Consider the following 72,089-nt stretch of genomic DNA (forward strand, 5'->3'; position numbering starts at 1 on the left):
AGAAAATTGAAGCAAATGGAAAAAAAGTGGAAACCTATAATTCCAGAGTTGATTAAATTCCGGGGGCACCACCGATTTTGAAGGGTTTGGATTCAAATAAGTTCGTGCAAAAACCTTTCCCCCCGAGCGCGGCCCCTAAACCGATTCCCAAGAAGTTCAGCATGCTAGAAATTCCCAAGTTTAATGGAATGACCGACCCCCAATGAGCATGTCACTTCTTACACATGCGTGATTAAAGGAAATGACCTGGAGGACGACGAGATCGAGTCCATATTGTTGAAGAGGTTCGGGGAGATCCTGCCGAAGCGAGAATGTTATGGTTCCATAACATGCCACCCAACTCCATTGATTATTTTTCTATGGTTGCAGAACCTTCGTCAAAGCACATGCCGGGGCTATAAAGGTTGAGAATAGGAAATCGGACCTCTTCAAGGTAAGCCAGAAGGATAACGAGATGCTCTGAGAGTTTGTGTCTCGATTCCAAATGGAATGTATGGATCTATTGCTAGTTGTCAATGATTGGGACGTTAAGGCCTTCACCCAAGGACTAAACGTACGAAGCTCGTGGCTTCACAACAGCTAAAGCAGAACTTTATCGAATACCCAACTATTAACTGGGCCGATGTGCATAATCAGTACAAATAAAAAATTAGGGTTGAAGGAGATCAGTTGGGGACCCCTTCTGGGTCCGTTTATCATATTAGGTCCGTCGATAGAGTCAAAAGGAACATTGATCGGGAACCATGTTAGATTAAGGATCGCTACCAACCATACAATGGAGATCGGAGAGGAAACATGCCTAGGTGCAACCCTATTTCAAGGTGAAAGAAGAAATGATCCAGGTCAAAGCTCTCAAGGGCTCATGAGCAAGAATGGTTTTGACAGGGCCCAAAGAAGCACCGCGATTATCAGAATATAACTTAAACATTGATGCATCCGCCATTGTATCAACCATCGGATGTGTCAAAGATATGTGTAAGTATCATAGCACCCATGGCCATATAATAGAAGATTGATGGTAGCTAAGGGAGGAAGAAGCCATGTTGTTCAAGGAGGGGCACCTTCGGGAGTTCTTAAGTGATCAGGCCTAGAATCCCTTCAAAAATAGGGATTTAAATAGACAGAACGAGCAAGAAGAGCCAATACATGTGATTCACATTATTGTTGGAGGGGTCGATATTCCTCAAGGACCAGTATTAAAGCGCACCAAGGTGTCGATCACAAGGGAGAAGCGAACTCGTGATTACTACCAGAAAGAACCTTGTCTTTCAATGACGAAGATGCAGAAGGGATCATGCAACCCTATAACGACACATTAGTAATATTTGTACTTATGAATAAGACTCAAGTTAAACGTGTTTTAATTGATCCAGGTAGCTCGGCCAACATTATTCGATCAAGGGTCGTAGAACAGGTCGGCTTGCAGGATCAGATTGTGCCTGCAACCCGACTGCTAAATGGCTTCAACATGGCATGTAAAACAGCGAAAGGGGAAATAACTTTGTAGTGAACATGGATGGGACCATCTAAGAGATAACGTTCCATGTGATCGAGGGTGATATGAGGTACAATGCCCTATTCGAGAGGCCATGGATCCACAACATTAGAGCGGTGCCCTCGACCCTCACCATGTTCTAAAATTCCCGACGGCAGAAGGAGTCAAAACAGTCTACGGAGAGCAGCCCTCCACCAAGGAAATGTTTGTTGTCGATGAAGTAATACCGATATCGGCACTCTCATCAATGAAGGGGTCAAATTCGAAGGAAAAACAGGAAGTCAAATAGCAACCACAAACACCGGCCTCGACCTAATAAGAGAAGAAAGGGACTGACGAGGATGGTGACTATAGGGTTCCTCGATCTTTCATAGTCCCCGATGATTCCGATGACACCAAGTCAACAGTCGAAGAGCTGGAGCAAATCATACTAGCCGAAAACTAGCCAGAACGAAAGGTATACCTGGGCACGGGGCTAGCCCTCGAGCTCAGGAAAAAACTTATTCAATTCCTTAAAACTAACATGGATTGCTTTGATTGGTCCCATCTCGATATGACAGGGATCCCACCGGAGATCACCACCCAAAAACTAAGCATGGACCTGAAGTTCCATCCGGTGAAGCAAAAGAGAATACCCCAATCCGAGGTCAAACTCGCTTTCATCAAAGACGAGGTAACCAAACTTCTCAAAATAGGGTCCATCCGAGAAGTAAAATATCCTGAATGGTTAGAAAACATAGTAGTAGTCCCTAAGAAGGGGAACAAACTTAGAATGAGTGTAGATTACAAAACCTAAATAAAGCATGCCCCCAGAATTCTTTCCCTTTGCCTAATATCGATCGCATGATCAATGCCATGGCTGGACACGAGATACTTAGTTTTCTCGATGCCTATTCCGGGTACAACCAAATACAGATGAACCTGGAAGACCAGGAAAAGACCTCGTTCATCACTAAGTATGGGACATACTACTATAATGTAATGCCGTTCGGATTAAAAAATGTTGGTACAACTTATCAATGTCTAGTAAACTGAATGTTCGAAGAACAAATAGGGAAATCTATGGAAGTTTATATTGATGACATGCTAGTTAAGTCCCTGCAAGCAGAGGGCCATTTGAAGCATTTGCAGGAACCTTTTGGTATACTGAAGAAATACAACATGAAGCTCAACTCAGAAAAATGCACATTCGGGGTCGGCTCAGGCAAATTTCTCGGCTTCATGGTATCTAATCGAGGAATTGAGATCAACCCCGACAAAATTAAAGATATCAAGGACATCATGGTGGTAGACAACATAAAGGTCATGCAGAGGTTAACGAGGCACATAGCCGCTCTGGGCGATTCATCTCGAGGTCCTTCGATAAGAGCCATCAATTCTTTTCATTGTTGAAGAAAAAGAATAACTTCACATGGACCTCGAAATGCCAACAGGCCTTGGAGGAGCTTAAATGGTACTTATCGAACCCGCATATGCTTCACACGCCGAGGGCAGATGAGCAACTTTACTTGTATCTGGTTGTATCGAAGATATCAGTAAGTGGAGTCCTGGTCCGAGAAGAACAAGGTATGCAATTTCTTATCTATTATGTTAGTCGGACCTTAGGAGAGGCCGAAACTAGATATCCCCATCTAGAAAAATTAGCGCTTACTTTGATAAGCGCCTCTAGGAAGCTACAACCATACTTTCAGTGTCATCCCATATGTGTTGTAATGACTTATCCTCTTAGAAATATTTTGCATAAGCCCGAACTTTCGGGATGATTGGCCAAATGGGCTATAGAAATTAGTGGGTACGATATTGAGTATCGACCCCGAATAGCTATCAAGTCTCAGATCTTGGCAGACTTTGGGGCTAACTTCACACCTGCCCTAGTACTCGAGGTTGAAAGAGAACTATTAGGTAACTCGGGTACATCCTCCGGAATCTGGAAGATCTTTACGGATGATTCCTCGAACGTAAAAGGGTATGGACTCGGCATCGTGTTAAAACCACCCATAGGTAACGCGGTTAGACAATATATTAGAACTATAAAATTAACTAACAACGAGGCCGAATATGAGGCCATGATTGCTGGTCTCGAACTAGCAAAAGGCTTGGGAGCGGAGGTAATCGAAGAAAAATATGACTCCCTCTTTGTTGTAAAACAGGTTAACGTAACCTTTGATGCCCGAGAAGAACTAATACAAAGATACCTGGACAAGCTACAAGTAATTCTACAATGGACTTTGGGATCAGAATAGCAAAGCTGATGCCCTCGCAAACCTAGGGTCGTCGATCAAAAGAGGCAAACTCAATTCGGGGGCTGTCGTGCAACTCATAAGGTCAGTGATCGAGGAAGGCCATGCCGAGGTAAACTCCACAAGTTTGACTTGGGATTGGAGAAACAAAATACATAGAGTATCTGAAGAACGGAAAGTTTCCCTCGGACTCAAAAGAGTCGAGAGCCCTGCGCACAAAGGCAACATGATTCACCTTGTCCTAAGATGGGACCATGTTCAGAAGGATGTTCGATGGTCCATTAGCAATATGTTTGGGACCATGAGATATCAAATATGTTCTAAAGGAAGCTCACGAGGGCGCTTGCAGAAATCATTCCGGGGTCGAATCATTGGTCCACAAAGTAATCAGCCCCGGATACTACTGGGTCGACATGGAGAAAGATGAAAAAGAGTTTCTTCGAAAATACGACAAGTGCCAAAGACATGCACCGATGATTCATCAACCTGGGGAGCTACTCCATTCAGTCTTGTCCCCATGGCCGTTCAAGAAGTGGGGAATGGTCATTGTTGGACCTCTTCCATGGGCCCCAGGTAAAGCTCAATTTATTTTGTTTATGACTGATTATTTCTCTAAATGGGTTAAAGAACAGGATTTCGAGAATGACAGGGAGAAGGAAGTCATCGACTTCATTTGGGATCACATCATATGTCGATTCGGGATGCCTTTCGAAATTGTATGCGATAATGGAAAGCAGTTCATCGACAGCAAGGTAACTAAATTTCTCGAGGATCATAAGATCCAGAGAATCCTATCAACACCTTATCATCCCAGCAGAAATGGACAGTCCGAATCGACCAACAAAACCATCATCCAGAACCTTAAGAAGAGGCTAACAAATGCAAAGGGTAGTTGGAAGGAAATTCTACCCGAGGTTCTTTGGGCATACCATACAACGTCGAAGTCTAGTACTGGGGCTACCCCATTCTCATTAGTTTATGGCACCGAACCTCTGATACCGGTCGAGGTCAGAGAACCAAGAATTAGGTTATAATATGCAACAGAAGAGTCAAATAACGAGGCTATGAATACGTGCCTAGAATTATTAGATGAAAGACGTGAAGCCGCCCTTGTCCGATTGACCGCCCAAAAACATCGGATCGAGAGATACTACAATTAAAGAGCCAATCTTCAATATTTCGGCATCGGGGACTTGGTACTAAGGAAAGTCACCCTCAACACCCGAAATCTGAACGAAGGGAAATTGGACCAAAACTAGGAAGTAACATACCAGATTCTCGAAGTCACCAGAAAGGGATCCTACATGCTCGAAACGCTGAATGGGGAACAACTACCTAGCAATTGGAATATATCTCACCTAAAACGATATTACTACTAAGGTACGACCCTTTTCTATTTTCTTTTGTTTTAAACTAACGGTTGCAGGTGGTCAACAAGAAACAATGATGATGGAGTATTTAGGTCTGAAAGCACGCGTTGCACTCTTTTTTCCTTAGACCGGTTTTGTCCTAAATGGGTTTTCCAACAAGGGTTTTAAAGAGGCAACAATGGATCATGCAAACTTAGAATCAAAGGCTGATTACAAATCGGTATCAAAAATTATTTTTACAGTATCCAAGATTTCTCTACAATCAACCTCGAATACTAGGGGGGATCACCCTCAAATAACGAATCATTCTAGCAAGGAAATTATTTCGAAATGGAAAGGTCTCGATAGGTAGGATTTACTGTAAGGGCCAAACGGCCAAACTAACCGTGCCAACATAGATTGCTCGATCTCTAACATAAAACATGTACACATGTATGACTATATTTTACACGAATAAAGAGAAGTACTTTCCTTGCAACTATCTTATATCTTGGAAAAATTTCCACTTCACAATCAAGTACTTTCGATCTTTTAAGAAAATAGGGCTCCAGAGCCGATTATAATCAAGATTCGGATAGTCACTCCCTCTCTCGGGGACTGTCATTAGAAAACCAACTTCGAAATAGATCGAGCTATCAAAATATCGAAGATATAAGACCTACCAGGCAATCCCCGAATTTTAAAGGCCACAGCCACACCCACTTGGGGACTGCTATGATTAAGCAAGCTCACTAGGCTACCCCCGAAATAAAAGGCTACGGCCAGTTTAACACGGTTTAGAGACGTCCGAAATACATAACAAAAATAGGCCTTCGAAAAAGAAAATAAATCTTTCACAGCCGGTTCTAAAGGCTATCCTCGTCAGAATTGTAAACTTAAAATATTTTCGTGATAAAATTTTGGTAACCTCAAACCCCGATAACGCCTTGACTCGGAGAGGCAATAAAGGCAGGGTTTTGTTCGAACAAACACAACCCTATTATTTCATGCTAAAGCATTCCAACCTTTGTAAATATGAATGATAAAACAAAGGAAATAATTTTTGAGTGCCGAAAAGGGTAGAAAGCCTTGTATATATACATAACAATCGTTTTACAAAGGCCAGATCAGGCAAACACAAAGTTCCAATGGCCAAATGGCCTCGAAAAAGACACAAAAGAAAGCAAAATACCAAGACCTAAGGGCTACTTATACTTCGAGTTCGAGATATCATTCTCACTCGACTAGAAAGCCTAAGGGCTACCTTACCTCGAGTTCGAGCAAGTCCTCACTCGATCATAAAACCTAAGGGATATGTTAAATTAAGTTCGAGGAAATCCTCACTGGGGACTATCGGTCCTTCCCATCTGAACCTTGGACCTTCAAATACAACATCATAATTTTATGACAACATCATAATTTTATGCTAAGGCGTTCTAACCTTTGTATATTCAGAAGACATGGAAGGGAAGAAGTTTTATATATTTATCAAAAACCTTTTACGAGGGCAACACAGCCCGATGGAAATTCTTTACAAGGGCCGAAGCGGCCTCAACAGAAATTCAAAAAACTATTTAAAAGGCCTAAGTGGTTGGTCGTCTCCGGGAGAGGCATCTCTGCCCTCGGGGTCTTCTCTGCTTTTGGATTCACTCAAGCTTCCAAATTCGTCATCATCATCAGGGTAGGCTAATTTCCTAGCTTCAGCTTCGAGCTCCTTAGCGTTCTCGATCTCAGTTGTGAGGTCAAAGCCCCGAGCATGGATTTCCTCAAGGGTCTCCCTTCCAAATAAACATCTTGCATGCTCGGCGACCCCCTCTGCTCGAACCTGAGCGGCCTCGGCAACCTCCTTTGCTCGAATTTGAGCAGCTACGGCATCGGCCCGGTAAATAACCATCACTGCATCAGTATCATCCTTGGCTACCTTAACAACAGATTTGGTCGCTTCAAGCTCCGCGACCAGGTTCTCCTGAGCAGAAACTGCTAAACCCAACTGGGACTGGAGCTCCTCGATTTTCTTGGCCTGCACCTAAATTTCCTCTTTAATACCTAGGAGCTGGTTTTCAGCCAAGGCCAGTTGGGCCCGAGCAGTCTCCTTTTCTAAGGCCAGGCGATCCATTTTCTTCTTCCATCCTTTGGCCTCAGTTTTTCATGCATCTGCTTCTTCATGGAGTTGCCTGATCACGTCAAGCTTTTGTTGGACCTGCGGGTTCAAACTATTATCTACCACGCCCGAATCGCCGTCACTAACTTCAATGATTCTTCTTACCTACTCGACCAATTCGGTATTTCTTTCTGAGCCATTTCTAGCTTAGGACGGAGGCATTTAGCTTCCCCTTCTCTTTGCTCACTAAGAAGCTTGAAGTCATCATTTTCCTCAGTAAGCCCTCGATCTTTGTCTCATGCTGGATTATCTCCCCTCGTGCTCGGAGGAAAGCCTCATGATGAAGCATCGAAGCCTATAAACATAGAAAAAGGGGTTATGTAAAGAAGAGAAAAGTCTAAGTACAAAATTTGACATCAACAAAGAAATTTGGGATTACCCGGTTTAGAGCTTGTTGGGCTTCGTTGAAAAGACAGGGTATTTCCACCTCATCCATCTTTCTTGGTCGTCTTCGGTGACCAAACATCGGAGATAGCTAGCCACCCCTATGGGTGTAGAAAGAACTTGAGCATCCTCCGGGACCGAGATGATTATTGATCGCTTACTCTCGGGATTGGCGTTGGGGGCCGGAAACCGATCGTTCAGTTTAAAGAGCGAGGAAGCCTCATTCTGACTCTTCCTCGATACCTCCAAGTTGCTTAGACCGGTGACATCTTCCACTCCAACAAAATAGCCACGGAAAAGGGCTTCTGCTCCATGGACCCCTTCAACGTGGCAAGTTTTCATCACCTGAGCATCCTCAATCATCGAATCAGTAAATAAAGGAAACAAGGGGGAATCTCTAATCACTATCGCTCCAAGTAAATATTTTGGGGCGCCACATTCATCTCGGGAGGCCTAAAACATGGTTTTTAACCCAATATCGACCGCCTCCTCGATGGCCTTCTCACCTTGAGATGAAACGTCTTCACCTCTGTTACGCCCCGCAATATTACGTCGATATCACGTTCCACAGTATTATATTACGATGTTGTCGTACCTTGCAGTGTTACATTATGGTGATGTCACACTCGCAGTATTAAGTTACGACGATGTTGCACCTTGAAGTATTGTACGTGGAATTTGTCGTAAGGTAATTGACATCAATCCAAGTAAAAGATTATTTGGAGGTTATAAGGATTATGCTATTTCACAAGAAATGAGTAAATTCGTGAAGATGAAAGGGGAAGAAAGTCAAAGAAAATAAATTTTCGTTTGGCATTTTAGGATAAAATACGACCCGAGCTAAAATACCCAATATTTATGGAGTAGCGTTATACAAGGTACTACATGGCCATATTAGTAAGGTGTACAAGGTATGTTAAAAGAGAGTAGTATTTAATTAAGTTGAGATAATTTTTAAATTATACGGGTAATTGATTAATTACAAGGTAACAGGACATTACCCAATTAACCAATAAATGGATACGAATTACACATGGAAAGAAGCCACAATTCAAGAAATGACTAATGGTCTTATTTGCCTAGGTAGCAACCTAGACATAAAAGTATATGGATGACTATCATTGTCTGGTGACAATCCAATATGAATCAAAGATTAGTCTAAAGAAATTCCAAAAAATTTCTTTCAATCTCAAGGAACCAAAATAAACGTATTCCTTCCAAAATTTAAAGTAAAAGAACGTTACTCCTCTCAATAATTCCAAGAAATTCCTTTCAATCTCAAGGAACCAAACACATATTCCTTCCAAGATTTCAAGTAAGCAGAACGTCTCCTCTCAAAAATTTCAAGGAAATAAAAAACATTATTTCACTCCAAAATTTTTAGGAACCAGAAGCAATTTCATCCATGAATTTCTAAGAAGCAGGGGCAAATTTCGATCAATCAACGAAGGTTTTCCAACGGAATATTATAAGGCGTTTTCCCTACTCCAGGTATGTTAAGGCTATCCCTGCTCTCTTTTGGCATGATCCATACGATACGAACGAAACATGCAAATACACAAATTCCATGATTGACTCTATTCCTAGAAGTATTAGCGATATCTATGTTCTTGAATTTTCGTGGGTCATAATAATTTATCATCTCTTCATGGGTCTCAGAAAAAAATACGAAAGTTGAAAAGAGTTTACTTTATGATATTACTCAAAGGCAAATGGTCTTATGAAGCTCTGAAAGATTTTATTAACGTACTTTTCATGCATTGCATTTATGTGCATTGACCCATGACCAGATGGAATTATATACGTGTATATATGTATGTATATAAATGTATATGTGATATGGGAAAGGTTATGGCATTATATACGCACCACCACCTGATCAGTTGGTACATGATGATGATGTTGCCCACAGTGGTTGAAATATGATTCAGACGGCATTATATATGCGTATATATGTATGTATATATATGTAAATGGGATATGGGAATGGTTATGGTGTTATATACGCACTACCACCTAATCAACTGGTATACGATGATGATTTTGCCCACAATGGCCGATATGATATGATAGGAATACCCTTAGAGGCTGATGATGGTATAAAACATGTATCTATGCACGACATGATATTCATGCGTATATGCATGATGCTAAAAGTAATTTATGATTTACAAAGTTATTCAGACTTACATGTTGAGTCATGTGCTCTATATCTCTTCCATGTCTCTTATGTATTTATCTATGTGCCTTACATTCTCAGTATATTATTCGTATTGACGTCCCATTTGCCTGGGGACGCTGCGTTTCATGCCCACAGGTCCAGATAGATGGGTCGAGAGACCTCCAAGTAGGCTATCAGCTCAGCGGAAGGTGTTGGTGCGTTCCATTTGCTTCGGAGTTGCATGTTTGGTTAGTATGATTTAGATGCTTATTGTTTGGTATGGCGGGACTCTGTCCCGACCTTTATGGCATTCATGTACTCTTAGAGGCTTGTAGACATATGTCTTGTATATGAAAGATTGTACGGCCTTGTTGGCCTATGTTTTGAGTTTATAAAGGATCATGTTGGCGTATATGATGATGCAATAAGAAAGATATGTTACGTTAGTACTCGATTGAGTGAGGTACCAAGTGCCCGTCGCAGCCCATCGATTTGGGTCGTGACAAAAGTGGTATCAGAGCAGTTTTGTCCTAGGGAGTCTATAAGTCGTGTCTAGTAGAGTCTTGTTTATGGGTGTGTCGTGCATCAGACTTATAAGCATGAGGATACAGGGCATTTGGGACTATCACTCTTTCTTATTACTTTAGATCGTGTGGTAGAGCTCACTTATAAGAATTCAAGTCTCGAGCTTCTATTTTTATTTGTAATAAGATGATGCCTACGTTCAGAAAGATGATCGATAAGAGATATAACTATGGAAGTGTTGAATTAGAGGAACTCGACTTTATATCATACTTATGATAAGTAAATGTGAGGTCTTCATTAGATCATGTGCGTACTGAAAGATGTAAGTCTCTTGATAAGGAACCTTAAGGCAAGAATATTTATCCACCTTTATGGTGAAAGACAATGCTTTCAAGAAGCAAAAGAAGCAAGATGAATAAGGGTACGAGGCGCCCAGTTAATGACGGTTAACAACGTTTATAATTAAGGCATATGAACATAAGCTTTTTAAGTTATATTCAACAGTAATAGAGGTATATACAATTGGTCACACACATTTCAGTTATGCCCTATGGTGGCTAACAGGTATAGTTAAGAGAAGGATGGGATATCAAGATCCGTCTAGGGTTAGAGTAACCCAAATTGGTAAATGGATTACTTTCATTTGTTGACATTTCCGAAGGGTATTACAAATATGCCAATAGATCTTCTTGTGAGATACCCAGATGGTGCACCCTAGAATATTACGATTAGATGTAAATACTAGCATTCAGAAGATAGGCACTGAAAGCCTGGATGGGATAGATATTGCCTTAAGTGTGGCTCTCATCCCTAGTAGAACGAGGATGTTGAGTAACCTAAAGAGCCATTGGATGGAGCAAAGGGAAGCTAAGAGCAAAAGAATGTCTTGTTCAAGTTTTCAGAATAAAGTGATCGACATAAATGTTAGCGAGAAATAAGAAAAGAGTTAATGACGCATTATGAGTAAGATGTGATACATGGATGACAACGATAGATTAAAAGATGACAATATTACAAAATCTATAGTCAAGTGAATGAAGAAACGAGAAGTGACAGGCCTTAGGACAACAAAAGAGTATAGGCCATACAATCATGTCCTCATTTCGAGAAATAAGTTCGCAACTCTAGCGTGGTTACCAAGACAAAACGTTAGACCCAGAGTAGTATAACCAGTATGGGTTGGTGAACAAGATAAACTAAACATGAATTAGGGACTGAGTGACTGATAATAGTCGCCATCATAAGAATTTTAGATTTTGTTCCGCCAATAATAGAATGGACGACAAAAGAAGATTCATGAGAAATTCAAAGAATGGTCATTCAGAAAGACGTTTCCCTACAGCAAGCAATGTGAGCAAAGTTCAGCTTAAGGGACTGCATGTGCCAGTTATACTAAGTTTCACCCTCATGAGTAAGAAATCTTGCTATCCTTGGTACGAAAGGATTATTGCAAGGCGAGTAAGGGTCATCGATGATGTGAAATGATGCCAAAGATGAAAAGGTGAAACATCTATAGGCAGGTTATCGTAGCTCCAACTCTTAGTACTCCCCTAAAGGGAGGAATATGGAATAATAAAAGGAAGAATGCGATAAAAATGAGAAAGGGATGCGATTGCACTTATCAAAATGCTACAGATATGCTACGATTCCAGAGCATTATGCAAACGCGACATCAAGGAGAAGAAGTAAGGGTTCCTTCTCGAGATGTCATTGATAATTAAGGAGCCAGTGCGAGACGTAAGTTAAGAACAAAGAAATAACCCAAGAAAGATTTCGCGGAATATTGACATGAGGATAGGCCAACGAGTAGTTAGTAGTTGATTCAGAAAGAGCCTAGCTATGGCTAGTCAAGAGGATACAAAACAAGACAACATGTCGTGCAAGATAAAGATAGTAAAACCCAATATAGTGAATTAGCCTCATAGTTATGACATTGTAATACTTGAGAAATATTCAAATAGGAGTTGGGGTAGTTAAAGATACTGTATGAGTGTTGCGAAAATAAAAGATAGTTCCACTGGGAAGACAGTCAAAACTTCAGTTCAGAAGCAACCGTACGAGCAGATGAGTATGGAGGTAAGTAACTAAGGATAATTACAAGTGAGCACGAACATCAAAAATTCTATCGGGAATACGGTATAATAAGCTCGCATCTTTACAAGAGTCAGAGGGTCTTCCCTAAGTACTACGACGAAAGACTAGCTGAGGAAATAAAGAAGAAGGCTTCAACCTCAGTAATGAACAGAGAGTAAAATCAGAAGTGATATTCAGGATCATATGAGTTGTATGGAATTTCAATATATATGGGCACTAATATAAGCTAAGTATGGATGCAACAAGGGGGCAGAAAGATTAGGAAAAGTAATAGCTTACGTTTAAAGAAAGAAATCTAAGATGGAACGAAAGAGATTATTCGATCAATGATCCAGAGTTGGTTGCGTTAATAACTCACTTAAGGGTTTGGAGTTTTATACATGCAGCATATACAGTCGTAGAAGATTCTGGTATAAGTTAAAAGAAAGAATTGAGCCAGGTCATAAACGAAGGATTAAATTGTTAAAGAATTGTATCATGCATATTCCTCAGCGCCCATGAAAGGCTAAACAATATAACTAATACCAGGAACTATAGAGTAGAAGATAGCTTAAGCCGACGTAAAGGCCGATCAAAAGAAGGAGGAAACTAAAGATTTACATCACCCAAGTAAATCAAGAGTTTGATTATTGGACCCAGAAGTTATAGGAATCATGATTGAGAACATAGCATAATCACTCTTAATATTAAAGGTCCAAGAAAGATAGCACAACAACTATATTCTATAATAGCTCTACGATAAAGCCAGTTAGAAGAAGTACCAACCTCATAAGAAGTCAGTTTAGAGCTCCCACCAGATTATATAGGCACCAGAGGTGCAAGTATTATAATAGAGCTTCAAATGGTAGATGTAATTTATACCTATGTGAAAGGAAGGTTATGGAGGAAATATAGAAGAATATAAGGTGATATTTTAAAGTAAGTAAGGCAAAGGTGAACAACGTATGAAATACTCAAGTATAGAAGGATGAGAGTGGTCCATACTTCAGGTAAAATACTAGAAGCGCTGGGATTCAATATCCAAGAATGATAGCGGCATCGTCAGTGGCATATCGTCTAGTCAATGATTTCTAGGTATTGAAAGGTACAGTTAAGAAAGTAAAGAAGAGTTAGAGACGATGTGATGTCTCGCTTGATGTTCTAAAATAAAACAAGGAAATTCAAGCAAGTTGAAGGAAGATTACGAGTAGTATAAATAGATATGTATAGGTCACAAGCTAAAGTAAGGTAAAGCGACAAGGTTTTAGGACGACAGGAATACGGATATGAAAGGGCAGTGAGAAGGTGATGAGAATGGATTAGTCCTCAGGATTAGGCCCATGAAAACAAGGGAGCTAATGACTTCTCTATGTTATAGTAAGCTCAGTATAGTCTGAATGGACTCAAAGGAGTTACTCTTCATAAGTAGTATTTAGAAGAGATGGAATGCTGCCCTAATAGTAAAATAAGGATATAATTATGACAGATAAAGGATGATGTTTGGGCCTTCGTTTGAATAATGATTTGAAAAAGAAAGAAAAAGAGAAGGAGAAAAGATTTTGCTGGCGTCACGAAATTAGGATACCCCCATAAGGTGAATCATATTGAGACACTATGACATACGATTATGGGAATCACTTTGAATATTCCTTGAGGTAACGTAAGCCCTAGGGTCAAAGTATTACGTAAGAAGTTTCAAGTTATCAGTGGTGTATTGTAGACTAATATTGAGGTGAACCAACAATGGATGACCAAAAGTCACAAAGTATGAAATAAGATTAGGTCGTTATTCTAAAGATGAGCAGTAATGAGGAAGCATTAAAGGACTTAAATTTATACATATGTAAAAATCAACGAGAGTAAGCTTGAATTTGGTAGCAGACCTCAGCAACGATAAATTAAAGTAAGAGTTATGGCAGTAGATTCATACGGATGGCTAAATGGACCTATGCAATGAGATAAATATTCGTGAATTCAACAAAGTACCGAGCGAAGAACTTCAGTATACTCATAGATGCCCAAAGGGACATCTTATCAAGCTCTACATATGAACCTAGAGATTGGGCACACTTACAAGGTCAAAATCGTACAGGTTGCATGATGAAAGGTAGCAACAGTTACGAGATTGGAAGGATTCCGACTACAATGTGAGAAGGAGGCCTAACGGGGGAATGCCCTGGACTTTGGGATTATTCACAGAACAGTCGCCTAGATGGAAAGGGAAGTTCTAAATTATTCAGAAGATATAAGTTATGAAAATAATAAGTGCATCAGTCAATATTCAAGGATAAATGTTCCAAAGGGGGGAATAATGTTACGCCCCGCAATATTATGTCTATATCACGTTCCGCAGTATTATATTATGATGATGTCGTACCATGCAGTATTACATTACGGTGATGTCACGCTCACAATATTAAGTTACGACGATGTTGCACCCTGAAGTATTGTACGTGGAATTTGTCGCAAGGTAATTGACATCAGTCCAAGTAAAAGATTATTTGGAGGTTATAAGGAGTATGCTATTTCACAAGTAATGAGTAAATTCATGAAGATGAAAGGGGAAGCAAGTCAAAGAAAATAAATTTTCGTCAATGTTTGGCATTTTGGGATAAAATACGGCCCGAGCTAAAATACCCGATATATTTGGACTAGTGCCATACAAGATACTACATGGCCATATTAGTAAGGTGTACAAGGTATGGTAAAAGAGAGTAGTATTTAATTAAGTTGAGACAATTTTTAAATTATATGGGTAATTAATTAATTACCGGGTAACAGGACATTACCTAATTAATCAATAAGTGGATAAGAATTACACGTGGCAAGAAGCCACAATTCAAAAAATGACTAATGGTCTTATTTGCCTAGCTGGCAACCTAGACATAAAAGTATATGGATGACTATCATTGTCTGGTGACAATCCAATATGAATCAAAGATTAGTCTAAAGAAATTCCAAGAAATTCCTTTCAATCACAAGGAACCAAAAAAAACGTATTCCTTCTAAGATTTAAAGTAACAGAACGTTACTCCTCTCAATAATTCCAAGAAATTCCTTTCAATCTCAAGGAACAAAACACATATTCCTTCCCAGATTTCAAGTAAGCAGAACGTTACTCCTCTCAAAAATTTCAAGGAAACAAAAAACGTTTTTTCACTCCAAAATTTTAGGAACCAGAAGCAATTTCGTCCATGAATTTCTATGAAGCAGGGGCAAATTTCGATCAATCAACGAAGGTTTTCCAATAGAATATTATACGGCGTTTTCCCTACTCCAGGTATGCTACGGCTATCCCTGCTTTCTTTTAGCATGATCCATATGATACGAATGAAACATGCAAATGCATAAATTCCATGAATGACTCTATTCATAGAAGTATTAGCAATATCTATGTTGTTGAATTTCTGTGTGTCATAATATTTTATCATCTGTTCATGGGTCTCAGAAAAAAATACGAAAGTTGAAAAGAGTTTACTTTATGATATTACTCGAAGGCAAAATGGTCTTATGAAGCTCCGAAAGATTTTATTAACATACTTTTCATGAATTGCATTCATGTGCATTGACCCTTGACCAGATGGCGTTATATACGCATATATATGTGTATGTATATAAATGTATATGGGATATGAGAAAGGTTATAGCATTATATACACACCACCACCTGATCAGCTGGTACATGATGATGATATTGCCCATATATGGGTATGTATTCAAATGGCGTTATATACGCATATATATGTATGTATTCAAATGGTGTTATATACGTGTATATATGTATGTATATATATGTATATGGGATATGGGAAAGGTTATGGCGTTATATACGCACCACCACCTGATCAGCTAGTATACGATGATGATTTTGCCCACAGTGGCCGATATGATATGATGGGATGCCCTCAGAGGCTGATGATGTTATGAAACATGTAATTATGCACGACATGATATTCATACATATATGCATGACGCTAAAAGTAATTTATGATTTACAAAGTTATTCAGACTTACCGGTTGAGTCATGTACTCTATATGTCTTCCATGTCTTTTATGTATTTATTTATGTGCCTTACATATTCGGTACATTATTCGTACTGACGTCCCTTTTGCTTGGGGATGCTCCGTATCATGCCCGCAGGTCCAGATAGACGGGTCGAGAGCCCTCCAAGTAGGCTATAAACTCAACGGAAGGTGTTGGTGCACGCCATTTGCTTCGGAGTTGCGTGTTTGGTTAGTATGATTTAGACGTATATTGTTTGGTATGGCGGGACTCTGTCCTGACCTTTATAACATTCATGTACTCTTAGAGGCTTATAGACATATGTCTTGTATGTGAAAGATTGTACGGCCTTGTCGGCCTATGTTTTGAGTTTATAAAGGATCATGTTGGCCTATTAGACCCATATGTCACGTGTATATGATGATGCAATAAGAAAGATATGTTATGTTGGCACTCGGTTGAGTAAGGTATTGGGTGCCCTTCGCGGCCCATCGGTTTGGGTCGTGACAAGCTCTTTCTAGCTCGGGGACTTCGGCAGAGGCTTCCTCCTCAACCTCATCAAGTCGAGGCAGAGCCGTTTTAGCTCCCACCGGCTTAGTAGTTCCTTGAACTTCGGTGACAGCTCGCACACGGGCACCAGCCCGGAGTCTTATTCTTCTTCATCTTCTTCCGCCTCATCACTTAGAAGTTGAACTGACTCCAAAGTTGGAGGGATGATGATCCCCTTGGGTTTATGGGCTTGCCTCTTTTTGGGCTTCTTTTCATCCGATTTTGTGGAACTCAGAGCCCCTCTCCTCTTTCGCTCTTTCTTTTGCTTCAGAACAGATTGTTGAGGAAGGATTTCTTCATCACCAGACGGGGGCCTCATCATCAGTTCCTTCCCGATACTTACAAAATAAGAGAAATGAGTAAGCTCGGGGAAATATACGAACAATGGTCAAATCATTAAGTGAGGAAGAAAAATTTGCCATGACTACTAGCCTCCCATCGACCCTTCGCCAAATCGCGCCATGCATGCTTAGCATGTGTCGATTGCGATATTAGGTTCCTGACCCAGTTCCCGAGTTGGGGAGCCGCACTCGGCATCCAAACAATGGCTGCATCAAGTAAAACACTAATAAGAAAGGGTGAAAAACGAAGACAATAAACAAAAATTAAGGACGAAATTATATTTACATTTCATATTCCATTTCTCAGGAAATGGCATACTCTTAGCCGGGATCAAGTCCGAAGTTTTCACTTGGACAAATCGGCCTATCCAGCCCCGTTCTTTTTCCTCATCTATGCTCGAGAAAGGTACCCTGGTGGCCCGATGTTGAAGCTTTATTGGTCCCCCTCGATAGAGTCGGGGGCTATATAGGCGTATGAGGTGGTCGAGGGTGAAGGGAAGCCCATCAACTTTGCTTAAGAAGAAACTAAGTAGTATCACTATCCTCTAGAAAGAGGGATGAATCTGACCGAGCGTCACCTCATATTTCTTGTAGAAATATGTGATAATCGGATCCAAGGGATCTAACATGAAGGGGTAAGTGTAAACACTTAAGAACCCTTACACGTGGGTGGTGATTGATTTTTCTAGAGCAGGCACCACCACGTGTTTCTTATCCCAGTTGCAATCTTTTTTAACATGGGAGAAGATTTTATCGGTTATTGAGCATATATATACCTCGATACCGGCTTGCATCAGCCTGACATCGAGGAAGTCTTTTCAACCTTGAAATCAGAATCGATGACACACCCTCCAGGAAAAAACTGTTAAGGGCGTGGCTCTGTTGCTGGTTCTTCACCAGCCGACCATGAAGATGAAACAGTCTCCTTTTGTGGAACAGTTTTTGAAGTCTTAGCCATTTTACTTTTACGAATGAAAAAGAATGGAAACTGAGAAGAAACACTTGGTATCCTGTGATGAAACAGGCGAAAAAACACCAGAGGTCTGAAAATACAAAGCTTTCAGGAAGGCAAAAGATTTTGAAGATTAGAGCAAAGAAGATTTAAATGTAATGTTTGGGCAAAAGAAGAAAGACACATTTATAAGTTTAAGACGATGGTTCAAATTCGGTAGTGGCCGATCGTCGACTGGCAAGCATTGAATGCCTGGGAATTGTACCAACGAGACATTTCGGTTACCTCTATTGCTTACGTCATGATGTATCGAGGTGAAGATCGAGGGCTCAAATCGTTTCTTGTCATTACTCTAAAAAAACGAGGGAACTATCTTTATACGGTCAAAATCCGGCTTGCCCCTACTTTTATGATTAACCGAGGCCAGGGCGTGACAGGGCAGGGTTCGACCCCATGTCACTCCGGACCGTGATGCGAAGTAGATGACCAAGCTCGTGACCCATGGACCGATCGAGATCGAAACCAGCCAAGATCGAGACCGAGCGGGATAGAGATCGAGCAAGATCGAGGGAAGCCTGCCGAGCCAAATAACGGTGCTTGGTTACTCGCTGATGAGTAACAATGCTATCCTTTATACATAACTTCAATTCTTAAACTTATTAACATTAAAAGTATGATTAGAGTATTAGCACCATGATACCCAAAGCCTCTTTCTCATGGCTATTTCTTCCACATATCAGTTTCAAAACTAGATTTCAAATGAATCATGATAATGAAAAGCTTGTATTAATATTTTAACTGCACTAATATGTCCTGTAATTGACCATAGATGAATAACACATAGATGAATAACAGAGTCCATATTTGTCAATTGGAATGTATCAAGAATTGTAACTACACAATTGTGCTTAAGTTTCTCGAAGAGAGATGGCTGCATAACTCTTAAAAAGCTGGTTTCCTTGAAGTCGAATCGTCATAGAATTTTGCATCACTAATATTTGAATCGCTTTGATTTCCCTCTCAATACAACAATATTTAAAAGATACCCTATGTCACTTATTTTCCAAATGCTTAAGGTTTTTCCTGTATCTTGTCAGATATTATGATAACATACAGAAAGGCCACTATCTCTAATGTCAAATTCTGGTTGTGACCAATAGTGGTCCTTTAGTAGCATAAAACTAACAAGATGAACAAGGGACACAAGAACCGTTCAGGATACATGAGCTCATTCAACATAATGATTAGTCAATTTTTAAGTGCATAACGTCCAGCATTTTGTGTTGTTGTAACTAGCTATGTGGAGTATTAGTGTGTTTTGCTATCTCGAGACAGAAGCTTTATTCTATGTTTGGGAAGAGCAAATAATATTGATATTAAAACTGGTTTGGATTATAATATTTACTATAGTTATGATAAAATAATGGTTGTGGATGTGTCATGTAGCTTTTTGATGCCATGCAACGTATTTTCAGTATACATAATTGCTTGTGTACCTGCCTTGGGAGTTCTCAATCAACATGTGAATTGAATAAGGAGAATTCAGGTCGTTGATGCAGTTTGTTAATTTTTTAAATACCTTCTTGCTTTTTTCTTCTTAGGTTTGATATTTTGTGATTTTTGTATTTGGTATAGATTTAAGTTTTTAATCGACTCCGATCAAGGTCACTGTTGATTCAGAATTTGTAATTATCATCCTTCATTTACATGGATGGTGAACAAGAAAAAGTAGGAGTATGAACATTAGTTGCATTAAAGTTTGTTGGTTGATTGGTATATGGTTTTCTCTTGCACTTATGAGAAACTCCATCATTTTTAGGGATATCATCACATGAAATTTTCTCCCCATTCTTCTTTAAAAGCAGTGAAAAATAACTTTGTCATATGAATTTGTGTTTTTATACATTAAAATGCATAAGAGTAGAAGGTGGAAGATAGATCGCAAAAGAAAATATGTGGTGGAAAAAGGGTTCTCTGGCTTTAGGTATTCTCAACTCTCAGACATCTTGCAGACAGGTTGGTTCTGAAAAAGAATAGAGGGGATTGTAGTGTAGACATTTCAGTACTGTTGTTGTGTTAAGATTTATCGAAAATAAATGCCGTGGATTTTATTAAAGCTATGACATAATTACAAGACAACCTGAAATTGAGTATCTGAAAAGGAATATGATGTCTTGCATTTGCCCTTCTCTTATGAATTAATCCAAACATTAAGTCCCAACTTCAATAATTTATCTAGCTCAATGAGTTTTTAGAATCCATGTAAAAGTTGAGCTATATGTGCGTTTTTAATATCAGAATTCAGATGTCCCCAAAGGGACGAGCTATATGTACCGATCCAAAAAAAAGTTGAACAATGCATTCATCTGAATTTATTTCGTGATAGAGAGCATTAGCTGCAGGGGTATAATTAACTTGCTGGATTTATTTCGTGATAGAGAGCATTAGCTGCAGGGGTATAATTAACTTGCTGGATTGCTTGTGGAATTTAATTTGAGTTTCATCCTTGTGAGTTGCTTAGTATTTGTCTTCTATGTAGGCTTGAAAACCTAATACCAAGACCATTTGAAATCAAAGCCTATCATGTCCAAAATGTATTGTTGTTGATCTAACTTCTAGAGTTCTTGCTTACATTGATTAGTGATTATACCTTCTAATATATCCATAATATGTTGATAGTCTTTCAAGTTTCTATCAGTTTGAGCTGCTCCAGGTAAAATCTTTCAGCTACATCATTGATTGGCACATTGTTGCTTCAAATATTACAGGTAGGAACGGATATTTCTCTTTTGTATCTACACAATCTTGGGAGGAGGCTCTCATTTTGCCTCACTTCTGATCTGTGATATTTTCGTACTAGATAACTTTAGTTGTTAGCTGGAGCTATCGTTTCATTGTTGTGAAAATTATAAGGAACAATATATGTAATTAAAGAAATTCCTGTTTTTCTTTCGCTGGCTTTGGTAAATTCCAATTTTGTCGTGTTAGAACTTATCAAGGAATTTGCTATAGTAATTTTTATTTTGTACACGTTCTGCTATAATCTAAGAATTGAGTACCTTGCGACATTCTCACTGATTCTTATAGAATTGACTATTCTTATAACATTGGTCATTAAGAGTGTGTGTACAATTAGTGCTTTTGTATATGTGTTGTTCGGCAAAGCTAATATTTTATACTTATCGTTACTCCTATTTATAATTTGACGATCTTATTTCCTCCTTTCATTAATGCTTGAGTTGACTGTTCTCTTCTTTGCCATTTCATATCAAAACAAAGTAAAAATAATAGTTCCAACTTTTACGGGAGAATGTAATGACCCGACCGATTGTTTTGAGATTTTGCATTCCGTTCAGCTGTTTCAAGTCTTGAGCAGATTCATATAATGTATTATGACTTATATGTATCATCGGTTTCGGGTGATTTGGAATTAATTTGGAAGAATGATTATCATGTTTGAAGCCTTAAGTTAGAAGAGTTGACCAAGTTTGACTTTTGTGTATTTGACCTCGGATCGGAGTTTTGATGGTTCCGTTAAGTTCGATAGAGATTTTTTACTTGGCCGTATGTAGATTTGCATTTGGACGTTTCTAGAAGATTTCAACACTAATTGACAAAAGTTGGAATTTGAAGGTTTAGAAAGTTCATAAGTTTGATCCAGAATTAAATTTGATAATATCGGGTTCGAATTATTATTCTGGGAATTGGAATAGGTTCGTTATGTTATATAGAACTTGTTTGCAAAATTTGGGTTCATTTTGGATTGGTAGGCTTGAATCGGACGCTTGGTTCGACGTTTGAAGTTTATGAACTTAAGAGATTGTTCTTGATCGACGATTCGTGGTGTTGATGTTGTTATGTGTGATTTGAGGCCTCGAATAGGTTCGTGTTATATTTTGGGACTTGTTGGTATGTCAGAAGGGGTTTCGAGGAGCTCGGGTGAGTTTCAGACCATTTATAGGCCATTTTCAGCTGTTGGTTTTTGGCTACATGAGTGTACATCATGATCATGGAAAATGCGTCGCAATCACGAAGAGTAAAATGGAAAAAATTGACCTGTGAATCGCGTTCGCGGAGGAAGCTTCGCGTTTGCGAAGAAGAAATTCTGCTGTGACTAAGCTGACTTTGGAAGCTTATATCTTGCAATCTATAAGTAATCTGTAGTTGATCCTAAAATGAACGTTGTAGTACTTTATTTCTAGTTTTCAAAAAATTAAACCGTTTGTCATTTGGAGTTTTCTCCAAAATGTTATGGCCGTTCTAGTACAGGCTATCTGGAAAGAGTTTAGGAAGGTAATGGAATTTGTTTATCGTGATTTCGGGGAAATGGACGCGATCGCGAAGGGTAAAAAATGTGCCGAGAAATTTTGGAATCACGATCGCGAGGTAATTTTTTTATTCGTGATCGCGAAGAAGGACCACTGGCAGTGCATTAAAACATCAAATCTCGGAATTTTGAGTTCATTTTATCATATTTTAAACTATGAAGCTCGGATTTGAGTGATTTTGGAGGCGGTTTTTACCACATGGATTGGTGATATGTTTTTACTCGATTTTTAATTTTTTTTCATGAATCTATCTTTAATTTTGGTATTTGGATAATGGATTTTATAGAGAAATTGGGGATTTTTTTTCCCCTAAACTTTCCTAAAGTGATTTTTTTTCACGACCCAAATTCAATATTAGGCCGCTATGGCGCCAAACACTGTTGTTAGGCAAGCCAACACTAATCAACTAGCAAATCCTCATTTGATTATTTAGTACGTGAAAACCTTTCCTTATTGATAAAGAAATTAGGAGTTAGAAACTTAAGCATAATTAGAGGAAAGTAATAATTACGAACTTAAATCATGATAGTAATCCAAAATCATAAGTCTACCAGTGTGTGTGCCAAGACCTGGTGTCACAGGTATATGGGTCATCTAGTAGAATATACAAAACCATACTATCCTATTGTCCAGAAAGTAAATAGGCAGGATAAGTAAAGACATAGAAAGACTCCAGCTGCCGCAGAACGGCTCAATAGGGTAGCTCACTGGAAGTCTCAAGCTAAGAAGTCCACTCTACGCGCCGGACTGATAGCCAGATGCACCTGCCTCAAAGCCTGTACAATCAAGTGCAGAAGTATAGTGTGAGTACATAAAAATATGTACCCAGTAACTATCTCGTCTAACCTCGAAGAAGTAGTGACGAGGGGTCGACTTCGGCACTTACTAGGGCCAACAATATAATAATGTGAAGTTTCAATTCTTAAAGCATAATGTATATAATTAACGGTCAAGCTTAAATCAGAACAATAACCGAGGAATTTTCGTCCATCATATTTAAGAAGGCAAGACACTTTCTTTATTTAAAACAAGTAGTGTATCAAGAAATGAAGCATACAACTACAAAGAATTTCCATTCTATTATAACATACAATTACCATCAAGGACATTCGGCCCGATCCAACATAAAAGTAAAATGTGCACTGCCGGGTATCGAACGACGCGAACCATAGATGCATTTATTCACCCCGCTCGCGAATCATACATGCGCCGCGGTAAAAATATAACCCCGCCCGCGAATCATCCATGCGACGCAGTTAAACATAATTTTTATCATTTAAAGCACAACACTTCTTTGATTATTTTTCAAAAATGAAGACAATTCTTGAAGCCTTTAAATCTTAAGATTTTCTTCAACTTAATTACTTTCTTACAATTAGCACATATAATCAAATAGCAATGTTCATAAAGCAATGGTGTAAACCTAGAACTACCCGAACAATAACATAAATAGTAGCTACGTACGGACTCTCATCACTTCGTGCGTACGTTGCCCCCATAATTAATCACATACTAATTAAGTTAACCTATGGAGAAAATTTCCCTCTTACAAGGTTAGAAAAGAGACTTACCTAGTTTCGAGTCTACTTCCAACTCAATAATTGTTACATCTCACGTTTTCATACGTTAAAAGCTTCGTCTTCAGTTAATCGACGTAGACTCGGGAATACGATTATATTGAGGTTAACGTATATATGCTATTTATAACAAGAAATAAGTAAGTGCCATAAAGGATAAATGGTACACGAATCAAAGAAACAAGTTTCGTTGAAGGTTGCTGATTTGGGATAAAATACGGGTCGAACGATACTACCCGATATTTATGGACTAGTTCCATACAAGGTACCATATGGCCATGATAGTATGATGTATAAAGTATATTATAAATGGGTAGTATATTTAGGTAATTTGAGTCAATTCTTAATTATACAGATAATTGGTTAATTACCGTGTAACGGGACATTACTTAGTTAATTAATAAATTTATTAGATAAGATTAATCCCTCCCAAAAAAACGTAGCAGAAAGCCACAAAACCAAGAGAATGAGTCTTTAGTCTACTATGACTAGGTGGCTAACTACGAACAATTATAATTTTAATAGGTAAAGACTTACTACAATCTTGTTCCATTTTCATTTAGATAACAGAACCAAAAATGTCCAAAATCCTAAAGCAAGGAACATACCATTTCCTAGTTCAAATAATTTAGGAACATAAGAAAAAATTCAATGCAATTTTGCGGTTCTAAATTGCAACAACACAATTCTAACGAGAATTTGTTAGAATGGTTGCAACGTAAAATTTTGCGGTTCTAAAGGAGTACGTGTAATCTTCTCCAAGAGTATTATACGGAGTTTTCCCTACTCCAGGTATGTTAAGGTCATCCCTTCTTTGTTTTGGCATGGTCCAAGTTAGACAAAAAAAAAACGAGCAAACGCACAGTTTTTATAAACAACTCTATTCATAGAAAAACTAGGGGTCTCTGTATTCTTGATTCCCCATGTGACATATTATTATATCTTCTATTCATGGGTCTCAAAATGATATGCAGTTGATAAAGTTTATCCGAAAGAAATATTAAGATTTTTAACATATTTTCATGCATTTTATTCATTTATGCATGTACATTGACCTATGACCAAGCGACGTTACATAGGCGTATTTATATGTATTATATTTATGTATATGGGATATGAGAAAAAGTTTACGGTGCACCACTAGTTGGTACAAGTTGATGATGTTGCCCATAGTGGCCGAGATGATATGATGGGATGCCCTCGGAGGCTTGATGATATTATGTACACCCATACCTATGCATGACACGACATTTATATGCACGTGTATGACATTATAAATGTTTCAGAATTTACAAAGTCGTTCAGATTTACAGATGTAATTCTTTATTCCATGTTTCATCTATGCCTTTTACGTACAGATTATCATGCATTACATACTCAGTAAAGTTTTTGTACTGATGCCCTATTTCACGGGGTCTGCATTTCATGCCCAAGGAAATTTGACGGTTCCCCTCCTAAGGATCCTTGATCAGCGTGAGTTGGTGTGCTCCACTTGATCCGGAGCTGCTTTTGATTTTGGTACGATACGCTTGTATACATTTATGGGTATGATGTGGCTCAATCCCGTCTTTGTAAAGTTGTATTTCTATTAGAGGTCTGTAGACAGTTATGTACAATTGGATAGTATGTAGCCTTATCGACTTTCAGTTTCGGGGATATAGTTTTCTATTGCGACCTTGTCGACTCGCCTACTGTAATCCGCACGTACATGTATATATGTCTTTTGGATAGGTTTCCTTCATATATATTTTTCTCGTAATTCAGTAGATGTTAAACAGGTTTATAGCTTAGACACATGCTTAGGGGTGTTTACAGGTAGGACTCGGGCACCCGTCACGGCCCTTCGGTTTTGGGTCGTGACAAAAGTGGTATCAGAGCAGTTCTGTTCTAGGGTTGTCTACAGATGATGACGTCCAAATCCACTACTAAAAAGTAAATGGACACGGTTGCATGTAATATAATATACCAAATATAGGATGTTATCCTCTCTTTTTGTCTTAGATCGTGCGATATAAGAATTCATGTTCCTAACGATATGTTATATTTTCAGTGGTGTCTCCAAAGACTACAGTAGCCCAAAAGGGAAGGTCCGTGGCTGGTAAGACTACTAGTCGAGCACCACGAGTTTCCAGGGCTCGGGGGGAGTCTCATAGTAAGATTCCATCTTAGACTTCACATACCCTGCCCTTTCCAGAAGAGTTCCGAGGGGCACCAGCTCCAGCGCCCGCCCCTGTACGTCCAGATCCTTAGCCAGATGCACCGGATCAGGAGATGAGAGATGCTATTCAGCTATTAACCCGATTAGTAGCCACATAGGCTCGACATCAGGAAATAAGTATTAGTCATGTAGATAGGTCTGTCAGTGTAAGGGTTCGTGACTTCATTAATTTAGACCCTTCGGTATTCAATGGGGCAGATCCAAACGAGGACCCTCAGGTATTTATTGGTAGAGTGCAGAGGACGTTAAGGGTAATGAAAGCCACTGTGACTGAGTTAGTTGAGCTAGATTCCTATAGACTCCGAGATGTTGCAGTTAATTGGTACGAGTCTTGAGAATTGTACAGAGGTGAAGATGCCCCTCCAGCAGTATGGCAGGAGTTTACAAAAGATATTTTTCGTCATTATCTGCCACCAGAGCTTAGACAGGCCAGAACTGATAGGTTCTTGACCCTTCGGCAAGGTAACATGAGTGTTCGGGAGTACAGTCTTCAGTTTGATTCGTTTTCTAGGTATGCTCCCACAATTGTATGTAAGATGGAGGATCAGGTTCACCAGTTCGTGATGAGATTAGAGCCTCACCTGCTTAACGATTGTATGTCGGTCTCACTTCAGCTAGACATGGATATTTCTCGTATTCAGGCATACGCTCAGGGTGTAGAAGAGAGTAAGAAGAAATAGAGGGTCGATCGTGAGCATGATATGGCCTAGAATAAGAAAGCGAGGTCTTCCGGTCCTTTTGGTGAGTTTCGAGGGGTCAGAGGCAAAAGTACCCGAGGTATCCAGCCCAGCCATCGGCTAGTACGCCTCCTCAGTTTGGCGGTAATGGATTTAATCGTTCCATATATTTAGGGTCTGGTCAGAATTTCAGGGCCTCAGGTTCTCAATATAGGGGTGAGTCAAGTCATATGAGGCCGTCGTTGCCACGATGTGCTCAATGTGGTAAGTAGCATGCCGGGCAGTGCCGTATGGGGTTAGGTGTTTGTTATACTTGTGGTTATCGGACCACGTTATGAGGGATTGTCCGACGAGAGGTGATGCAAGCATAGCTCAGCTAGAGGGAACCAAAGCTGGTTCTTCATCATCAGTACGCCCCCCTGGGCAAGGTCCACAAGCACCAATGAGTCGTGGTAGAGGTAGAGGCGGAGCATCTAGCTCGAGTAGTCCTCAGAATCGTATTTATACATTGGCAGGATGACAGGACCAGGAGTCATCACCTGATGTTGTTACAGATATATTATCAGTCTCCTCATATGATGTATATGCACTGATTGACCTAGGTTCCACCTTATCATACGTTACTCCGTTGGTTTCTACTAAGTTTGGAATAAAACCTGAATTGGTTAAATCTTTTGAGGTATCTACACATGTTGAGGTCTCAGTGATAGCTAAGCTAGTATATAGGGGTTGTATAATAGTAGTTCATAGTCGATTTACCGCAATAGATCTAATCGAGTTAGATATGGTAGAATTTGATGTTATAATGGGTATGGATTGGTTGGCTTCTTGTCATGCCAACGTTGATTGTAGATCAAAGATAGTCCTATTTCAATTTCCAGGGGAGCCTGTTTTGGATTGGAAAGGATATATGGCGTCGTCGAGAGGAAGATGTATTGTTCTATCTCAAGGCAAGGAAGATGATCAGAAAGGACCGTATTTATCACTTAGTTCGGGTTCAGGATGTGGAAGTGGATTCACCAACCATTTAGTCCATCCATGTGGTTAATGAGTTTTCTGATGTTTTTCCCGATGAGCTTCCGGGCTTTCCGCCACAGCAAGAAATTGAGTTTGCTATTGACCTAGTACCAGATACTCATCCAATATCTATTCCTTGCTATAGAATGGCCCCCGCAGAACTGAAAGAGTTGAAAGAAAAACTAAAGAACTTTCTTGAAAAAGGCTTTATGAGACCTAGTACATCACCGTGAGGAGCATCTGTATTATTTGTAAGGAAGAAAGACGGTTCCTTACGGATGTGTATTGATTATAGATAGTTGAATAAGGTGACAATCAAGAATAAGTACTGCTCTCGAGGATTGATGATTTATTTGATCAGTTGCAAAGTGCCAAGTACTTTTCAAAAATAGACTTGAGGTCAGGGTATCATCAGGTAAGGGTTAAGGAGGAAGATATTCCGAAGAAAGCATTCAGGACCATATATGGGCACTTTGAGTTTCGTGTTATGTCGTTCGGTTTGACAATGCCCCAACAATATTCATGGATTTGATGAACCGTGTGTTCAGGCCTTTTTTATATCTATTCGTAACTATATTTATCGACGATATATTGGTGTATTCTAGTTCAGAGGCTGAGCATGCAGATCATCTGCGTACTGACGCAGAGTTCTACAAAAAGGGAAGTTGTATGCAAAATTCTCTAAATGTGAATTCTGGTTGATCTTTGTAGCTTTACTTGGGCATATCATTCCGGGTGAAGGCATCCGTGTGGATACACAAAAGATTGAGGCAGTAAAGACTTGGCCTAGACCCACAACACCGACAAAGGTTCGTAGCTTTCTCGATTTGGAATGCTATTACAGTAGATTTGTAGAGGGATTTTCTTCCCTTTCAGCACCTTTGATAGAGGTGACTCAGAAGGGAGCAAAGTTTAAATGGACTGACGCTTGCGAACGGAGTTTCCAGGCATTAAAGGACAGATTAACTTCAGCACCAGTTCTAACGTTCCCAGAAGGGACCAATGGTTATATTATCTATTGTGACACCTCGGGCGTTGGGTTGGGTTGTGTACTGATGCAGCATGGTAAGGTTGTAGCTTATGCTTCTAGACAATTGAGGAAGCACGAGAATAACTACCCGACCCAGGATTTAGAGTTAGCCGCGGTGATTCATGCACTAAAGATGTGGAGGCACTATTTGTATGACATTCATGTTGATATCTATACGGATCATAAGAGCCTCCAGTATATCTTCAAGTAAAAGGAATTAAATTTATGTCAAAAGAGATGGTTGGAGCTACTTAAAGACTATGACGTTGATATTTTATACCATCCGGGGAAGGCAAACATAGTAGCCGACGCTCTCAGCCGTAGATCTATGGGTAGCCTATCATATTTACAGCCAGAAAAGAGGGGAATAGCCCATGAGGTTCATCAGGTAGCTAGTCTGGGAGTTTGGTTATTGGACACAACTGATATTGGAATTATTATTCAGGATACGACAACATCCTCTTTAGTAACTGAAGTAAAGGAACGCCAATATGAGGATCCTATGTTAGTTCATTATAGGAATACCATCCCTCAGAAGGAGAAGACACCGTTTGAGGTTACAGAAGATGGGGTCCTTAGATATCTAGGACGATTATGTATCCCTAATGTTGCAGGGCTGTGTCAGCAGGTTATGGGAGAAACTCACTATTCTTGCTATTCTATCCATCCAGGAGCGACAAAGATGTATCATAATATCATAGAAGTATATTGGTGGGATGGAATAAAAAAGGATATAGCGGAGTTTGTTGCTCAGTGTCCTAACTATCAGCAAGTTAAGATTGAGCATCAGAAACCAGGTAGAGTATTGTAGGCTATGGAGATTCCGACTTGGAAATGGGAAGTAATCAATATGGATTTTATCATAGGCATACCTCGTACCCAGCATAAGTTCAATTCGATATGGGTGATTGTTGATAGGCTTACAAAGTCAACCCATTTTCTTCCCGTTAGAACTACATATTCCTCAGAGGACTATGCAAGGCTTTATATTAAGGAGATAGTACAACTGCATGGTGTTCCTGTACCTATTATCTCGGATAGAGGAGCTCAATTTACAGCTAACTTCTAGAGGTCCTTCGAAAAAGGATTGGGGACTCAAGTAAATCTTAGTACAATATTTCATTCTCGGACAGACGAACAAGATGAGCGTACTATTCAGACACTGGAGGATATTTTACGACTTGTGTGATAGACTTCAAAGGTAGCTGGGATGATCATCTGTTGCTTATTGACTTCGTATATAATAATAGCTACCATTTCAGTATTCATATGGCTCCATACGAAGCTCTTTACGGACGAAAGTGTAGATCGCCTATAAGGTGGTTCGATGTTGGGGAAGCTACGTTAGTAGGACCAGAATTGGTACAGAAGGCAAGCGAGAAAATTAAACTTATACAGGAAAGGCTATTAGTCGCTCAAAGTCGTCAGAAGTCTTATGCGGATAATCGACGGTGAGACTTGGAATTTCAGGTTGACGATTGGGTATTCCTAAAGGTATCACCGATGAAAGGTGTTATGAGATTCAGAAAAAGGAGAAAACTTAGCCCTTGGTACACTGGACCATATAGGATCATACGCAAGAGGCCAGGTAGCATATGAGTTAGAATTGCCCTCGGAATTGGAGTCTGTCCATCCGATTTTTCACTTATCTATGTTACGGAAGTGCATTGGCGATCCTACCTGAGTGGTGCCCACGGATGATGTACAGGTTACAGAGGACTTATCATACAAGGAAATTACGGTTGTTGTCCTAGACCGACAAATCCTCAAGCTACGGAATAAGGAGGTAGCCTCCGTGAAAGTACTTTAGAGAAACAACAATGTGGAAGAAATGACTTGGGAGGCCGAAGAAGACATGAAGTCTAGATATCCTTACTTATTTCTTCCTCAAGAGAAGGGTCCGACTGGGACATCACAACCATAAGGTACGTGTATAAATTCTTGTGTTGGTTATTATCATTGGTTGTGTGAGGCCATTGTCATTATTGATGATTGTGGTCCTATGTGTCATTAGATTATTTGAACTTCCACAAGAAGAGTTGGTAGTAGTGTCACACTTTCTTTTTACCACCCGAGGGTATATAAGGGAGTTTTTCCAATTAAAGTGACATTATTCGAAATGTGATTATTTTATTTAGTTTCAGAGTCGCCACTTGGAATAAATTATTTGGTGTCCCAAGTCACCGGTTTATTTTAAATCCCAAATCGAGGATGTTTTCGACTTTATTTAAAAGTATGCGAACCAGAAATTCTAAGTATGGAATTCTGTTAAACCGGGAGAAGATGTTAAGCATTCCCGGGTTCCGTGGTTCTAGCACGGTCGCTTAGTGATTTACTCTGCTTAAATTGTTTAACTACTCATTTTAGGACCTATGTGCATTTATCTTTTACCGCTTTTAATAACTTAATTTGTTCGTAATTAAAGAACTGAGTTACGCGTACGTATACTCTTTTCCTTTGGCGCGTCAAAAATCATGTCACGCAAACGTGTCCACAATTAATAACGCTTTGTTTATTTTTTAAGAAAAGTTTGGTTGAAGTTGCGCGAACGCATCCCTCGAGTTACTTTTGGAATTAACTTCGCAATTATGTTACGCGAACGTATATATAATTACAATACTAGTCTAAATCGAGCCTAAAGCAAACTACGATTATTCAATTTTTGAAAGCAACATTTGTGAGGGTCATGGATGATTTAATTTATTTATGGCACACCTCAAACCTTTTCTATAAGTGTTAGTTCTTAATCTAATCTTACGAAGGCAATGAATTATAAATTTTGTTTGGCATGACACACCTCACTTATTTTAACAAAAGGGAGTTGCGTTTTTATTTTTAACAATTAATCACGCTTTATTAAATATTAAGAAAGTTTGGCCAAAGTTGCGCGAATGCATACCTCGATTTATTTTTTATAAAAAAAATCATAATTATGTTACACTCACGTATACATAATTACGATAATAGACTATGTCGCGCCTAAAACAAACTACGAATGTTTATGAATTGTTATTCTATATTATTGTGAAGGCCATGAGTTATTGAGCACTTTTGCTAAGAAAGATTTCGTGTTCATATCCTCTTAACTTTTTCATTTAATATCTGAACTCCGCACATAAGGATAGTAGTAAATACCTAGACACGTATAGCATTATTAATATACAGCGAAGAAAGGAACGGAGTGAGCAAGGATATATATGATTCATTTAGGAAGTAAACATCTTTAAAAAGTCATTATGTCACTTCCCTTGATATTGTTACTACACGAAACTTGCAAAAACACATTTAGCTAGTTCAAATGATTTCAGAAGTGAATATGGACGAAACTACAATTCAAAGCAAGACAAAACTTCTACCAAATAAGTACACTGCTCTAAAGGGACAAAAGTGAATCTTAAAATGCGTAAAGGAGAAAATAGTCAAACACGCTTGTGGAATGATTACCCAAATACTTCATAATGCAGCTAGTTCGGACAATAGTGGGAAGCCTGTTTCATTACATACCAATATGAAGAACAGGTTCATGGAGAAGAATGACCACCTTATCTCACAATAAAATTGTTTTTTTCTGATTTCAAGAAATAGTTATGTCCCAAACTACCTCTAATGAATCGACAAGATAATCCAATGGCTCAATTAACACACGAGGAGAGTTAAAATGACAGCAGCACTTTGAAACATTAAACAACATAGTGGGTTTCACTTTTCAGATCACTTATCCAGGCAGAATGGAGTGTCAATTTGATCTCGAGGTACAAGAGACTTAAGTTGATTTAATTTGCAAGGTAGATCCGCTGGGTCTCAATGAAACGTTAGCTATTCAGTCATGAGTTCATATAAAGCTAATTGAGATTAACGACAACTAAGCATAGACGAAAAAAACCAACAATCAAACTAGCCGAGCAAACGAATCAGCAATTCAAACATCCTCTACTAAGTAAATACGTCACTTAGTCACATTGAACTTGAATATCAAAGCAAATAGAAAGGAAAGAAAAATGGACCTAAAAATTAGAGCTTCGATTGACTGAGATTTTCAGCAATTACAGAAGCAAGGTGAGCCAACTGCTAAAGCTGAAATTTGAAATGGACGAAACTCAAACGAAACAACTTCGAACAACACCTCAGCTCAATCAGCCTTCATATTTGAAACCCAAATCAACTAAGAAGTAGAAACTTAAAATATTTTAGCATTTTTTCTGTTAAAATTTCAAACATCAATCATCTTAAAGAGAGAAGCATCATTTCGTATGTTTCTGCTTCTTCTGAAATTTCCAAAGAGACGAAGGAATCAAAAGGAAGTTCCAAAAATCCTCAAAGTATTCTTTTGTCCTCTCGTTCTCTGTCTGTTGTTCTTTGTTCCCCCTTTTATCTGTTGTTTTCTTTTGTGTTTGCCGTCTTTTCGTCCTTTTTGAGTGTGAGATTCGGAGATGGGGCAACTACTCTCAGGAGTAGGGGAGATGGGCGTGGCTGCTTAGGTTTTTAGGGAGGTGGATTCGTTCTTTCTGTGTTTTAGAGAAAGAGAGGTGCAATTCTCGTTTATTTTTGGGGGGGGGGGGGTGATGGAAACGCCGCTCAGGTCTTTGGTAGTGAGGGATCTGATTGTTGAATTTGGAGAAATGAAAAAGAATATGACAGGGAGCCCTAGGTGTTGTGCCAATTCTCTCTTAGGGAATCTCCGCGATCTGATCTAAAATGTAAACGCCGCTCAGGTCTTTGGTAGTGAGGGATCTGATTGTTGAATTTGGAGAAATGAAAAAGAATATGACAGGGAGCCCTAGGTGTTGTGCCAATTCTCTCTTAGGGAATCTCCGCGATCTGATCTAAAATGTAGCCTAAATTCTCTATATAGGTCTAAGTCTAGGTTTTAATTGAAAAAGGATGAGTTTTGGGCTGATGGGTTCAAGTGTATTTGAGCTTGGATCTGGGTTAGCTTTGGGGAAGAATTGAGCTAATTTGGTACAAAGAATTAACCCAAATTCATATTAAAACCCCCTTTTTAATTACCTCTTTTATTCCTTTTTCCTTTGTTCTTCTTTCTATTCTTCTTTAATTAAAAATTCTAAATTAATCTAAATTGTAAAACTAACTAATTATCTAATTATAATAATTATAAAAATTACTTGATCCTAAATCAAAAGAGAAAAATCGATAATCAAAAAATTAAAAGGTAAAAATGTAAAATGAGCTATTTTTGTGATTTTCATTTTGTTAAAGAAAATAATTAACTAATTAATCCTAAAAATATAAAAACAAACATAAATCCAATGCATGGTATTTTTTGGCATTTTCATGATTTTAATAAGAATTAAACATGCACAAAAATGCAAACAATTAATAAAAATCCTACAAAATCCTATAAAATGGTAAATAATTGGAAAAAATCTATTTTCTTTGATTTTATAGGAGCAATTTATATAGGACAAAAATCACGTGCTCGCAGCTGCCCATCTTTGCTCGGAAACATGAAGGGTTTTTCGGGCAAAGGTAAAATGAGCAATTATGAGCGATTTTTGCCCGTTTGAAACTCCATGAGAAACATCTTTTGAAAAAGGTCTGATCGAACCTGCTTTGGAGGTTGCCTACATATCCTTGGCTATAAAGGAAACAGGTCAGTGTAGTTCTGAAAGTTTTGGTAGCTGGGACTATCGAGAAACTGTGATTTCACCGCTGTTGCTGCTGTTTCTGTTTGCTAAGCTCCTTATTACACCAAAATCAAAAAATGAAAAGCTAAACTAGCTAAGCCTATCAACTACGAGTTACAAGATTCATATCTATAAATATTCTAAAGCTTGATCTTGAGTCTTGGATGGTCCTTTCTGCATACTCTGATATGAATCCTGCTTCTCATCAGCTGCCATCGCTGGTTCATTCTTCTTCAGCTTTCGGATCAAGGCAGGACATGTGAAACTTTTGACTTCAATCAAATTTTGAGTAGTCTGCATCTTTTCTCCGCTTCTACACCTCAAGTTCAACTTCTTTTCTTGTTTCTTCTTTTCTTTTATTTGGGTTGAGACTCCTTTTTTGGTCATCTCAATCTTGTTCCTCACAGTGAAAACCTGTTCCGACACCAAAGCAAACAAACGAACGAAATTTTTCTGCCCCAGTTTTCACTAGGAAAAATTTCGTGAGTTATTGTAACAAAAATCTAAACTATTTCTTTATTTGAAGGCAAATAAAATAAGGATTGTGTATCCTTGGTAAAAAGAGATTAGGGAGTGGAGCCCTATATCTATACTAAATCAACTAGGGAGTGAAGACCCTAAGTTGGAAAGGCGACTATGGAGTGGAGACCCTATGTCTAAAATAAACTCAACTAGGGAGTGGAGACCCTATGTTGGAAAAGCGACTAGGGAGTGGAGACCCTATGTCTAAAATAAAATCAAATAGGGAATGGAGACCTTGTGTTGGAAAAGCAGACTAGGGAGTGAAGACCCTATGCCTAAAAATAAAATCAACTAGGGAGTAGAGACCCTATACTAGAAAAGAAGACTAGGGAGTGGAGACCCTATACCTAAAAATAAAATCAACTAGGGAGTGGACACCCTATGTTGGAAAAATGACTAGGGAGTGAAGACCCTATGTCTAAAATAAAATCAACTAGGGAGTGGAGACCCTATGTTGGAAAAACAGACTAGGGAGTGAAGACCCTATGCCTAAAAATAAAATCAACTAGGGAGTGGAGACCCTATGTTGGAAAAAACATAATTAGAGATTGGGGACCCTAAGCTACCATTTTTTGAATTTTTTTCTTTTGTTTTTATTTTTTTCTTCATTTTTCTCCTTTTTCACTTTTTTTTTATTTCATAGAATGAGTAAATGTGGGAAAGAATTTTGGAGGGGACTTCCTTTTATGGATTTGTTGCTACAAAGCTGTTTCTAGCCCTTGCGCAGTTTCTCTTTGGTTGCACCTGCTTCTTGCAAGGTTACTTTAGATTGCACCTGTTTCATGTTTTCAAACAAAGAACAATTGTTAGTTTGAAACGGTGGTTGGTTTTGTGGCTTTGATTATTTCAATCACTTCATCTCGGTCTAGTTTCTTTGATGAAGATCTCAATTACAACTGTTTGTTCCCTAAAGACCGATTTCATTTCAGGCCCTGGAGAACCTCTGGTTTATCCAGACTTTACCATGATGGTTGGTCGGTATAACTCAACCTTTTCGACTTTATTTTGCCTTTGTAGGACTTTCCCTTTTGACTTGTTGTTTTTCTTTTTCTCCTTTTTTTTTTATTTTTTATTTTTAACCATTTGGAGCATTGGGGAACTTTTTGGTTCCTCAAACTTGCTTCAACGGCTAGTCGCGTGTGACTTAACCTTTTCCAACTTTATTTCGCCTTTATAGGCCTTTCGGTTCTTACTTCTTTCTTCCAACTTTAGCTTCCGAGCATCTGGGATCCCTTGGCTTTTCAAATATTTGCCGAGGCGGTTAGCCACGTGGGACTTAACCTTTTCCAACTTTATTTTGCCTTTCTGGGAACTTCAATTGGATTTTCTCCTTCCGAGAGTTCTGATTTTGAAGCATCGGCCCCCATGGCCAGTCAAGGTCGACTTTATGCCCCTTGACGAGGCTGGGTGCCTTTTTGCTTATTGGCTTGTATCAAATGAGACCCTTGTAAATCAGTATAACTATCCTTCTTTGTCTTAGTTTCAGAATAGAGTTAGATCGAAAGGGATTCAAAGAAAATAAACAATGGAATGAAGAATGAGTTTAAAATAAGAAGTGTCCCTTTTGGGGAAAGGAAAGAAGGAATTATTTGGAGTAAATGCGGACTTCAATGACTATGACATGCCTTTTGGACTGGATGCCTGATCTGTGCAAACCGCTCGATTCTCATAAATTCATCACAACTTTTGCCTCAAAATCGAGAACCTTGCCAGGACTCTAACGATGCTGATGGCTGTGAGGATCCTCTTTTCGATCACGGACGCCCTTTGCGGGCTTTCACTAGTTGACTACTCTCATTTCTCTTCTCACCATCGCCTTATAGTTCTCTTTGCGAGTTTTCACTAACAAGGCTCTCTCATTTCTAGTTTCTCTGCTTACTGTTGCCTCACAGTGCCCGTGTGAGTTTTCACCAATAAGACTCTCTCATTTCATTTCTCTCATTTTGTTGTATCAGATCCAAGTAACTGTATCCTCCAATTTTGAACATCTTTTATTGATTGATCAGAAGGAATTGAATAGGATTTGGGGTAAGAAAAATTTGGATTGAATTACAACTTTGGAACCTTTCAGGCAAAACCATCGCCGAACCATTATAACTTCTGCCCCAATTTCAACTTTTGGGGAAATTTGGATTTTTATTTTGGTGTGACTAAACCCCAGAGAGAGGCTGCCTACGTATCCTTTCAGAATCAAGTCGAACGTAGTTCAGGGAACTTTCTTTTGATTTTCTTTTGTTTTTCTTTTTGCTTTGTTTCTCTTTATTTTTCCTTTACTTTTTCCTCTCTTTTTCATATTTTTTTTTATTTCAATTTCTTTGTCTTTTCTTCCCCCTTTTTTGTGTCTTTCTTTTTCTTCTCTTTTTTTTCTCTTTCCCATCATTTTTTTTCATTTTTCATTTTATCATCATTTTTTTTTCATTTTTCATTTTATCTTTTTTTTTTAATAAAACTTTCAGGTTCCAAAGAGGGTAATCAAAAAAGAGTAACCGGCTCAAAGGGTTTGCAAAGGGTTGATAGTATTTAGATAGTGAGAATAAAAGCCTTCTTCATCCCAACCGAAGAACATTAATACTATAGAGGATCCAATATAGTACCTTTGACTGCATTTACATTGATAGTTGTTTCAGGGACGTTTCCTTTGATGTTTCCCAAATACAACGCTCTCTTTTGGCAGTACTCTTGTTGCAATGTATGGACCTTTCCAAATTGGAGCCAATTTCCTTCAGCTGTTCCAACTCTTCGTTTTATTTCCTTAAACTTTATCTTCATTGCGATCTAATCCTTGATTCATTATTTAGAGGTCAAACAACTTTCAGAATCTGGGCATGAAGTCTGCAAGCATGTCATATTATTGAAATTTGTATTTAACAGAACTAGAAATAGAATAAGAAAGAAAAATGACAAGATTAAGAAAAGAGACATTCATGGACAATGAAATATTAATTTCATTTGATTTTTTGATTTTTTTTCAATTTTAGAAGATAGAAGGGTTTACATCAGAAAGTAAGACAATAAGGTAAAACATACAGATCACACCTTGAGATAATCCAGATGCAGAAAGGATAGAAAGACTGGCTACTAAGACTCATGTCTGATGGGGAACTTTCATGCCTGGCGACCATTTTTTGGCTTTTCTTCTGTCTCTGCAATGGCTGCAACGGACTTCAGTGCCGGATCAAATTCCTCATCTTTACAAATCATTCCAACTATTGGCCCAATGTTGTGGGTAGGAAACAGATTGTTCATCACATCAGGAGCTTCTTCATCCCGAAAAATGATTCTTTCAGCTTTAATCAAATATTCAACTGCCCTTTTGAGGGTCTAACAGTCCTCCGTACTGTGTCCTACTGCTCCAGAGTGGTATTCACATCTAGCATCAGCTCGGTGAGAGGGGGACTCGAAGTTCGGCCGGTTTGGGGCCACTGGCTGCAATAGATCTAGCCTGATTAGCTTTTTGGAACAAGCTTGAATACTATTCACCAATAGGGGTGAACTGATTCTTTCTGAAAGGCTCTCTTGGGCGAGGATTGTATTGGGGATCATTTGGTTGGGGATTATATGGCTCTTGGTAAGGGTGGGCATTTCTGGGAGGTGAAGCTCGGTTTTGTGGATAATGTTGTGGCTGCATGCAAGATTGCACGCTCATCACCGCATAGGGAGGCGGTGCCACGACATAGACATCATCTTGAATGGGATAATAGTGTGGTGGGACCATAGGAGGCACATATGACTGGCTGAATGACCTGTGGGTCCCCCTCGAGCTTGAAACAATCATGGCTCCCTCCTCACTCTTATTTCTGTTCATCAAACCCTCTGAACCATTTTGAACATCTGGTGATGTGGCTTTAAAAGCAACATGACTCAAGATTCGGCCCGTTTTTATACCGTTTTCAATCATTTCCCCAATTTTGATAGCCTCAGCGAATGACTTACACACAACAGACATCATGTTCTGGAAGTAGTCTGCCTCTTTGTCCTGTAGAAAGACAGTGACCATTTCAATTTCATCCATTGTAGGCTTTACCCTGGAAGCTTGCTCACACCATTTGAAAGCATATTCACGAAAGCTTTCCGTGGTTTTCTTTTTCAAATTGGTCAAAGAGTTTCTGTCAGGAGCGATGTCCACATTATACTAGAATTGGCGAATAAAATCTCAGGCCATATTGTCCCACACGTGACAATGAGTAATTTCCTGATCCGAATACCACTCAGAAGTGATTCTGGTGAGGCTTTCCCAAAAATAGGCCATTAGCAGATCCTCTTTTCCACCAGCGCCTCTCAAATGGTTACAGTATCGTTTCAGATGAGCGACCGGGTCTCCGTGCCCGTCGTACTTTTCAAATGTTGGCATCTTGAAACCAGCCGGCAAGTGGACATGGGGAAACATACAGAGGTCATAGTATGAGACACTTTTTCGGCCACTCATACCTTGCATGTTTTTCAGGCTTTGTTCCAGGCTCTTCATCTTCCGAGCCATCTCCTCTTGCTCGGGATTTTTAACAACCTTTTCTTGCTCCCCCGAGAGGTCATGTTGTGGACGCTGAGTAAAGAGTTTGGGGTCACATATGTTATTTCTGATTGAAGCTGCGGACCCTGAAAGGTGAACATTGGAGGCTTAACATACAGTCGTGGTAAAGTTGGTTGTGTTTTGGTGCAGACTGGTGCTGTAGAGAACAATATTGGAGGTGCCCAGGAAACTAGCACCTGGGGGCGAACCACAGGAGGCATACCAGGATCATTGAACGACATTGAAGGGTGCCCGCATGGGATGAGCGGATTGGGCACAGGGGCGTTAGTAATCTCACTTGACATGGGTATCAACTCAGGGAACCCAAGGTTTGCACTTGGCGGTTCCCTACCATTAGACCAGGCGTCTCACATTTCCAATATGCGGAGACGCAACATCCTATTCTCTTCAGCAACTGCTGATTCTAGTTGCAGAATAGCCGATACCGCGCTATCCTCAGGACCGATGATTGGTAGATTGCTTGTGGAGGCCATCTGTGCCTTTCGATTTTGTGAAGGAGGGGAGACTAGACTACCAACAAAGCCAACCACCCAAAACCTGGCTAGTTTGCACATCGAACAACCTTGTTAGTTTTGAGACGCTTAACAGATAGGAAATCGCACGTTTGGATGCACTGCACTTAAACAGTTAAACATTTCTACCATGTCTTTGAACGGTTGCATGTTTCATCCCGGCCTTAACTAACTCTTTTAGTATGTACCTCTTTTCCTTTATTTTTGCCTCTCTTTAATCACTCTTGATTTTTCATTTTGTTTTTGCCGCTTTTTTATTTTTGGCACTCTCTTTTCTTTTTTGTTTTTGTCACTCTTTTATTTTTTTTGTCACTCTCTTCTTCTTCTTCTTTTTTTCACTCAACTTTTCTTTCTTTTTTTTTTCAGTTTATTTTTCACTCAATAAATTCTATGCCTATGATCGAATCCGATGGGGATTGCCTACGTATCATGACGCCGCATGAATTAGTTCTTGCGTAGTTCGGGAAGATAAAAAATGGAGTAAATAAACTAACTATTTTTTTGGTTGGAATTTTTGAAAGAAATGCTTTAAAAGAAGAAATGAAATATTTTTTATTTTATTTTGATTTTTGTTTTGTTTTTGAAAGAAAGACTTCTAAAAATTCATTTGCTTTTGATTTGAACTTTGGGAATTTTTAAAAGTAAAAAGAAAATATTTATATTCGAATTTTTATTTGTTTTCTCTTTTTCTAAAGAAGAAAGAAAATATTTTTGGATTTTGGATGTTGGCTCTTAATTTTCGAAAGAGGGACTTTTTAAGAAAATATTTTGGATTTCTCCAATTTTTTTTTAAATTTACAAAAGTACTTCTAAAGAAAAATGAAAATATTTTTGGACATTTACAAAATAAAGACTTCTAAAGAAGAAAAGAATATTTTTGGATTTTTGTTTCTGATTTTTTTGGATTTTTTTGGGAAAAATACTTCAAAGTGAAGGAAACCTGTATTTTAGATTTTGATTTTTTTTTCGTATGAAAGACTTCAGAAAGAAGGAAACTCTTTTTGTTTTTTTTTTTTAGTTTTTTTTAAAAAAACTTCTTTTTTTTAATTTTCTAAGGAAAGATTTCTAAAGAAGGAACTAGAAGAAAATATTTTTGGATTTTTTGAAAATTGAGGCCGGAACCGTTGAGGTTTGCCTACGTATCTCACATCCGGTGAGAATCAGACCCGCATAGTTCGGTAAATTTTGACATAATTGGAAAAAACATGATAATTGACTCACTCTTTTTGAAATACATTTCCTTTCCTTTTTTTAAAAAATTTTGTTTTGCAGAGTTTCGAGGCATTTTCAAACCGAGATTTTTAGAACCGGGTGAATTCTCTATCCTATTTCACTTTTGGTTTTTCTCTTTATTTCCTTTTCATGACCGATCATCATGCAAGCCGAATCAAATAAATATTCACATAGCACATAAGATGCATTAAGATGATTTTTTATTTTGGGTACACCTGTCTTAGACGGACCTAACCCCTGTGTTGAGTCCCTAAGGTTAAATGCATGTGATGCAAATAAATGTTCTTACTAGGGATCCGATATGATGTTATGTTATTCCAAGTTTAAACCTGGGGTTGTGTTCTAGAACTGGCTTACCCGAGCGGACTAACTCAAGTCGAGGAGGGGGCAACGTACCAGGAGCACGAAAGTCTGCCCGGTCTTGTTGCTTGCCCAACCCCATTCTATTTGGTGTAACTCTAACAGAAAAGTGGGCCATGCGAACGTGAGCACCGTTTTTTAGAAGACTCAGAAAGGAGGCGTAAGAAGATATTTAAATACAGTTCAAGTAATATCAAAGCTATAAATGGCCATTAGCACATTAAGACCACAAAATACAGTAATATCGATAATAAAGCCTAATAAGAAATCACATTAATAAGCTCGAATTCTTGAACCCTGAACCGGAGATTCTGGGTTCTTTTCCCCAGTAGAGTCGCTAGAGCTGTCACACCTCCTTTTTTCCACCCGAGGATATATAAGGGAGTTTTTCCAATTAAAGTGACATTATTTAAAATGGGATTATTTTATTTAATTTCAGAGTCGCCACTTGGAATAAATTATTTGGTGTCCCAAGTCACCGGTTTATTTTAAATCTTAAATCGAGGAAGTTTTCGACTTTATTTAAAAGTCTGCGAACCAAAAATTCTAAGTAAGGAATTTTGTTAACCTGGGAGAACGTGTTAGACATTCTCGGGTTCCGTGGTTCTAGCACGGTCGCTTAGTGATTTACTTGGCTTAAATTGTTTAACTACTCATTTTAGGACCTATGTGCATTTATCTTTTACCGCTTTTAATAACTTGATTTGTTCGTAATTAAAGAATTGAGTTACGCGTACGTACACTCTTTTCCTTTGGCGCATCAAAAATCATGTCACGCGAACGTGTCCACAATTAATAACCTTTGTTTACTTTTTAAGAAAAGTTTGGTTGAAGTTGCACGAATGCATCCCTCGAGTTACTTTTAGAATTAACTTTGCAATTATGTTACGCGAACGTATACATTATCACAATACTAATCTAAATCGAGCCTAAAGCAAACTACGATTATTCAATTTTTGAAAGCAACATTTGTGAGGGCCATGGATGATTTAATTTATTTATAGCACACCTCAAACCTTTTCTATAAGTGTTACTTCATAATCTAATCTAACGAGGGCCATGAATTAAATTTTTTTTTTGGCATGACACACCTCACTTATTTTAACAAAAGGGAGTTGTGTTTTTATTTTTAACAATTAATCACGCTTTATTAAATATTAAGAAAGTTTGGTCGAAGTTGCGCGAACGCATACCACGATTTATTTTTTAGAAAATAAATCATAATTATGTTTGTTTACCGTGAAAATGGTAACAACAATTAAATTTGTAAAGTCGATTCTAAAAATACGTGATCTATTCTCGAGCTAGTTTTTAGAGCAGATGATGCTAAAAATGTGGAGTTTAATGATGAAATGCAAGCTAAAACGAAACAGTAATCAAACCGAGGGGCATGTTGCCCGGATGTAGGACTGGTCGATGGGTACCTTAGGGTCAATGTCTAGGTCGAGCTCGAGCTATCGGGGGCAATCGAGAATGGGATAATAGTTAGGTTATGATCAAGAAAAGCTCTATATAGCCAATACCAAGCGATAAACAAAGAACAAGTAAGAAGGCAATAAATATTAAGGTAACCTCGGGCCAGTGAGAATGAGCAAGTTAGAAAGAAAAGAGAGAGTGAGAGATAGAGATAGAGAGAGAGAGAGAGAGAGAGAGAGAGAGAGAGAGAGAGAATTGCACTTGTGGAGAAATAGAGCAACATCAATCCCTTACAACGTAGTGTGAGTCCCCTTTATATAGGAGGGGAACTCGGCTACAAGCACATGGGCATCAATTACAAAGTATGGAGATGGGACGACTTGATGAAACGCCTCAGCATAGGCTCTGGATAGGTCGGCCCTGTCAGAATTAGCCGTGTGAGTTGGGAGCTTCCCCCTCTGTCCTGGCTTTGATCTCCGTCTTCTCTGAGTCGGGCCTTAACGAGCCCCGAGGTCGGGAACTCGGTCGTGGCTTCCCGTCCTGGGGGTCTTGAGGTGTTATTGCGAAATGACTTAACCGCGAGAAATCAAGTCCTCTGATTTCGCCGCGTACAGATAGTCTCCGTGTTTCCCAGAATGAAGTGATGGTAAACAATTTTGACACTTGACTCCTCGAGCTTCTTACGACGACGTCATACCGAAGATGCGACCCCTAGCGCGATCTTTGCGGTAACCGGGGCATCCACGTGCTTGTGTATTTTCGACTCCATTCAATGCACTCCCGATTCCCGCTCTCCAAGGTGAAGGTACCGCCGTCGATTCATTTTTTCAAGGATGCATTAACTGCGTCCGTCGGTCAATCTTCCAAAGCCTCGACAACCGTGTCGTAACCCCCAATAAATGAGGGTGCCTTGGCGTTGTTTTTCCTATCCCAGTGCTTTCGTTGGCTTATTTGCTCGTTCCGTCTTATCATCTTCTTATATCATTGAATATCATGCTTGGGGCTCATGGCCTCAAGGCCGTTTGGCAGAGCTTCCTTAGAACGTGTTGTGTCCTTCTGCTGGGGCTTCCCTTTGTCGAGCATAATCATGCTGTCCTGTTACTACTGTGGTCATTAATATGCTTGTCTTTGCTGTTGCTGTTGGCCCGAGATGATGATGGATGGGGAGTCGATTTCCCCCAAATGTAGACAGTCGTTCGGCCTATACACTGCTGCTCACTCTCCTACCCAGGCCTGGTGTGGCACTTCATCCCTTGGGTTTTTTCTTTCCCAAGGGATAAAGTGGCACTACCACCCGTTGAGGCTGGGGCCCGCCGAATCTTCAACCTTTGGCTTCGGCAGGCCATGTCTCTTTTCTCTGCCTCCTCTGTGCCCCTCCTTTTCCTCTTCTTCATCTTCTCCGGTAGGGATCCCTTGGGGGATTGAGCTGGGAACCTAGAGGAGGTGGCAGTCGAAGGAATCTCCCTCGAGGATACGTGCTCGAGGGGGCGGTGCTCGAGGACGCTGGTACCGGAGATGGATCTTCGAGGGTGGACCGGGCCCTCGGGTTTCATCATATGTACATCCTTCTGTTCCTCCGCTTTAGGTGTAGACCTCTGTAGGCTTTTGTAATTGTATGTATGGACCCCTCGAGGGCTGTTGTTCATGGATCTTTATGAATCTGAATATACTCCATTGACTTCTGCTTTCTATTCTTGCTTTGTAATTTCATGCTCTCGTGCCCATCGAGCCCTTTTGAATGTCTTCCTTTATTGTTGACTGCTGATATCTAAGTCGGGTGCAGATTTCTTCCCGATCCTCTACTGATCGACATGTCCCCTTTCCGAGCCCATCGTCCTACTTTGGAACGAGCTTGAATTGACCTGATAGGCCCGGGCTGTTGGGCCGTCCGAGTTGTATGGAGATAATATGCCGAGTTTTTGAGCTTTCGAGAATGTTATCCTGAATGAAGGTCAGCTTTGGGTACCTGGGGTCCCCTTTGATCTTGATGCAGATAGCCTTTTAAAGCGTATAGGATGGATTTCTGTTGAGGAATTGCCTGTACTCAGGCTCTGCCTCGGGCCTTTGTGGAGCTTTCATGATCGGAGCTTCCCGTGCTTATTCCTCTTTTTAGAAAAGGAAACCATGAAACCAGGCACTGCCTTGAGTCGAGTGATGGCGTTGAAACCTTCCCGAAGTCTAACTTCTTTTTGGCGGGGATCCTCGAGGTAGAATGCTGCCTCGAAATTGGAGATAATACGGCCGACTCCTTGAGTCCCAACTTCTCGTCGGAAGATGCTTCCGGGATCCGGTATCCCCCCATCGATCTGTATCGAGGCTGCTGCCTTCCCAAGGCTTACTCCGGGTAGGTGAGTCATCGTTGCTTCTCACATATATGTGGGGCGGCTCTGGCTTCTTCGAAAGACCTCATTATTTTAGATAGCTGCCCTTTCGCTTTGGCATAGGGTTCTTCATTTCTTCAAGCGCAAAAAGCGTTGGTGTACGTCCTTGCTCTGATCTGTTAGTTTTACCATAGTCATGGCAACCACCTCAGGGTCGGCCCTGCAGGGAGTGGGGAGTGCTACTCCCGGCTCTCAGGAACCGCGGGAGTTCGCTCTGAAGACCGTGTCTTTGATAAGAGAGGAACATCTGGAGATGGTGAGGAGATACTGTGGATGGAGCTAGGAGATTACGCTGCATGTGCTTTCCCTGAATGAGAGTATTACGGACTCCGCTGAGGGGCTCTTGAACGTATACCTATAACCTTTCACATTTTACCCCCTTGATAAGGTCGTGCTTGATTTTTGCTTGAAGTATCAGGTTACTTTGGCACATACATCCGTCGTTTTGGCGAGTGGTGCTGCCGATGAGGTTCTTTGTGGAGAAGGCTGGGCTTGAATTAACGCTTAACCATCTCGCCAGACTATACCGACTCTTTCATCACCAAGGACTACTAACCCTGAGGTGCCGTTCATCCACGCCCTTTGTTGTTGATGACGAAGAAGACGGGGATCAAGAATGGACCAGTTGGCTTATTTGAGTACGGATGACCGACATTATCCCTATGGAGATTTTGCCATTTCCCGAGGGATGGAATTATGCACGTGAGCGCAGTATCTGCTGCTTTTTCAGATTTTGCCTACAGCGAAAATCAGTTGAGTAATCGTGTTTTTTCCCTTTTTGCAGCAACTTCATGGATGCCGGGCAAAGTTTTTGACCTGCCCAACTGGGTTCGGAGGCTGGTGACCCATTTGACCTGCGATGAGCATCGGTGGCGAGCTGTATTTCCTATCAGATGGGGAGCAAAATACCAAGGTAATCGCGCACGCTGACTTTGCCTTTGCCTTCGTATTTTTGAGGTAACATTTCCCTCCTTTATTTTGCACTGACTTTGCCGTTTTCCGATATCGGGCGGTTCTTCGGGATGAGTTAGTGCTCTTCCGAAGGGGAGAAAGAGGCATCGGCCTCCGAGCCGAGGGACGATGGCGATAAACGGGATTGGCACCCACAGTGTGATGGAGCTTTTAGTGGCGCTGAGTGGGCCCGTGTCTTCGAGGAGAGGGCATCGTCCGAGCCTGTTGTTCCCGGAGTATCTGATTCCCGGGCGGTGGTTCCTCCGAGTGAATATGCTTTGCCCGAGGTTGGTTCTCCTGGGGCTAAAGATGCAGGATCAACAGGAGTGTGCTCTGACTTCGAGGAAGTCCGTCGGCTTCACTTCGTGGTGAGTTTAGGCGCAACTTTCCTGTATTCTGCGTCCTCCTCCCTTTATTGAGTTTTCCTTGTGTAGGCCTATGATAGGCTTATGTCTGAGCTGCTCCGTCATGGGGTCAGGCTTCGGAAAATTCAAGACGAGGACGAATCCTTTAGGCTCCTTAGCGAGGAGAAGGAGGTTGAGTTGCTGCATTGGCGATACGAGGCATACCGGAGTTCGAATTACGAGAGCTATTTGATGGAACGTGTAATCTCTTGTAGCACGTGCTTGTCTCCTTTTGGACGTTAAGGTTAACCCCTTTTTGTTATATTAGCTGCAGAAAAGGACAGAGGCCTTGAAGTACCTCAAGGGAGACATCGACCGCGTCAGAAATGCTTGTGGTGAGCTAGGGGCTCAAGTGCAAACTCATGCTTTAGAGGAGACAGGCACCTCAGCCAAGGTCCCTGCCTTCGAAGCCCAACTCTGCTTGGCCCGTGACAATGCCAAAGTTCAAGTGGATATGATCGGGAAACTTGAATCTGATCCCTCGAAGATCAGGGCTGAGATAATTGATGCTCGGGCTGAAGCGGCACTAAGCCGGACCAAGGCTGACCAGGAGATGGCGAATCGTATGAAGGACGCTGCTGATGCCCAAGCCGAGCTGAAGAGAGCCCTCGTCCGGGAGAATAGGATCAAGGAATATGTTCGTTGCAGATCCCGAAGAGAGGTACTTGAGGAGATAGGTGCAAGGGTCTTCGTTCTCTCGGATGAACTCGCTCGAGCAAGGGCGGATGAGCGTGACGCTCGGTCACTTCTCGTTGACACCACTGAGGGCAAATTTGGCTGTAGACCTTCGAAGCGAAGTGTAGATTTTGCCATTTTTCTGCTTTGTATTTGATACTTGTAGAGCATGTTTGTAGATGAAGAGTGCGCCTTTTTTGCGTATGTAAGATAAGAGGAAACTTGAAGCTTTATTTCTTTAGCATTTCTTTCTGTATTGCTTTTGACCATGCGGGCTAGTTTCGGTGTTTGGCGGGATCCTCGTAGGTTCGGAACTGATCAGGCAGGCCTGAAGGTTTTTAAGTACGATCCTTGACGTGAGAAGGCGTTGGGGCCTCCGTGTTTTGCCCAGCTGTTTAGCCTTAGTCTCCGACTCAGGCCCTGACTCAAGCTTGCTCGACCTTTAATCTTTTGTGCCCGTGCGATCAGATAGTGATTGTTCTTATTTCTTTCCCTTGGGCATTTGCTGTTTCAACTATTTTGGGTCCAGTCTCCGAGTCGCATTGTGATTTGAGCTTTAATTGACCCTCAAATTCTTTCCTGCTTGCATGGGCGGACGATGATGGCCTTTTGTGCTTCTGGTCAAGGTGACGTTATAGGCGCGTGGCCCCGAGTCTCACTCGACTGGCTATAGTGGCATTTATGCCGTGCCCTTAGGCATATTGCAGTTTAACTATTTTGGGTGCAGTCTCCGAGTCGCGTTGCGATTCAAGCTTCAATTGATCCTTAAGTACTTTCGATTTTCAGACCGGTGATAGTGCCTCTTTAATATGTGTACAGGAGGCTTGCATAGTTAACTATTTTGGGTCCGATCTTCGAATCGGGTTACGATTCGAGCTCATTTTAATCCTCAAGTTGTCAATTTTTAAGTTGGCGACAATGGCTCTTACACTGTTTGATCGTAGAGACCTTTTAGTGTGCGGCCTAGAGGCTTGTTTGGCTGGCGACAATGGCTCTTATGCTATTTCGCCCGTGGCTATTTGTAGGCTTATTTTCCGCTCGTTAAGGTCTTTTGAAATAATTTTGCTTGACCCGTCGTCGGTTCCGGAGAACCTCAATTTCAAGTCGTTATCGGCGATGTTTGAGTACCTCGAAAGGTTTTTAGCTCATAGGTCGAGTAGATCAATGCCTTGTGATTTAGAGCTGACATGGTTGAAGCTCGTTTTTGCCTGTTAAGGGAAGCCTGTTTTAACCGTTTCTTTCCGAAGTATATTCTAAGTAATGGCCTGCGATTTTTGTTTAGCGACAGTCGGGTGTCCCCGAGTCGCGTCAATTTGGTTGTATCAGCTGTTTTTACCATAGTCATATGTGTTTGGCCGGAGCCGTTTTTGATCTCGAGTAATAGTTGGGCGTCTACACCGAGGGTATGCCCTTTCAGGATTCTTACAAATGCGACGTATAGCCTAAACTTCGAGATTTTCATGCCTGTTGAGGTCTTAGAGTTTGTCATGCCTATTGAGGTCTTACAGTTTGTCATTCTTGTTGAGGTCTTATAGTTTTTGTTGTAATGTAGAATAGATCTAGTTACACCGCAATAGCACAAGGAATACTCAATTAAACTCAACTTCATACCAAAGTAACACAGGAATTTCTAACTTAGCATGCTTTATGTAATACAAATAAGGTAGTTAAAGCAAATAAGCAATTAAGTCAATTAGACATGCTTCTCAAGCTAACAGCAGGCTTAAATTCCAAGTAGTATAAGCATGCAAGGAAAACACAATTTAAGATATTTTAGTGAAAACATGATTTTCAGCAATTAGCACAAGTACGCCCTCGTCACCTCACGTACAAGGCATTTCAATTATCACAATACCAATCCTAAGGGGAATGCCCCCCACATAAGGTTAGGCAAGCCACTTACCTCGAACCAGCTCTAAATCAATCCGAAACCACACTCTTGCCACGGGTACTCGACTCCAAATGGCCCAAATCTATTCAATTCAATTGCATAATGTAAATAACACTTCAAGTAACTGATTCTACAAATAAATTCTAAGCTAATATGCGAAATTAGGCAAAATGAAAAAAATACCCCTCGGGCCCACGTCTCGGAATCGGGTAAAACTTACATTTTCGGAATCCTCAAACTCTCATGAGTTTATATATATCAAGAACACTGAAATCTGAGTTCAATTGACCCCTCAAATATCCACTTTAAGGTCTCTTTATCTCAAGCCCTAATTATCCATTTTGCACTGATTTTCCCTAATTTTTCAGCACTAATTAGACCTTTAATCACATATAAACGAGTTATGAATACAAAAATATTACCTCCAACTGATTCCCCTTTGGTTCCTCAAAAATCTCCCTCAAATGCTTCAATCCCGTTCAAAAATGGTGAAAGAATAACTCCAATTCGCGAAGGCAACTATTTATATGTTCTGCCCAGCTAATCCGCTTTTGCGGTCCCGCTTTTGCGGAACAAAAGTCACTTCTGCGACAAATCACTAAGGCCTCTTGTCCGCATATGTGATTGGCCTTTTGCAGATGCGAATCCACTTCTGTGTTGAAGCTGCCGCTTCTGCGGCTCCTGATGGCCCTCTCCTTTCCCCTTCTGCGATGATTCCACTGCTTCTGCGGCCTCGCACCTGCAGTCCTCTAGCCACAGGTGCGGTAATGACAGCAGCCTTGAAACTTCAGCTGCGGACTCCAAGTTCCGACTTCCCTTTAACCATCCAAAATTATCCCGAGGCCCCGAGACCTCAACCAAAAGCACAAACAAGTCATATACCACTATACAAACTTATACAAATCTACCAAACACCTCAAACAATATTGAATCAACCAAATAGCATCGGATTCAAGCCTAAGAACTTCAAAAACTCTTAAAATACGCTTTCGATCAAAAAGTCTATCAAACCTTGCCCGAATGACCTGAAATTTTGCACACACATCACATTCAACACTACGGAGCTAGTCCAACTTCTGGAATTCCATTTTGACCCTCAGATCAAAATCTCACTATCAAATCGGAAACTTCAAAAAAATTCAACTTTCGGCATTTCAAGCCTAAATTAGCTACGGACCTCTAAAACACAACCGAACACGCTCCTAAACCCGAAATCATCCAACAGAGCTAACGGAACCATCAGAATTCCATTCCGAGGCCGTCTTCACACTGTTTCGACTACGGTCGAATTTCTAGAATTTAAGCTCTCATTTAGGGGCTATGTGTCCCAAAACTCTCCGAAACTCCAAATAATTCCTCCCGGCAGCTCACAATAGCAGAAACAACATGGGGAAATCAGTTAATAGGGGATTGTGGAATTAATTCTTAAGATGACTGGCTGGGTCTTCACAATGCAGCAACTTTATTAAAGCGAGCAGACGAGTACCTATCAGTTTGCCTATCGATTTTATTAAACCCTGAATCTGGCATTATCAGGCAGTGAAAATATCCGAATTTAGGCCCAAAATCATTAGTAACCTTACAAATTTGCCTAAGTGATAAACAAAATCATATAGGCATGCTTTCTAATTTACAGAATCAGTTAATTACTACAAGGATTATGCAAAGAGAAGGCAGTGCTTAGCCTTATGGAAATATGGAGACAGGGCATAGCCTCATGCAAGATTTGAGACAGGTCTTAGTCTCATGCAAAGAGAAGGCAATGCTTAGCCATATGCAAATAGGGAGGCAGGGCTTAGCCTCATTCAAGATTTGAGACAGGGCTTAGTCTCATGCAAAGAGAAGGCAATGCTTAGAATTATGCAAATATGGAAACAGGGCTTAGCCTCATGCAGGGTATGAGACATGGCTTAGTATCATGAAAGGGAAGGCAGTGCTTAGCCTTATGCAAATATGGAGGCAGGGCTCAGCCTCATGTAAGATTTGAGATAGGGCTTAGTGTCATGCAAAGAGAAGGCAATGCTTAGCCTTATGAAAATATAGAGGCAGGGCTTAGCCTCATACAAGATTTGAGACAGTGCTTAGTCTCTTGCAAAGAGGAGGTTATGCTTAGCCTTATGCAAATAGGAAGGTCGGGCTTAGCCTTATGCAAGATTTGAGACAGGTCTTAGTCTCATGCAAAGAGAAGGCTATGCTTTGCCTTATACAATGAACAAGTAGCAAATAGGAGTAGGATATTTCTTAGTTGGAGATATATTCGCGTATGGTGGCCTGATTGTTATGAGGATAGTGATTTTGATATGTGTATAATTGTTAATACTCCTGTTATGTTCATGTTCCTACATCCAAAGAAAAATCGTGAGTTTTGTAGGGGGAGATTGGTTCGTGCTCTTGTCTGCTTGCTCCGTTTTGCTCTTCTCTGGGGACAGTGTTCGAGTTACCCTAGGTGACACCTGGCTGCCATAGAAATGAAGTTTTGAAAATATTCACTTATTCATGAAATAGAGTTATTTTAGAAAACATAATGGTATATAGTATCAAATAAATCAGATGAACTAATGACTGTAACACTTTTAGAGATATTGAGGCTTCCTTGCACTAAAATTTTGAGGGTCCTCCTAAAAATTTTGCGCAACTTTGATCCTTTAGACGTTCTATGTGCAACAAAATTTGATGGATCTGCTTCAGAATTTTGAGAATCATTCTAAAAATTCCGCCCTAGTTACTTAACCGATTTCTGATTGTCTGGCATATGATGGTGTCGATTGGACTTGTCTGGAATTTTGAGGGTCTTTCTCAAAATTCTGCCCCAGTTTCTGACTCTGGAAAATGAAGATTTTATTAAGATATGACCGAACCCACAAGGCTGCCTACGTATCCCTCTTAAAGGGGAATCGGGTCAAGCGTAGTTCAGTTACAACAGATGAATGAATGTAAACAATCTAAACATAGTATCTCTTGGATGCATCTGAATTGATAGGTTTTGGCCAAACTTCTCCATCCATTACTTCAAGTATGAGTGCTCCTCCTGTTAGCACCCGGTGAACCATGTAAGGACCTTGCCAGTTGGGTGAAAATTTCCCTTTGTCTTCATCCTGATGCGGGAAGAATTCGCTTCAACACCGGTTCCCCCGTCACAAATTGTCTTGGTCTGACCCTTTTGTTGAAAGTTGTGGACATCCTATTCTGATAAAGCTGACTGTGACATACTGCATTCATTATTTTTCCAGCTATGAGGGATATTTGCTCATAACAAATCCTTATCCATTCTGCATCACTAAGTTCGACTTCTTGTATGATCCTTAAAGAAGGGATTTCTACCTCGGCTGGAATGACAACTTCGGTACCATAAACCATTAAATAGGGAGTTGCCCCAGTTGATGTACGGATCGTAGTGCAGTACTCCAATAGGACAAAGGGTAACTTCTCGTGCCATTGTTTGTGATTTTCTACCATATTCCTTAGTATCTTCTTGATGTTTTTGTTGGCAGCTTCCACAACTCAATTCATTTGAGGCTTGTATGCTGTAGAGTTTTTGTGCTTGATTATGAAGGTTTCACACATAGCTTTCATCAAGTCATTGTTGAGATTGACAGCATTATCAGTGATAATAGACTCGGGAACCCCGAATCAGCAAACAATACGATCCTTGACAAAATCTACGACGACTTTCTTTGTTACAGCTTTGTAGTATGCAGCCTCTACCCATTTTGTGAAATAATAGATAGCCACTAAAATGAACCGGTGCCTGTTATAAGTGGTAGGATCGATTGGACCAATGACCTCCATTCCCTAGGCAATAAAAGGCCAAGGTGCACTTGTTGCATTGAGCTCGTTTGGCGGTACCTTTATCATGTCTGTATGTACTTGGCATTGGTGACATTTCTGGACGTACCTAATGCAATCTATTTCCATGGTCATCCAAAAATATCCAGCTCTGAGTATCTTTTTGGTTAGAACAAAATCTTTCATATGTGGCTGGCAAGTTCCGGCTTGTATCTAGTCAAGCAATCTGGAAGCCTCCTTTGCGTCAACACACCTTAACAACCCCATGTCAGGAGTTCTTCTGTACAGAGTCCCTATGCTTTGGAAAAAGTGATTGGATAGCACCGTAGAGTGATCTTCTGAGTATGGTTTGCCCATTCTGGATATTATCCTTTCGCCAAATATTCTTTGATGTCATGGAACAAATGTTTTCCATCCGTTTCTTCTTGCCGACTGGTTATGGATTTTCACCAGGATGAGATCGATGAAATTCTTATTTGGATGTCGTATCATTGATGACAAATTGTCCAGGGCATCTTCAAACTCATTCTGGACTCTTAGAACATGCTTGGATTCTATCTTTGTGAACCTCTTCATTAATTCTTGCACATGATACAAGTATGGTGATATCTGCCACTTGGCTAACTTCCTGGTTGGCATGGGCTTCTGAAAGATGTACTTCAGAGGGTCCATCCTAGATATGAGGTATGCAGTATAGGCACAGAAGTAATGCCTCAATTTCTAAGTTGTCCATGTCAAAGCACAGCAAGTGTGTTCTTGCAGAGAATACCGTGCTTCATAGGGTGTGAACTTCTTACTCAAGCAGATATGGCTTTCTCTTTTCTTCTTGTCTCATCATGTTGTCCCAAAACACATCCGATGGCCCCATCTAATACAGACATATGGAGTAGCAAAGGTCTCCCGGGTTTTGGTGGGACAAGGATTGGCGGTGTAGACAGGTATTCCTTGATTTTGTCAAAAGCCTTTTTGAAAATCTTCGGTCCAATTGGTTTCAGTATCTTTCCTCAACATTTTGAAGATGTGTTCACATATTACAGTGGACTGTGCTATGAAGCAGCTTATGTAGTTGAGGCGTCCTAGGAAGCTCGTCATGTCCTTTTTGCTCTTTGGTGGTGATTATTCTTAGATAGCCTTAACTTTGGAGGGGTCCAACTAGATTCCTCGGCGGCTAACAATGAATCCTAACAGCTTTCCTGCAGGAACACCGAATGCACATTTTGCGGGGTTCCATTTCAGATTGTACCTCCTTAGCCTATCAAAGAACTTTCTCAAGTCTGCTGTGTGATTTACGACCCTCTTGGATTTAATGATCACATCGTCTACATACACCTCTATTTCTTTGTGTATCAGATCATGGAAGATGGTTGGCATGGCTCTCATGTATGTGGCCCTAGCATTCCTTAGACCGAATGATATCATATTGTAGCAGTACACTCCCTATGGTGTAATGAAAGCTATTTTCTCCGTGCCTTCTTCGTCCATCCAGATCTGGTGATAACCCGCAAATCAATCTACAAAGGATTAGAGTTCATACTTGGCGCAATTGTTGATCAAGATGCGTATATTTGGTAGTGCGAAATCGTACTTGGGACTTGCTCTGTTTAAATCCCAATAGTCGACACACACCATGACTTTCCCATCTTTCTTCGGAGCCGGTACAATGTTGGCTAGCCAGGTTGGGTACTCAACTACCCTAAGGACTTTGGCTTTGATCTGTTTGGTGACTTCTTCCTTTATTTTTAGGCTAATATCTGGCTTGAACTTTCTGAGTTTTTGCTTCACCAGTGGACACATTAGATTGGTAGGCAACTTATGAGCCGCTATGGATGTGCTCAAACCGGTCTTTTCATCAAATGACCATGCAAAAATATCGTCATATTCTGTCAGGAAATGAGTGTATTCTTCCTTCTATGATGGTGATAAATGAATTCTTATGCGAGTATCTTTGATGGTTTCAGTATCTCCTAAATTGATTGCTTTGATTTCGCCCAGGTTGGACTTAGGTTTGTTCTCAAAATTCTCAACTTCTGTGACAAACTTCCTCAGGTATTTCATCCTCTTCTTCTGAGTCACTATCCTTATATTGCATTGTCTCATTATATGTCACAGTCATCAGTTCATCAGGAAAAGTAAAAATAACGGTGTAGAAGAATAATATGAAAGATAATAATGAATACTAAATAGTAGTGCATTAATTAAATTTGAAAATATCCAAAACAGGTCTGGCTCGATGTCTCGAGCAATTATTTCAAAACAAAATATGTCTTTGAAAACAAAATTACTGAAAATATCTTAGATGCCTAGCATGGATATTAAAACAAGTCAGGTGGATTGCCAAGCTACCCGGGAAATTGGCGGGCCCGGGATGGTCTTGCAGCCCAATTCTTAAGAACAACTCCTTTCTCCACAGTCTGATGGTGAGGCCTTCTTCCTCCTCCTCCTCAACTATCACATTGCAATCCATAGTCTCATCTTCTAGGAACAAATTTCTCAACCCATCCAAAGCTTCTTCTTCTATAGATCCCCATATTGTATCGGCCTGGTGAAAAGTCTGACTAAGATGTGGCACTGGCTGCTCGAGAGGATAATAAGGACCATGCCATGGTGGCGGCCAATCATTATATTCTTTTCAGGTGTATAGATATCCCTGCCCAAAAGTTGTGCCGTGACGTTTTAACTGTATCGGTTTGGTAATGCCCAGTTTCTTCCCAAGCCCTTTGTCGGGTTCATGCCCAGTCCATGCTAGTATGCTTTCTATTTTCTTACTCCACCACTTGTCCTTCTCAATTGCATTGACATGTTCAATGTGATGGTAAGTTTTTCCACCCAGCCTTCTTTATTCTCGATAATCGGGATAGTTTGACTAGTATAAATGGGGTTACTTTCATCTCTATGAATGATTACCTCCTAATGATTTCATTAAAACTTCACGGCCCGGTGTAGCGTAAAAGCCACGGCCCAAGTGGCATGTATCCAAGGTCGTCCTAATAGAAGATTGTATGTAGCTAATATGTTTAGTACATGGAATTCAACATCGAACCAAGTTGGTCCCATCTGCAGACAAAGGTTAATCTCCCCAATAGTGGCCCTTTGAGACCCATCAAATGCTTTCATATTCATTCTTCCTGCCCGTATCTCATGGAAATCTTTGCACATCCTTTTCAGAGTAGTCAACGGACAAATATTGAGGCTTGAACCCCCATCGAGTAGGACTCTGGCAATGAATTTGTCTTCAAACTATACCGTCATATGCAGTGCCCTGTTGTGACTTAACCCTTCAGGTTGTAGTTCACCCTCGTAGAAGGTGATCTTGTAACTCTCCAGTACCTGCCCTACCATGTTGGCCCTTTCTCCACTGGTGATATTGTTAGTCATATAAGCTTTGTTCAACACCTTCATTAGAGCACTCCTATGTGCCTCCGGGTTTTGTAATTGTGATAGGATGGATATCTGGGCGGGAGTCTTATTTAAATGATCGACCACAAAGTACTCTCTCGGTTGTACTTTCCTCTAAAGATCATCTGGTCCAGTTTCAATGATAGGTTGTTTGGTAGCAGCCTACTTGCTTGATCCTCCTGAATTTTTGGGTGTATAGATCCTTCCAGTTCTGGTCATTCCCTACACGGCACCAAAATTCTTCCATCTTTGTTTTTCCCTTTCTCCTAGCTTCGGCAATGCAATCCCAAGGTATAGTATTGGACATGAAAGGAGGTGTGGTTGCTAATGTCACTGTGAAAGGTGTGGTACTTCTACCTCAAATGGAACAGGTGTGGCTGCGAGTGGTGTTACTTTTACCTCCAATAGAACCGATGCGGTTACCTCAACCTCAACTAGCAGCTGTACCTGGACAACAATAGGCATGAATGTGACTACGGGATTCGTAGGATCATCACCCTCTTTGATAAGTCCAATTTATCCCTCGGGATCCCATTTCTTATCAGTTTCTATCTCATTGATCCCTTTGGCCCTATGTTCTGGAAGAGGACTCTTGAGGACGTTGGGTGTTGCTTCCTTCGTGTGTATGACCTTACTATTAATCAATGTATGGATCTTATCTTTTAATGTCCGACACTCGTCAATAGTGTGCCCTTTCATACCTGAATGATATGCACAGGTAATCTCAGCCTATTATTGAGATTGGTTTTCTAATGCCACATCGGGAACATGAGTGACGTAACCCGCAACTTTCAACCTTTCATACAACTGGTCGATGGGCTCAGCAATGGCAGTGTATTGTCTGGGTGGCTTGCGATCAAAAATAGGTCGGGGTTTCTGGTAATTTGGACTAGTTGGAGGTGAATGATAGTAGGCTAGCTGGGTGTTATAAGTGTGATAGGTGGTAGTGGGTTGAGAATATTTGGGAGGCGGGGGTTGGTATGTAGGTGGAGGTATTTGGTATGTGAATGGAGATTTTGGGCCTTGGGCCACCATTACCGCCCCTACTTCTTTCTTCTTTGATATGCCGCTTGATTGCAATGCTTTGTTCATGGCCTGCAGTGCCTCAAAATCTATCACCATCCTGCTTTTAATGCCCTCTTCAATCCTTTCTCCAAGTTTGATGATATCAGAGAACTTATGATTCTCAATAACTATTAGCCTTACAAAATATTGTGGGTCCTGTGCTCGGACAAAGAACTTGTTCATCTGTTCCTCGTCTAATGCTGGTCTGACCTTGGCTGCTTCTGACCTCCACCGAGAAGCATACTCACAGAAAGTCTCAGTTGGCTTCTTTGTTAGGTTCTGGATTTAGAAGAAATTCGGTGCATTCTCCGTATTGAACCTGAATCGGTCCATAAAATCTGATGGCATGCTCACCCAATTGGCCCACTTCTTAGGATTCTGGCCTATGTACTAGGGCAGGGCATCTCCGGTAAGACTTCTCATAAAGAGCTTCATATGAATCTTTTCATCCTTTTCGACCCCCACGAGCTTGTCACAATAAGTTCTCAAATGATCCTTGGGATCACCCGTTCTGTTAAACATTTCAAACTTGGGAGGTTTGTAACCCTCCGGCAGTTCCACATATGGTTGTATGCATAAATCCTTGTAGTTTAGACCTTCTATCCATTTACTTTCTTCAATACCATGAACTCGGCTTGTCAACTTCTTGAGCTCCTCGGCCATATTCTTGATGAGCAGGTCCTTCTCAGTGGATTTTGGTGTATAGGAGAATGGTTGAGTGGAGTGAGGTAGGGTTTCCACGTATATGGTGTTGTTTTGGTGGGTGCCAGGGATTTGGGTGTAGTGGGGGTTGTTGGTCAAGTTTTGAGGATCGGGAATAGGTTTTGGTGTGTTCTGAGGAGTGTGATAGGTAGTGGTTTGTGGGTACTGGGTTGGTTGATGATGGTGTTGTGGAGGAGTTGGTACTGGTAAAGGATTGGGATTTTGAGGTGGTGTGGCATATTGATGGGGTGCAGGAGGATTTTGTGGATGTTGGTTTGGCATATTCTAAGGAGGTGCTAGGTTTTGAGCATTTTGTTGGTTAACGTCTGGGATGTTTAGAGTGGAGAGGTTTGCAAAGTTACGGACCTGCTCAAGTTCTCCTTGTTACTCCAGTATTTTCTGCTCCAATAGTAGGACCAAATCATTCTGGGCCGGAGTACTCCGACCGTTTGATGTTTCAATATTCTCAGCATATTCTTTTTGGATACCACTCAAATCATCCATCTTAGATTTTCCTCTGATTTTCGGATTACTTAGAGGAGGAGGAGGTGGAGGGCCTCTAGATCTTGTGTGATATGCTAATGATGCCAGTATGTGCGAACCAACCTTACGAAATGGGAATAATAAAATAAAGAAAAACAAAAGGTAAACAAGTCTGTAAGGATTCTAAAATGTTTGTAGAATTTAAACACATATTGGGGGAATGTAAATCCACGTCCTAATTTGGGAGCCTCGATGTGGCCGAGCTAGGCCTAGCGACACGTTGATTTGGAGAATTTAAGTGCCAATAATTGCCTAATTTCATTAATGTAAAAATAGATAAATCTAAAACGACACTAAATAAAATAAGTCACTGATGGCACTTGGCCTTATTACATTTGAAAAAGTAAATAAATCTAATCTACTTGGTCCCCAAAGGGCCTTCTCCAAGCTGGATGTTTTTGGCTTTGTCGATCAAATTCCCCAGTTCGTACAGGTTCGGCAATAGGTATGCCCTTGCCAAATGTCCTCCTTCGCTTCCTTCGGCATTCTAGCAATCGGTGACTCTCTTCCTCATTTTTCCCTCCAGTTCCATCAGACTGTACTTCTAATATTCCAACCTCTCGCTTGATTTAACAGCCATCTCCCTCCATTCATTAGTTAGTTCCATATCGGTCTTGGGTCGCTCCAAATGCTCGACCTTGGACTCGCGGACTCTTTTGCACCGTTTGTTATATTTTACCTGTGCTTCAGCAACTTCGTCTATGACTCTATTTCCTGGACCAACCCTTGGCTCGAATATTCTTGCTATGTTATCTTTTAACTATGATTGGTAGAAATACATGTTTGGCGTGATATCGATCCGACACGATGGTATCCTTTTCCATAATAATTTTTAAATGCCATATATTCTAAACTTCACATTTGTATGGGACGTCATCATCCTAAAAATTTGCCCTATAAGGACACATTTTAGCAACTTGCGATATGACGTGCTTCCTGCCAGGCTGTCTCATAACCCTGATGAGAGCATTAGGGTATATGCCTCTTAACCCAATCAGTACCAAATGTGGAACATCCCTAGATCTGATGATGATATCGTCGGTAGGGAACCATTCCAAAATCCATTGAACCTGATCCTTGGTCAAATTTCTGAAAAACTGCGCCCATCCTATAGCATTTTCGTGTTGAGCAAACTTGTCTGGGATATAAGTCATTCTCTTAGGATGATGGAGAGCTATGTGATCATTTTACGGCCTTCACGAAATCTTTTAACGGTATTGACCCTTCTGGAGGTGCTCTAACAACCATACTTGTAGCAGCAGATTATAACCTTCGAAATATTTGTACCCCTTGTAACACGTAAGGCCCAATATATGTCTGCTATGATCATAGGGACAATGGTATATGTGTGCCCTTCGATCTCATCCATCAAGGTTTTGGTTACAATGGCCAGTCTGGTGTACATTCTATCCCATTGGATTGGGAAAACTATCATAACTAAGAAGCAGAAGATGAAAACAAAAACCATGCGGTGAATCCAACCCAAGGAAGTGATGGAGAATTCGTCATAAAAAATATGATAAAATCTGTTGTGATCGTATCGTTCATAGAGGAAGTCGAAGGGTACGTAGGAATTCTTTAGGCACTCCAAGTCATCAATCTTCTTTAATCCCATCATCTTAAAAAAACCCCTAGTAGTGCAATTTTCATGCACCAATAAACTAGGACTATTCCAAGGGAGTCCAGCGAATCCCCCTATTTCTTCCAAGAGAGGGGTCCTTTATTTGTTTCGAGAGTAAAACATGGCACTTTCTTTGTCCCAGAACATTGTGGTAGCTTCTATTAACATGTTGTTTGACTGGAGGTCCAAAAAAGAAGGCAAATTTACCAAGACCCTGTTCACATGATTTTTATCACTTGATGGAAGATCCTCCCACCAATCTAACAAGAATGGTGGTATGTTGTGGACCATGCCGAACCTGGGGACCTCATGCCTCATTTTCTGCAAAACAAAATATGGTTAGGCCCTTTCTCCCTCCATATTTGACTATTTATACAACACAGATTAGCATATTGGCATGTATTTCTCCAAAATTAATGCGCAAAATCGTGGTTGCGTCCGTTGGGATTATGGAAAACCCGGTGGACTTTTGGGCGAAGCTTGTCTTAAAGGGTTATTATGTGGACAACATATTAACCCGGCTAGGTTTGACCATGATGCATGTACAATTAATCAGAGTAAGGTTTCTATAGAGGTCTACACTGGTACCCTCAAGTGGACAACTTGACGGAAAAAGGCATAGAACCATCGACTGCACCGCTGATCGATTAGTTTTACAGCAAATACGCCTTTCCCAATCAAACAGTGATATATAGGAAGGGCACAAACACTCATCAAGCATTGATATAGGATTGATTATGCACGAGTGGAATATGATATTGAGCATGATTTATGCAACAATAAATAGCATGTTGTCACATATTTGCACATTAAAATGATAAATGCGGTATTTAATAATTGAAAGAAGTTTAGGAAAGAAAACAAGTATGTTTCTATAGTAAAGGAAATCATAAATGCTTGAAAATAGGCAATTAAATTATGATAAAGGGGGAAGGGGAAAGGGTGCACACGTATTAACAGAATAAAGCATGATTTAACACTAATTCACAGAAAGCAAGTTTGTTATGGTAAGAGCCTACAAAATATCCCCAACAGAGTCGCCATGCTACTGCGCCCCCTTTTTGCTCACGGAGTCCGGGTTTCGGCATTTGGGACAACTGTTTTCCTTTTGGAATTAGGTAAGAGATTTGAAGAGTCGCCACCTAACAGATTAAGGTGCGTTAGGGCACCTATAACAATTCACTCGTAAAACCAGTTTGCATTACCAGAAATTGGGTAAGGGGTCAAAATTACCTTGAGGAGAAGGTGTTAGGCACCCCTCGAGGTCCACAATGGTGGGTCCCGACCAAACTTAATTTAAGCGATTTAGTCTTTAAGGAAATAAAGCAGTTTAAACAAATAGAGATGATTTTAAAACAGGAATTAAAGGGGTCCTAAGTTTATTAGCCTATACGATCACTTCTCTGCAATACTCGGTAACCTTTCCCAAACTGATGTGTTACACATAGCATTAGCGCACATGTCATCATCTCCTTTACTACCCAATTACCCTCCCTTTTTCAATTATTACCTAAGTGTTCTAGTAACATCCACTGTGTACCTTATGCATGCATTACCCATCCCTTACCTCTGGCCTGGAGGTGTTTGGACCTCTATTCAAGGCAGTTCTAGACTCACCTATGTTGTTTAATAGGAGAAAACTAAGCGACAAACAAAAGTCAAGTAAGATTGTCTTATAAGGAGCAATTAAGTGGTCTCGTGTTAACCTCCACAAATAGACAAACAAATCACGCTATTCAAAGAAGCAATTTTAAATTATTTTAGGATCCTATAGGCAGGATATCTAAATGAGCACAAACAAAATATGTAGCAGTTTTATTAAAGTGATCAGACGAGTACCTATCAGTTTGCCTACTAATTTTATTAAACCCTGAATCTTGAAATTCTCAGGAAGTAAAAATATCAAAATTTAGGCCTAAAATAATTAGTAACCCTACAGATTTGCCTAAGTGATCAATATAATCCTATAAGCATGCTTTCTAATTTACAGAATCAGTTAATTCCTACAAACATGATTTCTAGGCGTTGGGACTGATTTACTTATTTCTTATGGTCCTAATACCTAAATTACAGAAACTGATTTTAAATTTCCTATAGGCATGATATCTAAATTGCAAAAATTGGCTTTTATTCCATATATGCATGATTTCTAAGTGTTGACTTGATTTAAACTCCTATAAACATGATCTCTAAGTTTCAGAACTGATTTCAACCTAAAGGCATGATATCTACGTTGAAACTGATTTTTTATCTCCTATAGGTATGATATCTATTAATCATGTGTGAGCAAAAAATATTTAGCAAATCGCCAGGAAAGTTTGTTAATCAAACAGACAAAATCCTATAGACATGGTTGCTAATGCACATTGAGATGGACATACATGTAGATCCTATAAATAGGCTTCTAATATGTAGAATTAAACGTAAAGTCCTATAAGCATGGTTTCTAACAGGAAGATGTGCACCACAGAATCACATTGATAATAAAATTTCTATAGGTAGGATCTCTAAACACAATAGAGTTTCCACATAATGCAATCAGCATAGTTAAGTCCTATAGGCAGGATTTCTACCCAATTTCAACAAATATATAAGAATAGACCCCCCCACCTTTTTGCTAATAACCCCCAAATATGTTTATTACGATGATTATTACATCCCGGAATGAATAAATTACATAACAACATCCGTTACACTATATGGAGCCTTCATAGACCCAAATAATAACCTAGGAACCAGGCCTTCAAGCATGGTAACTCTGAGCATAAGGGAATTCCATCCATAACACATAAAATTAGGTTCCTGGTGTGTTAAAGTTTCCAAGGGCCTCAGGGACCCCGGGCAGTGCTCACACAAGAATCAGACTCTTAAAGAAATAATTTATAAAAGATTGGAAGACCAGCACCAATGTGTCAGAGTTCAAAGGAGTCTCAAGGACCCTAATCACTGCTCACACTGGGGGTTGTAGGAACCTAAGCTACTAATAGTAGCCATATAAGAACTGGAACATGGAAGGTAAGGGGGCAGCTTTTAGGAAAACAGTTTAATTTTGAAAAGCAAGTAAATTCAGACTACAGGGTTGCAAACAGAGTTGTACAAACAGAACCCACATTCAGCACATGATTCAAACAGATTGGTGTTTGTTTGAATTGGATACTCATATCTGTAATACAAAAGCAAGGACACTTGAATTAACAGACAAAATTAGCCACATATTAATTGCATGCTTGTAGTATCTAGCCATGTTCAAAATAAGGAATACACAACTGATTTAAAGAGAGTTTCACATTATTAGAAATAACATAGTTTATTAATGATCAAGCAGAGTCACGAAGTCACATAGCAAACAGAAACATGCTAGGAATTGAAGCAAGTTAATCAAACAATGCATAGAGACAAGAATTGCAAAGGTTATAATATACCAGTTGAGAAGAAAAGGAAGTAAAAATGCAGTAGCAATTAAGTTCCAGAACAATTTGGCCTTGGCTTTCAGCCGGTAAAATAATAGCCACTTATTACAGAAATCAGAATCGGAGCAAGAGAGAGTTTTAGTTTTGCAGTGAGAATAGGAGAGCTCGGATATCTCTAAAGGGGAGAGAGGAAGGATTTTTATAGCATGCAATAGAGTAAAATCAACAAGGTAATGAAAATCAATTAATAGTCAATTAAAGTCAGCATGAATCAATTAACAAGACAAAATCGAGTAAAGTCAGGCTAGTACTACTTGATTTAAGGAAAACCCTATATGGAATTGATTAGTAATTAAGTAGTAGGTTAAATAAGGTAAAAAAATAATTATGGAATCAATTTGGAGTTTAATTTACGGGCATATAGTACATAGTTCAGTCAATTAGCGAGCAGTCAGGAAAGCACTATTCCGAATAAGGTAAGTATCATATAGAACAATTATCAATCAACAAACAAGGTGAAGAAATAAAGGAACAAGGTAGGCTGAATAGAATAAAGAAAGTATCTGTATATATGAGATGAGAAAGATTAAAATCTTGGTAAAGCTTTCAAAAGCCCTAATTTTGGGATAAATAAAACTAGCCAACAAATAACGGCGAGAGTGAAAGGTGCATAAAGGCAAATAGACAAAAACATTTAAAGGAAAAAATACCAAATAATGACAACCCTGACTTAATGTAAGCAAAAGAAAAAGCAGAAACACAAAAGCTTTGATAAATACATGAAGACATATAGATGGAAATAATTACGGTTTGAACCATATTTGTTAGAAAAATCAAAACCCTAGATCTTAGGGTGAGTAAAATCAGTGTAGAAAACAAAAAGGGAAGCTATAATAGAGGTGGAAATACATAGATTTAGTCGTCTTTAAGAAATCAAAAACCCTAAATTTTAGGGTAAACAGAATGAATCAGAAATAGTAAAGACAATATGAACACATAGGTAGATATACTGAAACGTTAAAGGAAAAAATACAAAGGAAGAAAAAATATTTTAGATGCGAAAAGATATTGAACCCTAGTTTTAGGAAGAATAAATTATTTTAAAGAAACAATTATAGAAATAGCATAGATACACGAAACATTAAAGAAAAATAATCAAACAATTAAGGAACCCTTAACAGATCTGAACAGATCTGAGAAAAATTAGACGGAAAACCATTTAACAAAAATCATGAAAAATACTCATAGATAGACATGCAAAAACACATATGATAAAAATAAGAATGAAATTTTAACAGATCTTGAAATATCTAAACCTCAACCTTAGGGTAAAAAGGATATTAAAGAAAATCTCGGATATTTACACCCAAAAAGATGAGGAACAAACATAGATGGAGAAAGAGGAAAGATTCAAACTAGAATTGGTTCGAAAATAGGGAGATTAGCTTTCCATGTCAGGAAAACTATTAAGTAATACCATAATCGAGTAGCCAGGGGTGAGATAAGCTCAAAAAGGTGAGGGAATCTCTAATTGATTCTATATCTAGTTAGAATCAAAAGGGGGAATTAGGGTTACAGCACTAGGGCTTTGAGAGGAGAAGAGGTGAGAGACGAGAGAGTTTGAAGGCGGCGGGTACGAGATAATGAATTAGGGTTAGGGGAGTTTGCATATTAAAAATGCATGTGTGATTGGGAGTCGTTGTTCTTTGAGATCAACGACTGAGATTTTACAAGGGGCTTGGGTCAGGCATTTAAAAATGGGTATGGGTCTGGGTTGAACGGGTATTGGGCTGATTATTGGGCTGGTTTATTGGTAGTTTATGTCCGAACTTAGGTGGGATTTTTAGGCTAGTTTTTAAATACCCATTTAAATTACTAAAATAATTTACAAAGATAATTAATAAATGATAAAAATGCCATTTGTGCATGAAATGATTTAAAGTAATTACTTAACATCTTAAAAATATAAAAAGTCATTTTCTGTATAGATAATATAATTATGCATATGCATGAGCTATTATTGCAAAATGTGCAATTCTAGCTTGAAAAAAATACAAATGTAATTATGAAAAATATAATTAAAATATTTAAGCACTATTTGGGCATAAATGATGAATTTAGATAATTAAATCATCATAAAAATAATATGAGGTATAATTATTGGATATTTGTATAGTAAAAATGCAGAAATAAATTGGTTGAAAGCCTTTAAAATTATGAAAATTATAGAAATGCTTGTGCATGTTTGTAAATGCATGTGCACTATTTTTAAAAATATATATGCATGTTAAGAATATATTAGGGAAAAATTGGGTATCAACATTGCTAATGTTTGATTATAGTGTTTTTGTAATCAGAACATGAGAAAATGAAGTGCTTTAACACTTTACTTTCATATGTCTTTGTATTCCAATTATTAACACATTGCTTTCCACCAAGCCAAAATGACTAAGAGTCATTTGGTTAAAAAGTGGCTTGCCGCCGCGTTCTTTCTTTGGTCCTTAGCCAAAGTTTTCAATTAATCCACCATTAATTATTAATTAACTAGGTAATGTTCCATTATCCAATAATTAACCATTTACCCACACAATGAAGAATTATTTCTACTTACTTAAAATACTATTCACTTTTCACACTTATACACCTTATTAATTATCATGGTTATGTGGTACCTTGTATAGCACTGGTCCATCAATACCGAGTATTTTAGCTCGGGCCGTATTTTATCCCAACATGTCAAACTTGGACGAAAATTTATTTTCTTTGACTTACTTCCCCTCTCACCTTCATGAATTTACTCTTCATTTGTTTGAAATAGAATAATTCTTATAATCTCAAAATAATCTCATTTCCTGACCTTACGTCGATTAACTTACGACGAAACTTTAACATATGAAAATGCGGGATGTAACATAATTCCCCCCCTTTGGAACATTCGTCCTTGAATGTTGACTGATGCACGTATCATTCTCATAACCCATAGCTCGTGCGAATACTTTAATACTCTCCTTGCCATTTAGGCAACTGTTCTTTGGATAAATCCAAAGGCCACAACATTCCCCCATTTAGGCCTCTTTCTCGCATCATGGTCTATCTCATGACCCAGATTTCTCACCATAGGGATCGTGATGGCGCCTAACTCTTGAATGCAAGGCAAGCCAATAGTTACGATTCTAAGACATTAGTTACTAACCCAAAATAGTAATAAATAATAATTAAAGTGAAACAGATATAAGTGCGGAAATGTTTATAATAGTTCAAAACTCTAAAATACGACTACCCCAGTGATCTGGTATCGCAATCCACGAACGTCTAAGAATTTTTACAAACACTAGTTTAAACGAAATATATCTGTTCTCGAAATGAAAAGAGACAGGAAATCTAAGATAGAGGGAAGGGGACTCCAGGGTATGAGAATGCCGGTAGATCTACCTTGGGTCTCTTGTGGACTGAAGGCAGCAACCCAAACTCTACTCACGAGATCCGACACCGAAATTTGCTCAAAGAATGCAAAGTGCAGTATCAGTACGACCGACCCCATGTACTGGTAAGTTTTGACCCTAACCTCGGCAAAATAGTGTCGAGGCTAGGACACAACAACAATATATAAACCTGTGCAGTTAAATCATATATGAAAAAGTAATAACAATAGAAATTTAACACAACATAATGGGAAGGTGAAACATACTGAGGGGAATATCAAATTCTGACATTAATATAGTAAATAAGCAAGGTAAATATCATGCTTTGAACCAATAGAAATAATAACACAGTAACACGTGCATGACATCATCCTTCATGTTTTTACTCTTATCCTCACCATAAGAAACAACAGAAACGACACGACATCACCATTCGTGCATTAACTCTCTAATAATCATGGCACAACATCACCCTTTGTGCATTCACACTTATAGAATATGGCACAGCATCACCCTTCGTGTATTAACACTCACAGAATGTGGCACGACATCACCCTTCGTGCATTAACACTCATTCACAATATCATGCATGACATCACCTTTCATGCTTTACCCTCTTCCTCACCCAAACAATAGAAACAATAACATACTATCAAGGGAATCAACAATAACCAATCTCGTTTCGACAGTTAACTTCACAATATATGTTTCCACTTGAGTCAATACTCAATAATTATCCAATAACAGGAAAACATAATAAGACTTGTTTAATCATGAAGGATAACCAGTTTAAGCAGGAACAATACGTAATATGAAACACAACAATCACAATTATAAGACTCATTTGCATGCTATTGTCACGCCCCAAAAACCGAGGGGCGCGACCGACGCTCGACCGGGTACCCCTAGCCAAGCGGACCTGGGTGCCTTTCCTATTGCACGTGATACCCTGCGTTTCCATTACCCATTAACCAAGTGAAATAGCCATTTATAAATTTAAACACATTCTTACGAGATTTACATAACATACATAGTTACTTAGCGTGGTTTACAAGTTATACTGCCCAAAATACGTAAGTACATAACCCACATTTCCTGTCTACGGAGCCTCTAGAGATACAGAAGAGTGTTACAATACTTGCTGGTAACAAGGCTCCGCCTATACCTTACGCAAATACCAAAATATAATTTTTGGGAGGATAAGCGGCATGAGCCACGCAGGGCCCCGAAAGGAAAGAGGCTCATCTATTCAGCTAACGGGAGGTGAAGGAGTGCTATTGTCGGTGGGCTGGAATGCCTGTTATGGAACCACCTACAATCATAACACGAATGTAGCGCCCCCGGCAAAAGGGACGTCAGTAAATTTTAATTGTACTGGTATGTATGAACAAACATTACCCCAAGTAAAATCAAGAAATACACAGATAACAAACAGTAATAGAATCAACAATCAAATGCGCATGAAAGGAACAACCAAAGCCAACCAAACTCCACAATCTCTCCTTTTCCCCTTTCAACATTATTTCATCACATCAATGATTTCACAACTTTCACATATTTTTATTTTAATAGTGATTTCGATCACTTTTCCACCCTTATTACCTCGGCCACCCTTATTACCTCAGTCACCCTTATCACCACAACTCATACCTTATAACTTCGTATTGTGGCGCGCAACCCGATCCCACCAGACAATCACATTTCACACGACAACAACAACAATTCACAAAGAATTTTCATAAACGTCAATACCATTTCCATCATATGCAACAGCCCGTATACAACTTAAGTCACAACGATAATTGCCCACGATAAGTCACGTATGATATTACCACAGTTGTTTCAATTGCATCAATTACGATTTCTTTCCATCATTTGTTACACAGCTCTTACCACATAAACACATTCACACACACACTTGGTTTATTGCCATTTACTTACACCCTTATATCGGGAGACTTAACCAACAACATTCAAGGCATATTAATCACAAGAATTTGCAAATAGTCCATATAAGTAACACATACCAATTACTCGTACACCAAACAAGGTGACTTAACAAAGGTTAAAGTTAGCAATACATACATGGAGTCGAATTCCCCTTTTTTTTCTTCTATTCCAATTCACCAACAACCTAGTACCGTCAATCTAGTTCACAAGTTAACACATATAACTTAGAATTGAAGTTCACAAACTTAGCCCGAACTTACTTAGGTTATCAACCCCTCTTTTGAAAATCTTTAGTTCTACCCAATTCCTCTTACTAGATTTTAGGTTTTAAAGGGACATGCATGTGTATCTCAACTTCCATTTTCAAGAATTAAGGCATGAGAATTCCCCTTTTTGTTTAAATTTGAAAACAATGAAAAAGGGTTTGGGATTTTACCTGCAAGAACCGAGATGAAGACAATTACTTGAAATTCCCCGGCCCGAGTGACTTTGAATAATCAAATTGATGAAGGTAGGACTTTATCTCTCAATAATTCTCTCTTCCCTCTCTCAAGTTTTGTTCAGAAAATATGTTAAAATAAGGGGTTGGGGTGCTTTATTGAAGAAGGGGTCGGATTTAAAATTTAGGAAAATGGGAGCCCGAGTTAGGTATGCAATTGCACTTTACGATCGCAGAGTGGAAATGCGGTCCGCAGAATGGACCGCAAAAGTTCTCCCAAAATCTGAACACACTGCCTGGGTATGTGGGAGAAATGCGGTCCGCATACCCATTATGCGGTCGCATAGTGCACAGCAGAACTGCCCTTCACAAAATCCCAAGGGAAATATGCGACGACTATGCGGTCCGCATATCGGTTATGAGATCGCATATTGGACCGCATATTTAATCCTCCAATTCGACCAACACACTAACTCACTTTGCGGCGATTATGCGGTCCGCATATCTGTTATGCGACCGCATTCTAGACCGCAGAATTGCATTTCCTGGAAAACAATATTTCTTGACTTTTTATAACATAGATTAGTACCAAAAGTGTCCGAACCGCGGCTTGCTTAATTTTACACATTCCTAACATATATTCGGGACTTGGCACCACGAGCTACCCGGTTTTGAGTACAAGTTTTCACAGAGCCTTACAGCTATGACCCAACAATAACATACAGATACTCGTCACCTCACCTATACATCATACTCAATTAAATAAACACATAGCAAATAGGGCAACAACACCTAATCCCTCAAGCTAAGTTTAGCCACAACACTTACCACAATTCCACGGCCACAATCAAACCTCAATTATTGCTTTACCTCTCGATTCCACCCCTAATCCGCTTGTATCTAGTCACAATTAACTTAATAACAACAATAAATGCTAAATAAATAAATTCCATTGCTTAATTATAGGTTTCCCAATATTTTTCGCAAAAAGTCAAAAATCGACCTCGGGCCCGTTTGGTCGAAACTCGAAGTTTGGACCAAAATCCGATTACTCATTCACCCCGATCCCAGATATGCAATTGGTTTTGGAATCTGACCTCAATTTGAGGTCTAAATCCCCAAATTTCACCCAAAACACCCAGTTTCCCATGAAAATCCCTAGATTCTGTGATGAAATCTTGTAAAAAGACGAATTAGATTGAAAGAAATGAGTTAGAAATTGTTTACCTATGATTTCGGGAAGAACTACTCTTTAAAAAACCGCCTCTTGAAGCTTAGGGATTGAAAATTTGATAAATGAATTGAAAATCCCATCTTAGTCCCTTTTTGCACAGCTGCATATGTCGCATTTGCGACAGGAGCTTCACATTTGCAATCTCGCAAATGCAAGACAGGCATCGCAAATGCGAACCTGACGCATCTCTGCTACTGTCGCAAATGCGAACCTTTGGTCGCATTTGCTATGATCCCCCTCCCCTGACTACTTGACATTTGCGAAGGATTTTTCGCAATTGCGAACATGAGCTTTCTGGAAGCACGCCCGAACTGTACACACAAATCGAGGAGGAATAAAATGAGGTTTTTATGTCCTCGGAACATGGAATCAGATTCTAAAATGAAATATAACCCTTTGGGTCATCACATTCTCCACCTCTAAAACAACCGTTCGTCCTCGAACGGACATAGAAAAGTACCTGAGTAGGTGAAAAGATGGGGATATCTGCTCATCATATTGGACTCGGTCTCCCAGGTAGCTACCTCAACACAAACCTGCCGGTCTAGAATAGCCACCGGCTCCTTCTCGTAGGTCAAATCCTTGTTCAGCTGGACAATACTGAAATCTAATACGTGGGATGGATCGTCGTGATACTTCTGATGCATGGATACATGAAACATTGGATGCACAGGTGATAAACCTAATGGCAACACAAGTTTGTAGGGCACCTCTCCCACTTGATCGAGAATCTCAAAAGGTCTGATGAACCTAGGGCTTAACTTGCCCTTCTTCCCAAATCTCATCACGCTCTTCCCAGGCGACACCCGAAGCAACACTCACTCTCTAACCATGAATGCCACCTCACTAACCTTATGGTCGGCATAACTCTTTTGCCTGGAATGAGCTGTACGGAGTCTATCCTTAATGATATTAACCTTTTC

At 39.7% G+C, this 72,089-nt stretch overlaps 1 long non-coding RNA gene across 1 annotated transcript; it reads left to right on the forward strand.

Moving 5' to 3' along the window:
• Nucleotides 1–15,327: 15,327 nt before the first annotated feature.
• LOC142181162 (uncharacterized) lies at nucleotides 15,328–21,185 on the forward strand. Its single transcript, XR_012709563.1, has 2 exons — nucleotides 15,328–15,668; nucleotides 16,530–21,185. It is a non-coding gene; the product is annotated as an uncharacterized LOC142181162 (long non-coding RNA).
• The last annotated feature ends 50,904 nt before the right edge of the window (nucleotides 21,186–72,089 follow it).

This window comes from Nicotiana tabacum, chromosome 1 (assembly GCF_000715075.1).
Source record: "Nicotiana tabacum cultivar K326 chromosome 1, ASM71507v2, whole genome shotgun sequence".
Taxonomy (NCBI): domain Eukaryota; kingdom Viridiplantae; phylum Streptophyta; class Magnoliopsida; order Solanales; family Solanaceae; genus Nicotiana; species Nicotiana tabacum.